Genomic DNA, 72,089 nt, shown 5'->3' with positions numbered 1-72,089 from the left:
TCCATGTCGTTGTTGATTAGCTTTACAAGTTACACAAAGTTAAGTCTGCCCAGGACCGGAAGCACAAGCAATAGGTAGTTTTAATACAATAAATGTCATGATGCTAAACGCAGGTGAATCCACTATAAATCACTTCAAGCAAATACATGTTAGCACATATTTAACAAGCATCTAGTTGAAATAATAGGGTTTGAAGAAACTGTGAATGTTCCTATTAAGGTTCTCAATCTCAAGTACTTTTAGCCAGGGGCAATATTTGTTTTAAATGAGAAGAACATACAAGAATCATTTACAAGTGTAAGGTCAGCATGTTTACAAACACTGAAATTGTAAATCAGCAGCAAGCAAAATAATATGAATAACCTTTTACCAAATTATATTATAAATGCTTAAATAAAAAAAATTAGATAGATATAGGAGTAGAAGCATTATTAAACGCTCATCCACATCTACCAGACAAGCCAGAAGGCTTGTTTTGTCACCAGAAATCCAATGGTGCTGCCACAGCCACCAGGAATTCTGGGTAGGTGAAAGCAAATAAGGTCAAAAATGATCACCTTTTGCCTCTATATCCACTTTATACATGGATCCCTTGAAGGCAAATGGCCATTGTACAAGACAGCCTTTAGACAAAACCCGGGTAAGAGGTGCAGTAGCCAGATCACCACTCATGGACAGCTATATTTTATTTTCATTTTTTTTTTATTACTATAGCAAAAATATAAAAATTGGTTCAGGATCCCATGGAGAGAGATAAATGTGCCCTGACCCCCAGCACTCAAAGGGTTAAGACGTAGGTGTGCTGCTGAGTCCAAGAGAGCAGCATTGACATAGGAATAAAGGTAACGAGGTTTGCAGTGCTCATGGATATATATATTAGAGGTAAAGGGTGAAGCTTGCAATCCGGTGCAAAGCCGTGAAAGGGGTGCCATTATTCAACCAAATTACACAGTTTGTTTAGTTAGTAAGAGAGATCCTAAAAATGCCAGACTTTTTTGATGCACTGCAGGATGAGGATTAACAGGACTTCTCAATGTAACACTCAAGTGTTACTATACTGAACATTTTGTATTTAACGGTTATGGAGACACGTTTACCCTTTAAATTAAAAAGGAAACATGTTCATACTATTTATACCTAATCACTTTAAACTGTGCACTATATACAGCTATCAGAATAACCTTATGTGGTGCCAATTATTAAAATGTTTACACACTCATCTGTTCCTCGCAACATGTAATTTAAATATTTTGCTATAGGTTTACATTAATGCTCTTATTTCCTGTGTCATGTATATGCAGAGCTGCTCGGCCACTTCTCTTTGACCCACCACGGCAATCCAAACCAGCAGGTTAATCCAGAACCCAGCCACTAGGGGAGGCAATACAGGGCACGGATGGGGAGGTCAATCCTTCTGCTCCAAATTATGTAAAGAAGGCACTTATCAGAAAACAAAGGTCAGTGATGCATTTTAAATACTAAATATATATATATATTGTATACCATATAAGAAAAGAGTTCTGTACAAGCCAATATATTCTAAAAAATATATAAAAACACATCCAATATTTCCTAATTTAGACAACAGAGGTCTTTAGGAAACTAATCAGAGCATATGGAGGAACTATGGTTGCATGTACATAAAGTGACTCAAGTGCAAGTCACTTTATGTACATGCAACCATAGACACACATACACAATATCTCACAAAAGTGAGTACACCGACAACACTGAAGAAATGAAACTCTATATGCTATAATGTAAAGTAGTGAGTGTACTGCCTGAATAACAGTGTAAATTTGGTTTTCCCCTCAAAATAACTCAACACACAGCCATTAATGTCTAAACCTTGGCAACAAAAGCGAGTACACCCCTAAATGGAAATGTCCAAATATTACATTTAATGAGAAAGTTATGCGAGTTTTCGGGGGGGGGGGGGGGGGAATCAGCGATGGCCTTTTGTCAGTTAAAAAAAAAAAAAAAAAAAAAAAAAGCCACAACATGTAGGACCCACCTGCCGGCAGGCAAAAACACCAGGTTTACAGCGTGCTCCGAATTCTCCTCTAGAGGCATCATTCATGATGAAGACTAACATCAAATGCAGCTCTGCGATCTATCTCACAAAGAAACACTCTGCAGAGCTGGGATATAATAATAATTATATGTCACACACATACATACATACAAGCACATTATACATACACAATATATATATATATATGTCTCTATAAACCCCAGCGAAAAGAAAAAAAAAAAAAGTGTTTGAAAAACTCAGTCCAACAGGCATGAGCTAACAGAGTGATAGGAAGCATGGTTAAAAGGACATACTATTTCAACATTAAATGCTTTCCAGAACCATTCTGCTTAAGCACTGTTTCAATTCATAAACTGAAAATGTGTCAACACAAGAAAAGTGCAGCGCAGAACCAAGAAAAGGCTATGTTTTCATAATTTATGATAGTCTCCTCTTCTTATTTGTTTAATTTATAACATTTAGGTCTCTATTGTAGGAGAATAAAAATCACTCTCTAAAATAGGCATATGTAGGGCACTGGATTTTTGGGATCTGGTACTGTTTTGGAGCGTTCGCCTTGTTTGAATGTTCCTGTGACCCAGCTTCCGGACCTCAATCCTTGCAGCATTGTAATATAAGGGACTTTCCATGATCGAGACCTTCCAAGAGCGGCATGCCGACGCATTTCACTATATGCTTACACCAGAGCATTAAACCTTTGAAATTCCTTTATTTGGAAATAGTTACGTTTGCACTCTTGAAGAGTTAAAAAAAAAACAAAAACCCAAAAAACAGTAGTATGGAACATGTTAAATGGTATATGCTGACATTAATATACTTAAATAAATTTGTATTACACTAATGATCGTATTTTATGCTTTCTGCTAGTTCATGAGCGCAGACAGCTTCACACATCAATAAAGATAGTAAAAGCAAGGCCATTATCACTTAGATTGCCATAAAACGGAAATGCAGCAGAACATGTCTGATTTACCTTTTTACCCCCTGCTTTATAAGGGCATGTCACCTTTACCTACACGCATAACATAAAAAAATATATATTTTGCCAATAACCGGTGCACACATTCATTCGGTGCGTAAGAATTAAGGGGTGGTGTCCGACTTGGGCTTTTTTTTTTTTGTATAAAATGTTAAGGCTTGAGGAAGTGGTCGCAGATCAGGACAACGAGCAGCAGATTGGCCTCATTGATGGCTTCCAGCAGGTCCTGCTGTTCTCGTAATGAGCCTCCTGTCACCCTGACAACAAGATTCTGTAGTACAGGTTCTGACCACAGCGCGATCACGACCATATTACCGGATTCAGAAATTGTCTCTTACGTTGTTATTTCAAGCGGCATGAAAAAAAAACATATCTGGAACGTTCTCAAGAGCTTTTGTCAGCTTCCCAAGTGACAGAACACCTGAGCCATGTTAGTGCCATGTACTATACATAACGAAGGTGATCATTTGAATTTAAGTTAAATAAACAAAGTTTATTCACCTCTTTTTTTTTTTTTTTTTTTTATAACCAGTCACCTAACCCCAAACATATTTACAAGGGTATTTTGCATACAAGTCTATTTATACTGCTGTCGTATGGGTGGATTTGGCTTCTACGATTGCCCCAAGACCCCTGACCAGATCTGAGTTCTTTAATTGTCTTATGCAATTTAGGATCAATTATACTGTTGATATATCAGTCCGATCACTCAGATGAGCAAAACGTGTCGCCTATCCATTCCGTCTATCCCTGAAATTCATTATAGTTACTGTATATATAGATATATATATATATATATTTATTAAATATAGTAATTATATATTATAGAATTATAAAATAACTATATATTATAATTATAACCATATATAAAGCTGTCCATTGTATTAGTAAAGGTACTGTGATTGCTTTTGCAAGATGAGTTGAGTTTTCCTATGTTTGTAAAATAAAATGTAGCAGTGTGTGTGATAAAGACACTTTTTATTATGGATCCATACAACTTGTCACTTGCAAGATTACACATTAACCCCAAGGGAGGTTTACAATCCTGTGCCCGTCACTATTCTGTGAATATCTAATGTATGACATCATAAGCTTATTGTAATACCAGGACATCAGTACCCACCTTCCTTGTAAGACCGGAGAGGGATTCTAGTAAATGATTTTTTATTTTTTTTTAAACGTATTGTTTGATCGAGCGCCACCATATTCCGTAGCGCTGTACAATGCCCCAGGGTGACTAATCAGTAGGGGGAGGATACATTATTTTCCATGCACTTGAATAACCCACACTGTGAACTTTTGTTTCTATATCCCCACCTGTTACCCAGACAACTTCCTATGTATAGGAGCGGTGAGTGCACTGCTTTAGTACTGCCTCTGCCTAAAGCACAGAGGTGTGGAGGGAAAGGTCAGGTGCTGTTATGGAGGAGCCTTAACCAGCCGTCCTCCCCTCTCCCCTATCTACTGAAACCCAACACCGTCAAGTCCCCACCGCAACCCCTTAGCTGCCATGAATGCACCAAAAAAAAATAAAAAAAAAATCGAAACGGTGTTCAGCGTCTTCGCCCCCATATAAGACACTGACAGCATATGCATCCTCTGTCTACATGCACTCCCTGCACGGTGCATGGCTTGGTTTGACAGCTCCCTGCTATGATATGAGCATGAACCCCCCAATATATATATGTGTGTGTGTGTGTGTGTATGTATATGCAACATGTACCTCATCGGCAGCTTCGTTTCCAGTGCCGTTGCCCACGTACGCCATGTTTCCTTCCTTTGAGATGAGGAGCGATGTATGAAGAGCGATCTCTATGTATGTGTACGGCAGGCAGTTCACAGCAGGGTTAGGCTGCTCGGAGCTCCGGTTTCCTCAATCTCCTCCTCTTTCTAGGGTGCACCCGATCTCTCTCCCCCTCCCTGAGACACACCTACTAATAAAATATTAAAATGCTGGCTTCCCGCATAAGTACAAGCCGCGGGCAGAGAATTAGCTTCACTTTCACTTCCAGCCTCGAACTGCTCCTTCCTACCGGTGTTGCTACAGAAGCAGCTCATTGACCTGAGTCCTTCACTCCTTGGAGGTTTATTTTCTTGCATAATTGAATATAGACACTATATGATATAGTGTGTCGTTCACTCTACCATAGCCTGTTTTGGATTATGTATAAACTGTGACTCTGGTTTCAAAAGTGGTCTTATCCCCATAGCAACTAAAAGAATGTAGCGAGTGATGGTTGTTATGAGGATAAGATCGCTTTTGTACATAACTCCCATTGTACCGTGTAACAAATTTTAAGGCAAGACAGGAGGCTTCCTATTTTGCATATCTTCCTTTACTCCTCACAGTAGCAGCAAAGAAAGAGTTAACAAGATAAATTGAAAACAACCAACAGCATAACAGCACGACTGAGGTATAAGAACCCCTTAACCATCCTCCTCTTCCTCTTTTTTTGCTGCTCACCGTAGCTGCAGGTCAGTCCTCTTCCATATTGTCCTAATTAAAGGCATTATTTGATTAATTCTACCTGGTTTCGATATATATAATAAAAATATATATATATATATATATGTATATTGTCTATTTAGATAGTATTATTTCATTTGGTTATATCTCGTTTTAGATTTTATGGTTTTAGGTTTTTTCTTTTTCCCCGGACCTTTTGGTCCGCTTGGGGTTGTTTCCCCTTATTTTTCTGTCTAGAAGGGCTCCCCGTCCCCTCTTTTTTTTTTTTTTTTTTTTCCCTCTTTGTTTTTTCCCGGTATCCTGTCCTATCCCTCGTTCTTCACCTACCTTTTTTCCGGGAGTCCGCTCTTTCATGCGGCGTATCTCCCGGCATTTTTCTTTCTTTGTCTATCCCGCTTTTGCAGGGGCTCTCCCCTTCTGCCCGGCACCTTTCTCGTATTGTTCGGCGGAGTTTCGGGTCTCGAGTCCTCGCGGCGGTCCTTCTTTCCGCTTTTCGCGCGCTTTGCGGCGGCCATGTTTGTGTTCCTCTAACGCGGCTTTGCCGCGGCCATCTTGGGATTGGCGACCGGACCACGTGTCCTCTTCTACGTGTTCCGGTCGCCATTTTACTGTGTTTTTCCTCCGGATCATTCGTTTTTCTCTCCGTTTACAGCGGTTTTCTGGTGCTTTCTCCCAGTGATTTTTCAAATCTACATCTATTTCAGTGTTTATTTTCAGGTGAGTTTGATTATTTTCTTCCCCTTTTTCAGGCTAGGTTCCCTTTAGTTTTATGCAGGCTAGTTCATTTGGCTACATCCAGGCAGGCCAAGTCCTGCATTACTATCACATTTATTTATGTACTTATTTATTTGGGGGATTTATCGGCTATGTGATTTTCCCAGACTGGGTCCCTGTGGATATATTCAATTGGTTATAGTGTGCCTATTGCTACTGCCCATTTTCATTACCCTCATTTTTTCTTTTTCTCTGCAGACACTATGTCTCAGGATAATATGCCCTCTCAAGATGCCTTTATGGCTTGGTTCGAAACCAAATTTTCTAATTCTGTGGAGTTACTCTTCTCCAAGATGTCAGCTAATATTCCCCAGGCTCAACCACCTGTCCTCCCAGACCCAACTACAATTCCTTCGGGATCAGAGTCTGATAAATCTGAAGGGAAAGCGTCTGGCTCTAAGCGACCCTGGAAGGGCAGTAGCGTCTCAGCTGGCAAAGGCAAAGCACCCGCCAAACTCCCCAAAACCTCTGGCACACATATTGAAAACCCACTGTCAATAGTGGATGAATGGCGGGCAGGTTCTTCTAATGAATCTGAGTTGTCAGCAAATCTGGTTTCGTCCAGAGATCTAGACTCCGGTTTCGTCCGTGAGTACCTGGTGGATGAGCCCCACCATGCCGATCCCCAACTATCACATACAGCCTCCACGTCTACTGACCTCCCAGTCATTGACCCTACTGGGTCTTCCCTGTTTGACCCCTCTACTATGCGTCACCCTAGAGCCACCGAGTGGGCCCCTCCCGAGCATATAGCTCTATATCTACATAAGTGGCTGCGGAAATCTCTCCCTAAGGAAATCCGCAATAAACTCAGAGCTGAATGCCCACGTCCCAGCATTCCAGATAAAGTAGCCCTCACTCCAGAGTTCGACCCTAATGTGGTCGCTTTGCTCTCTATTAATAAAAAAGACCCCAGGAGAGGCTTAGAACAAGGCCTGAAATCGGCACAGGATAAGCTCCTGGATTTAGTGGGGTCGATTACCCAAATTTTATCCCTGGCGGACAGGGCTTATTTACAAAACACACCACTGGATGCCAAAACTATTCGTGATTGGGCCCTTCGAGTAGTTTGCCTGCTAGGGAATGCCAATGTGTCCATAGCTACCGAACGACGCAAGGCGGCTTTGCTTCGCATGGATCCCCGCTTAGCGGAGCTAGGCACTAAAGATTTGGGAGCTGCCGCCAATGGCCTACTTTTCGGCGACACGTTCGTTAAAGAACTCAATCGTCACGTCTCGCTGATGACATCCTGGAATAAAGCCAAGTTATCTATGCGAAAAGTTTTTCAACCTAGCCCCCGTTTTTCCGGGAGGGCTGGACGACCGCGGGGCCGGGCCGCCAGCCGATCTGCTTCCCAAGGCTCCAGGACCTTCCCTCAAGCGCCAGCCTCGTATAGACCGCCTTTCTTCCAGAGACCCTTCATTCCACGGGGAAGCAGCAGAGGCAGAGGCTCTCAAGGATTCCCCAGAGGACGTTCTAGTTTCAGTAAGTTCCAACATTTCTTACCTTTCTTCCCCTCTTCGGGTTGGGGGTCGCATATCCCATTTTTTCCACAACTGGGAGTGGATTTCGTCAGACCCTTGGATCCTCCAAACGGTCCAGGGTTTCCGAATAGATTTTATTTCCCCCCCCTTTCAGGTATGCCGTCCTCGCCTCCCCGTCAGGTCTTCGACCGATCAGGCCCTTATAGAGACGGAACTCCGCGCCTTAAGAGACAAAGGGGCTATTCAACGGGCTTCCAATCCCAGGGGGTTCCTCAGTTCCATTTTCCTGGTGCGCAAACGCACGGGAGATTTCCGCCCCGTGATCAACCTCCGGGCTCTCAACGCCTTCGTAGTCTATCGACACTTCAAAATGGAAGGCATCCACCTCCTTCGGGACCTGATGTCAGAAGGCGATTGGTTCACCAGGTTGGACCTCACCGACGCATACCTTTCTGTCCCAATCCACCCAGATCACAGACGTTATCTCCAATTCCGCTGGGGCAGCCAGGTTTGGCAGTTCAAGGCTCTTCCCTTCGGCCTCAGTTCAGCCCCCTGGTGCTTTACAAAGCTCCTGAAGCCGGTAATGGCTTTCTTCCGGTCCAGGGGCATCCGATGCATTATTTACCTGGACGACATCCTTCTGTTTTCAGGGTCCAGGGAGACTCTGCTCACCCAGACGGATTTTGTGGTCCGTACTCTTCACGTTCTCGGTTTCCTCGTGAATACTCTCAAGTCCGAACTCGTCCCGAGCCAACGCATTCTCTTCCTGGGCTTCGAGATAGACTCTCAGTCGGCCATGCTTCGACTCCCCAGAGCCAAGATTGTCTCCATTCGGAAGGAAATCAGGGCTCTTCATCGCCAGGACTCTTGCTCCCTCCGTCTCCTGGCTCGGGTGGTAGGACTCCTCTCGTCCTCTATACAGGCGATTTTTCCAGATCCGCTCCACTATCGAGCGCTCCAACGCCTCAAGGCTCACCATTTGCGGAAGACGCCTACTTACGACCAAGTGGTCCTACTGACTCTAGAGGTTCGCCAGGAACTCCTCTGGTGGCTCCGCCACATGGAGGCTTGGAACGGGAGAGCGATCTTCGGGTCTCAGCCGGACTTCATCCTCGAGTCCGACGCCAGCCTACTAGGTTGGGGAGCGGCCTCCGACTCAGAGGCGACCGGAGGTCGCTGGTCTATGGAGGAACGCTCGCTCCACATCAACTGTCTGGAGCTAATTGCGGGCTCGTTTGCCATCAGGAGTCTGGCCAAAGACCGTTCGGACTGTTGTCTCCTCCTGCGGATGGACAATTTTTCGGCGGTCCGTTATATCAACCGCCTGGGAGGCACTCGGTCGAAGCAACTCACAGAGGTTACGAAGGACATCTTCGACTTCTGCCTGGCTCGCAATATCACTCTGCGGGCGGAATACCTTCAGGGCGTCGAGAATCTGCTAGCGGACTGGTTTTCCAGGCATTGGCGAGACGCGAGCGACTGGAGACTCCACAGCCTAGTTTTTCAGGATCTCCAACGTCGGAGGGGCCCTTTTCACCTGAACCTTTTCGCCTCCAGGACGAATCGCCAGACGGAGAATTTTTACAGTTGGCTTCCAGACCCGGAGGCTCTGGCGACGGACGCCTTCATGCAAACGTGGCCCACCTCCGGTGTGTACGTATTTCCCCCTTTCGCCCTCATCTCCAGGGTCATTCACCACTTGCGTCGCGGCGGAGGCTCTTTGGTCCTGGTGACACCTCTCTGGCATGCGCAGCCGTGGTTCCCGGCCCTGCTGCAGTTGTCTGTTCGGGACCCTCTCGCTCTCCCCTCCTTCCCGTCTCTTTTGGCGGGCCCGGAGGGTCAGATCCACCCTCTCATCCAGGACGGTCATCTATCCCTGGTGGTGTGGTCGATTTCGGGAGACCCTTCTCAAGCGTGGGCCTATCGGAGGCAGCTCACTCCCTGCTGCGCGACTCTTGGGCTCCAGGTACCCGAAAGTCGTACCGGGCAGCTTGGCGAGCTTGGGCTGCTTGGTGTTTGGGACGGCAAGTGGATCCCCATTCGGCCCCTCTAGAGTTCGTTCTTAACTTTTTGGCTGAGTTGTTTTCCTTGGGTAAATCGTACCGTACAATTAACGTTTTTCGTTCTGCCATTTCCTGCAGTCATGTGGGGGTTTCGGGTGAGCCGGTGGGTAGGGCTCCCCTGGTCTGCCGCCTTCTTCGCGGTATTCGGTTGTCCAGACCTCCGGCACCTCGCTATAGTTCCCTGTGGGACGTTGCTTTGGTGTTGGACTTTTTGCGGTCCTGGCCGGATAACGATTCCCTTTCTCTTCGCCAATTGTCGGCTAAACTGACGTTCCTTTTGTGTCTTCTCTCCTTTCGTAGGGTTTCAGATGTGCGGGCTCTTGATGCGCACGCCGTCTCCTTTACCCCGGAGGGACTGGTGTTCCAGATCCACAGGAGAACTAAGACTCTTTCCTTATCTATCTCCTATCCTTATTTCCTTGACGATCCTAAAATTTGTGTGGCCAGAGGTGTTCAGTCGTATCTGTCCCGTTCTGCGCTGGTACGTCCACCTTCGGAGTCTCAGCTCCTCATCTCTTATGTTAAGCCGTTCAAGGCCGTGTCTTCACCTACGCTTGCTCGCTGGGTGCGCTGGCTTCTCTCTCTGGCGGGGGTTGATGCTAGCTTCGGGGCGCATTCAGTTTGGGGGGGCGGCGGCGTCGTGCGCCTTTCGGTCCGGGGCGGCCTTGGCTGATATTCTTAAGGCGGCGGATTGGTCCCGAGCCTCCACTTTTCGGGAATTTTACTTTCGCCCGGTCTCCTCTGCGGCAGTGGCGTTAGTTTCTGGTGTTAAAAATGCAAAATAGGAAGCCTCCTGTCTTGCCTTAAAATTGGAAATTATTCTAGCCTAGGTGCACGAATAATTATAATTTTAATAAAGACAGGAGGCGAGTATTTTCCCTCCCGGCCCCTCCCGTGTTGGGTAAGTTTCATGGTTTTTATTACTCATAAGTTTTTTCTATTATGTGATGTGTTCAGGATTTTGTTTTATGCGAGTCCGTATTTATGTGGCATGTCTGAGAGAATCTGGTCCTGTTATGGTTTCTCTTTTTGTTTCAGCGTGATGCCCTTTGGGCTGGTTCGTGACTTGGCTATCCGTTTTTGAGCTCCGTTGGCTGAATTCGGTGTGGTTCTGCTGGTCCCTGGTGGATGTTGATCCTGGTTCCGGTTCCGTTTGCCATTTCTAGTCGGTTCTACGCTGCTGTTTTGTGGGAGGACGTTTTTCTTCAGTCCGGTTCACGGCGCCGAAAGAGGAAGAGGAGGATGGTTAAGGGGTTCTTATACCTCAGTCGTGCTGTTATGCTATTGGTTGTTTTCAACTTATCTTGTTAACTCTTTCTTTGCTGCTACTGTGAGGAGTAAAGGAAGATATGCAAAATACTCGCCTCCTGTCTTTATTAAAATTATAATTATTCGTGCACCTAGGCTAGAATAATTTCCAATTATACTGTGATACGTAGAGTTCTAATACATTCCATGGTAGGATGAAGTGTTCATTGCAATTCGTTGATATTTAACCTGGTTTACCAAAGATTCCGAAGAACTTTTTATGGTTAAAGTATGGTGTTTTCCAGAATTTAACCTAACCAGTAGCAATTTGCAGTCAGCCAAAAAATCATAACCTAGTATTATATAGACAATAATAAAAATATATCTAAATGCTAAAGAACTCGTATTGCCTCAATGTACAGCGCTATGAAAAAGTATTTGCCCCTTCTCAATTTCTTCTATGTTTGCTTATTTGTCATATTTAAATGTTTCAGATCATCAAACTGATTTTAATATAAGACAAAGAAAAATGTGAGTAAACACAAAAATGCAGCTTTTTAATGATCGTTTCATTTATTGAAGGTAAAGAGTTAATCAAAACCTATACCAACAATGTGAAAAGGTAATTGCCCCTAGTCCTAATAAATGGATGTGGCACCCTTGGCGGCAACGACAGCAATCAAACTTTTGCGGTAACTGGCAATGAGTCTTTTACATCGCTGTAGAGGAATTTTTGCCCACTCTTCCTGGCAGAATTGTTTTCATTCAGCCACATTGGAGAGGTTTCCAGCATGAACTACCTTTTTAAGGTCATGCCACAACATCTCAATCTGATTCAAGTCAGGACATTGACTAGGACACGCTAAAATATCCACTAGCACGCATATGTACACACACACTGATACTAACACACATACACATGCTTATACAAACTTACACACAAATGTACACTTACATACACTTACTCATACTCACTTAAACACACTCATACTAACACATACTCCCTCTTTCAGGTACTTACACATACACAGTAATTCTCACACATCCATGCTAACAACCAAACACATACACATTCATGCTCAGATACACTTACACATTCATGTTAAAAACGTACAAATACATTCTCATTCTAACATATATACACATACTCTGACCCTTTGTTCACAAATGGCCAGTTGGATCGACCCTTTGTGAACAATTTGGACAGGCCCGGGAGGCATTTGCCTGATTTTAACCTTCTAGGAAAAAGGCTATAAAAGTGATGAATTTTATAATTTGTTACGTGCATGGTTTCCCAGATTCCTGCATGCCTAATATACAACCAAGTCCTCACAAATTATTTTATAAAAAGCCTCTTTTAATAATTTCTAATAATTGTCTTTTTTTCTCAGATTTTGCAAATATAATCAATTTTCCATGTCCTTACATAAAAGAAAATCAATTATGATAACATCAGATTTGTAGAATCATCAGACGAGTTATAGTTATTTTTAAAACCGCTACAGTATTAAAAATGCTACGGTATTTGCAAGGGATAAATGTCATTTTTGATCATGGTAGACACAAATTATTATATAAATGTGGCCCATTCAGAAACACAAGCTTCTTGGCTCTATGCGGCCATTCCTTTGCGTCATCTGTTACTTGAATGACTTACTTGGCCCTAACTTTCCTTATATTGTTGGCTGCCCGACTACACTTCATTGATAACAATTTCTGAATAAACAGACGACTATTACATCGTCTTTTACCCTGTGTGCTCTTCTATTTGATGGGAAAGTACATCGATTCACTGATTCAAGTCAACCCAGTAGAAGTATATGGTCTCATAAAATTCCATAACACATCAAGCTCCAGGAAATCTACAGTTGGTTTACTGAAAAGCATGGAACAAAGATGCTGAGGACACATAATAGAAATTAATTTACTTGAAACATTGGAGACCTTCACATGCTGCCTCGTCAATTACAAGTTTACATGAATTCAAATGAGTACAATGTATTTTCCCTACAGATAAAGTGTGGCTTATCAAAACTGATGTAGCTGCTATTCATGTGAGAAGACTGCTGTTTCCATACTAAACTTTTGTTACTGGATATTGCTTGTTTTTTTCCACTTGTATACTGGATTTGCTACTGCTGTTATTCTTAGCAATGGTTATCAGAGTCACCCTTTGCCTTTTAGCAGTGATATGCGCTATTGATTACAACCCATAATTGCTATAACTTTGAATAAGCATTTGTTTAGCATTCTGTTGAGGGTACCACCCACACAGCCATACATCGCCAAATCTATTTTGCCTTGGCTTTCTATACCCGTCTATTTACTATCATAGTAGCTATATTGTACATTTTATTATGCATAGCTTTTCTTGAGCAAGCTTTTCTTGAACTGAAAAGTTCTTACCGCAAATGAAATTTACTTGAACCCCTAGGTTAGTACAATCATCAGAACAAAAGCACCAGGAATAGGACTAGAAAGAGGGAAAAAACACCAGGAGTGGGACAGTGCCAGAAAATCAGGACCTTTGGGTGGGAGGTAAATGGAAAAGACATATGCTATATTAGGTGGAGAAGGCAGGGATGGGGATTTTTTTTTTTAAAAAGTTAACCTTTTGCCAAAATGTCTAACTTAAAAATGTATAGGATTGCCGATTAGCCTCTGTAAAGTAAATTAGTCACCGAGCACTAATGTAGGGGTGTAAATAGGAAAAATGTCCCTGGCCAAGCTATTTCTTCATGCAAAAATTTCATTTTGGCATTTTACAATTTTTTATTTCTATCCACAGAAATAACAGGATTACTAAAAGAAGAAGTAAGAGCTACTAGCACAATATGAGGAGCATTATAAAGCAAGAGAATCCATTTGAATAGCTCTCAGCTGCACCATTAATGTGTGCCATTAACTATGAAGCGTGTGCGTGTGTGTGTGTGATGGCTACAAAGGCAGAAAATAATCCACATAATATTCTACTTCTTTTCTTATGGGTTATCTGAAATTTCCATAGCCATGAACTTCCAATACCTGTGAAACTTAGATGTTTTGCAGAACGTCTGTGGGTTTTAACTAATGATAATCCTTGAAAGGGCAATAACAACTAAAAATAATCACATGGCTACACAATCCACTCTCCCGCTGAGTAAGATGTTAACAGTTAGGCATTGTATAAAGCACTTACAAATACATGCTCACATCCACTTACAGATTCATATAAAAAAAAACTTACACATACATTCTCATTCAAGCATATATACGCATTCAGAACATACATATTACATAATCCCTCCCTGAGGGGCATTTGCCCAATTTTAACATTTTCTATAATTTGTTATGTAGCATGGTTTCTACTTATCTTAAATTATTTTATAAAAAATGTTTACATTTGAATTTGTAGTAGTTTTAGCTTCTATGATAATTCTTGAAAGGGCAATTTTAAGTTTTATAATTTGTTATGTAGCATGGTTTCTACTCATCTTAAATTATTTTATGAAAAAAACCCTCTTTTAATAATTAAAATTTTCATTTGTAGTGGTTTTAGCTTCTATGATAATTCTTGAAAGGGCAATAACAAATAAAAAGAATCACAATCTACTCTACCACTAAATAATGTAAATACCTTGCCATTGGATAAAGCAGTTTCTGTGCTGTTATTAATATACCTGGAAAATTCTGGGCTCCGGTTACCCGGAGCCATCCCTTGCAGGACGCGGCCAGGACTGCACACTGAAGTCAGCGGGAAACACTCCCATTTAAAGTGAAAATGGGCGTGGAGCGGGACGTGTCAAGCGGTGCTTCATCCGGCAATCTCCAGTAACATTTCTTTATGTTATAGCTAATCCTGTCCACATCAATCGTGCAACCATTCTAATGTCCTGGTGGCTGATTTTGCCCTTAGAAAAATATGGAAAATAGAAAAAAGGAGGTGCTCACACTAAAATATGTGAAAACGCGTTAAGCGTCTAGCCTGTGTTTCCATTCTGTGCCTGTCTATGTACCCCTTGTTTTGATTTTATGGTCTATGGACTCGAATAAATTTTGATACATTTTACAATAGATGCTTCCTCTCTATTCCTTGATGTCAGCTGGCGACCGGATCCCATACGCTTCAGCACCCATTGGGAGAGAGTCCACTACACTACAGGTCTGGAGCTACTCCCTAGTTTGTTTTTGTTGTTTATAAAGGGATAAGCCCTGGGGTGCTGGACCACAATTTCCTTTTCTGTTATATTTATTTTGATGTGCCTCTCTACAATCTCTCTTTTTGGTTGATTTTGCCATTGTCTGATACCTGGGGTTGCAACATGACGTGAAAGGGGAGCTGTCCCGTGGCTGATAGCACATAGCCTTATATATTGAATAAGAAAAGTCAAAACACTATTCTGATGGTATCTTCTTAAAGTAAGAATTCTATAAATAAACACATTAATTCATGATGTCTCACCACCTGCTTTTAAAATCATCACATATGGTATTGCAATATTGACGAAGACATTTCAGCGCTGCATTGAGAACAATGCATTGAGTGTGGGCGAGGTGCATCAAATTTCAAGTTTAGTTGCCAAGCAACCCATATTAATAAACAGATAATCTGGAACAAGATCCGTCAAAAAATTATATTAAAATATATTAATTCTAGGCTCAATATAATAATTACAATGTAGATTATGTTAGAAAATAGAATTGGACAATCAGTATTCTAGAAATGATATTTGTGTTTAACACTAACGAGTTCCTGAGACAGAATCATTGGATTTCTGAAAGCCAGCTAATCTGGGATTTGTGTTTAATTTTTTAATTATACATGGAAGACTCAATATTTTCTGGATTGCTGGGCGATTATTCAGATTAGATGTTTTATGAATTATCTTCAAAGTAAATGGAGCATACCAGGATGTACTGCTGACACTGCGATTAGTTTGTTTTAAACATAACACTATGAATACCTGTAACAAAATGAATTAATAATTAAAAACTCAAATTCCATCTGATGTTCTTCTCCACTCCAAAGTGGATGCATTATAGCTTTGTCTGCAGAGCTCAGTCAAAAAACAGGAGGTGCAGGAAGTCTCACACAACATTTGAAATGTGATAATTCCAGTAATGGCGGACAGCCGCCTACTACAGATTCCATAGGTCCCCAGTAATCAGCCATTCCTGCATTGCCTGGACAACGGGGGCGTTCCTTGCTCCTGCGGGCTTTAACGCCCAACCTGTTCCTTGCTTCTATGAGTTATTCTGCTGCCTTGTACACAGAGATGAAGCGCTATAACCTTCATTCCTCGCTACTGTTACATTCCCCTTTTAATTGGATTCTCTGGCTTTTGACCCTTGGCTTCCTGTTTTGACCCTACATCTCCATTGCCAGCCTTGACCACGGATTGGACTGAGCACAATATCTCTTACGCCTCTTGTCTGTTACCACGTTCTGGACTATTTTGTTTATTTATCTGGTTCTCTGCCACTGGGTACCACTCCTGTTATAGGGAAGCTCCCCTTCCCTATAGTCCTTCTGGCTATAGAATAAGACAACTAGATAGTATAGATACACACTAACCCTATACCAGACAGACAGCAAGAATGTCATCCATTTTATTTGTAGAAAATACCCCGAGCAGAAATTACTGAGATTGTATGTAACACGGTGATGTTACTTATTTATACTGCAATAGTGTGTTCAAGCTGAATATCATGTACCCTAATAAATAGCATGAGTAAATGTTTGTAAATTAATATCTGTGACAAAATGTATATATTGACCAAGCACGAAGAGAGAGGGGGGCAAGTCAACGAAGTTAGGCTAGCCATGCACCATGGCTAATTGAAATTACCTAACAAATATAAGTAGTTTAAATGGAAGTCACGTGCACTGCTCATATGTGTTACGTAATTCCAATTACTGACATAAAAAAAACCCACAATTTATTTCAGACTGTGGTTGACATCATTCTTTGTGATAAGGGTTAAGTAAAAAAAAAGAAATTGTTTCGAGGATTTTGTTGACTCAAGATTTTATTTCTGGTATAATAATGCAAAAATGCTGTCCTTGGAGACAGCCAGTAATTACTGTATATTTAAATTGAATGTTGATGATTTTAACAATTGGAGAGACAGAGGATTTGAAATGATTTGTTATAGAAGTAAAAAGCCCTAAACTTCTTCCATTACAAAGAGTTAAAAGTAAAGACTAACTAAAATTACATTGATTTACAATCGCTTGTAGATCAAAGGGATGATTTTCTCCACAATATAAATAATCATTGCGTGGGTTTAATGACTGTGCTTTTCTTAGTGCTGTGATTTGGCAGTTGGAAAACTAGAAACAGCTGGCAAAATATTCAATTCTACTGGAAAACAACAGCAGACATTAAGAACAGTGTGATAATATAACACATTTTATACGCTACAGAAACAATATGCTCCTCAGAAGTATTTTCATGTAAAGTGATTGTCAAGATGGAAGAATATCTACAGTCATGTGAAAAAGAAAGTAAACCCTCTTTGATAGTTTTACATATCAGGACATAATCACAATCACCTGTTCCTTAGCAGGTCTAAAAATTAGGTAAATATAATATCAGATGAACAGCACATGACATATTACACCATGTCATGATTTATTCAACAAAAATAAAGCCAAAATGGAGAAGCCTTGTGTGAAAAACTAAGTACACCCTTACTACTTCCATAGGAATTAAGATGCTAAGTAGCAGACAGGTGCTGCTAATCAAATGCCCTTGGTTAATTAACATCAGCAAGGTTGACCATCTTTATAAAAACGAAGTTTTAGCTGTTTGCTGGGGCATTCAGGTGTGTGTTAACACAAGGACCTCACCAATGATCTTAGAGAATAACATTGTTGTAGCCCATCAATCTGGGATGGGTTATGAGGCTATTTCTAAACAATTTAAAGTCCATCATTCTACAGGAAGATTATTTAAAAGTGGAAAACATTAAAGACAGTTGCCAATCTTGCCAGGAGTGGATGTCCCAGCAAATTCACCCCAAGGTCAAACCCAAGAGACTCTACAGGCCTCAGTTAGCATGTTAAATGTTAATGCTCGTGAAAGCACAATTAGAAAAAGACTGAACAAGTATGTTTTTTTTAGAAGGGTTGCCAGGAGAAAGCATTTTCTCTCAAAAAAGAACATTGCAGCACGGCTTAGATTTGCAAGTTTCATCAGAATAAAACCACAAGACTTCTGGAACAATGTCCTTTGGACAGATGAGACCAAAATGGAGATGTTTGGTCATAATACCCAGTGCCACACTGTCAAACCAGCAACTGTCAAGCACGATGGTGGAGGGGTGATGATTTGGGCTTGTTTTCCCAGAGGAGCTACCTGCCGGCAACCTATACAGTCGCTCTTACGGGCCTGGCACGATCCTAGGGATGCTACATAGGCAAGGTAGGCTAGAGGCCGTGGGAAGAGACCAGGGAGATTAATGAAGACGAACACGAAGATCATTAATTTTGTGCTTCTTTGTTTCGTGCACGTTTACCCGCACGTTTGTTTTAACTAAACATGTTTGTGGGGGGATACATAAAACAAGGAAATTCGCATTGCCCACAATGCTGTACATTAGTGCAAGCTCTACCTGGAAAAAGTGAAAGTTATTGATTATTATTTGTTCTAGAGGAAATTACATCCTCTGGATCTACCACAAACTACTTTAAAAAAAAATACATAACGTGAACGCATGAAGAATATGCTTATGTTAGTGTCTTCACACACACAAAAAGGACCAGCTGCAGAGGTTTCCCTCTATGAAATGTACTTGTTCCAGCTGAAGCACTATGACACATGCCACCACGGATACTACAAACATTAGATATGTATAGACTATGTTTAAATAAAACCTATATTTATTATTTTAGTTTAAACAAATTGAGGCCTTGCAAGGAACTTTTAGTGACGTTAACGAGTGAGATTCCATTTTGAGCAAAATTATTTTAGAGGACACATATAACTTTTACATATTGCTGGGGGCATACATACACATAGTGCTTGCTGTGGGCGATACACAAGAGGCAAAAAAACGAATGGGGGGACAACGACAGTGTGGAAAATACTTTTTATTGTTGTAGCCTAGCCTGTCCGGATGGGGTTAGTGTGGCAGAGCCTGTCCTGGTGTGTGTGTTTGGGCATCGGTGCGGCAGAACAAGTCCTGGTGTGTGCGTATAGACGTTGGTGTAGCAGAGCCTGTCCTGGTGTGTGTTTTGGTGTTGGTGTGGCAGAGCCTGTCTTGGTGTGTGTGTTTGGGTGTCGGGGTTGGCCCCATAGCTTCCGCAAAACATGCCTGAACTATACATGTGAGGCATCGTCATATTTGGGGGGATGCAGGTCAACACAATTTGGTGTTTTGATTCTGCGGTTGCACATATGCTGTTCAAGTACTTTAATGCAACATTGCAACATATGCATAAAAAAAACACACACACAACAAAAAGTTGCTGCAAACTTTGACAGACATCAGTGAAGAAATGGCTGCCTGAAAGTGTCAATAGTTTAACACCTTGAGTTGTCTTATGTTCATAAACATATAGTTTCATGGTGGTAAACTGAATTTGATGCTTCCTAGGAGATGGTCTTTTACTTTTCAGCTGCTGTGGCAGCCCGGGACTTTATTTTACTCTATTCCAGTTTTGGCCCCATAGCTTCCCCAAAACATGTGTGACCTATGCATATGAGGCATAGATGTTGGTGAGCACTAACTCAGTTGCGCATATTATATAAAAAAATCCAATAAGACATCCAATACAATATTTGCAAAAAAACACAAAAAAGGAAAAATGCCACACAGTTTTGAAGCAATTGGTGCTGAAATGGCTGCCTGAAACACATCAAAATGTAATATTCCTTATAACGCCCAAAATAGATGGAAAAACCTGGGCATACATGGTTTCCAAATAAGGACAAATTAATGAATATATATTTTTTCCCCATTGGTTCCAATTGTGTACAATTCATATACCGGTATATACAAAACTGTGAAAAAAATATGTTTTTCATTTTCCCCACTTTTTACAATATTATTCACACAAAACAATGTATTACACATTTTAATGTGCTTTCAAAAGAAAGCCCTACTTTTACTAAAATATATATATATCATTTTTGTGGGTTCATTAATAGAGAAATTACAGTTTGAAGAACGGCAAAGACACCGAAAACTCCTCTACTTCTGTAGCGCAAAAAATTCTGGTCCTGAAGGGGTTAAGACTTGCAAAGTTGGCCCCGCCCCCGCATTCTAACCCGGCGAAGGAAACGAAAACTACAAATCCCATAATGCCGCGCGGCGTGTGAAGCCTGCTGGGAGTTCTGTTAGTGTTCCGAGAATGGCTGCCGTTGTAGATGCGAATGTGCCAGTGTATGAGGTCACTGATGCCAACACCCGGCTAATCCATGTGGGTTCTTTCGGGAACTTGTGGAGGGAGAGGCTGAGCAGCTGTGATATAAGTCTCACTGATGATGCCGGCCACGATCAGCTGCTTAAGGAGGTCGATGTGGCCAAAGAGCTGAACTGTACACTGGAGACAGTTGCTGAGCTGGAGATGCTTTGCAGGTATCAGCACCAAGATTTATCACTGTAGAGCACAAGCCTCTATTACCACTGCTGGGAGGCTGATCTCTAGTACCCTTTCAGAAAAAAAGTAAAAACGTATTTTAAATAGATGAACTATTAACAAATATAAAAAAACCCAAACACTACAGCTTTTGGGTAATCACACTTAAGGTTAAGTTTTATACTATGAAGCCATGAGGACATGTTACATGTCATAGGTCTCATGCCCCAGCAGTTTATTATATACATATATTTCTTTAAACCTTAAAGGAAATTAGTAATGTTAATCACATATTTTTGCTATTTTTTTTTAACCAGTACCCATGTTCTGTGTAATTTATTATGACCCATGATCATCATTATTAATATATCAATAAGACCATTTATAGGTATTGAATGCTTTGTAGGGTAAGAAGCTTCACCTATTCCAGGGGTGTCCACGGCCCCCTGCAGAAAAAACTTGTTCATGTTTCATTGAGATAAAATATGGATCAACCCTCCCAAGATTCACAGCGGCATGCAGTATTAATAAAAAAAAAATTGTAAAATTAAAACAATGTAATCACTTGTACAGTGACTGGTTTAGTCCTCTGACATTGATTGGTGGGACCGATCAATGTCAGATCAATTTATTTTAATTATGTATTAAAATAAATGAAATGTTTGCGGTTTTTTTCATAATTTGTGTGTAATTTATTTTTCTTTTACTTGGATGATAAGCTGTCACTTATGGGAAGTAGGCATCAAGTGGCTGTCATAATGATCAAATCACTCCTATTCCTCAGGAGTGATCTAGTCATCATCAACCCACTCCTGACGGGCTCTGCAGCAGTGTAAACTACTGCAGAGTCTAACTGACTTTTTTTTTTTTTTTTGTAAATTTTTTTTTACCCTTTTAATGCTGGTGGTCCATAGGAGCACCAGATTAACAGTTATTTGGTCGCCATACGCTTGTGGGGACTGTAGACACAAACATTAACTAAAATGTAGAGAGTGCGCTATTGGAGCGATCAGTCAGCAGGGGAGGGGCCGCAAAAGCCTCCCATCAAAAGTGTTAATACAGTGAGGGAATTTAAACGTGTATGGGATGGGCATAAAGCTATCCTGGATCTAAGCCCAGACCAAGGACTGATTAAGAGTCTCTATATCAGGAACAACAGGCAGACCAGATGGGGCTGAATGATTCTCATCTGCATCAGACTGTTATGGCTGAGCTACCCGTTGTACAGGGCTACAGAATATGATGGTGCTATATAAAACAATAATGTGTTTCTAAGTTGAGCATCAGTACTGCTTTTTTTTTTTATACATATCAGGGATGCATACTTTGAAGAAGAGGTCATTTGCATGGGATCTTAAGCAGCAAAGAGAATTAAAGTGCCTACAGATACTGTTACAGTTACTGTAACGCTAGAATAAAAAAGGTGCACCTTTAGTTTAAAGTTATGAAGTTAAAGTTTTGTGAGTGTCCGGAGCTAGGAAGTTCCTGAGATACGCATAAAGCCTTTAGTCGAGATGGAGCAGTGAGCTACCTGCTACTGATGGGGTGCAGAGGATGTGCTGGTGTATGGTGGAATATATATAGGATGGACATAAGAGTTGGAGAGCGTGGAAGGTAAAAAATGTGATTCTGAAGGTGTTACACCATGCTAGTGAAACTGTAAAAAGTCATACAGAAGCTGGGGTCCAGTGGTCTACAAGAAGGTCATCTGGCTTGTGAGAACTTCCCCATAGCCCTTTGTTGGCTGGACACATGTTCGGGGTTTATTCATTAAATAGACTTGGAAAGTTGTGTTTCTGCTCCTTAACTTCACACTATTTTACACTTAAAAAAAAAAACCAAAAAAAACCTAGTGAGTTTTTTGTGCAAGAAGAGCTTCTCCAGCCCTGTATAATACAGTTATATTTCTCCACAGTCTCCTCACCCATTGAATTATGAATTATACTAGATAAACTTTCCATTGTTGACCCTTCATAATGAGCAGTGAAGGTTTAAATCACAACCCTCTTGCAAACTCTTCCTTGACTGAATGTGAAATCGTGATGCCTTGAAGTCCTGTACCTTCTGGCCAGTAGTTGTGATCTTGTCATGTTCTAATGACCTCTGCTGAGGTCATTTGAGGTTTCTTTCTTTTTTTTTTTCTTTTTTCCATGGCTTTGTATTTATATGGACAGTCAAACATTTCAAAACAATTTAGCCACTAGCCAAACAGTTACTCAATAATAAATCAATAGGTGCAAATGGAAAACCGTCTGTGGGGAGGTTGAGGCTACAGGGCGTTGTGCGGTTTCCTGGTTTGGTGTACGCCAAAGGCCAGTTGAATTGATTTTGTTGATGACGCACTCCTATTGCGTGTTGGCATGATCCATTTTGTTAAGGTTTAGAATTCTCTGGGTTAAAAGGGTTGGATTGAAGTTCAGTTGACAAACCGTACCAGGTGGATTTGTGTGAGCTCATATAATGTACTTCTGATTTGATATTGACATTTTATTGGGGCTTTTTAGCCTAGTGTGCCTTCGTGTTAATAAACATTAACCACGGTTCTTTAAATATCAAAGCCACAGCTTAACGGTTTAGATGGCAGTAAATTTGCAAAGTAATGCTAGTTATGCTGAACTAACCGATTGCATCCTGACAGTGGAAATATTATTTGATTCAAACAAACCATGCCATGTGTTGGATCATATGCCACCAGAAGATGATGCGGTTATAGTAATGTTTCCTTGATGCTTTGGACCTCTTTGCTCTCCGGTTACTGGGGATATCTTCTAGTCTTGTTGATATTTTAACATTCTTTCTCCTGGGATTTCTCTCCTCTCCCCCCTTTTCAATATCATGTTGAGTCATCTGTATGCTAATGGGTTTAACTGGGTTCAATTTTACGTGTTAAAGGGACACTCCAATACAGTTGCCCGAACACATCTCCTACACGGTAAGGAGCTGCAGATGGGGAATTCATGCATTAGGGATCCCGACGAATCCTTCCATGCATATTTGCAAGGACAAAATGCATGCGTTTCCCTTTAAGCTGTTTTATAAGGTTGAAGGGAAGAAAAAAACTGTTAGGTGAACAATCACCAAACAGGAGGTTTTAGGTGGACTGAGGTGACTTGTTTCTGCCCAATTGCTTTGTCAACAAATAACTGTTAAATTTTTACAGATGTACTAATCTCGTATTCTATGTCCAAAAAACAATGGCTCTGCCGGCATACAGGATGGAATCCATTATGTATTTTACACGGGGAAAAAAAGTTGGAGTACTCCTTTAATAGTAAAGTGGCTATCTTTAGAAATCTTAAATCCCCAGTCTGCCGTTGTCTATTTTTGGGGTAAATGTTCTATAAACACTTGGGCAGCAAAGTAAACATGAGTGGCTCTAAAAGTGGGACGCTCTTCATTCACATGTTGTGCTAAAAATACCAGAGCTTCAGCGCCGAGTCGACTGTGTCTTAAAGTAACAGTGTGTGAGTAGAACCGATTTCAACATATCCGTTGCGTACACTGTATTGATTTTGAATAGGAAACTGTGTATGTACAGAATTGGGAAAACAGTATATATTATACAATAGCCAGAGGTTCTATAGAAGTATGCAACGAGTTATCACGTTATATACCGTATTGGCTCGGATATAGGCCGCCCCCGTATATAGGCCGCACCCTAAAAGTTTGGTTCTTTTTTTAAAAAGCACCAAAAAAACATGCTGCCACTGTCCCCCCCCCCGAGATATGCTGCCACTCTGTCTCCCCCCGAGATATGCTGCCACTGTCCTCCCCCCCCCGAGATATGCTGCCACTCTCCCCCCCGAGATATGCTACCACTGTCCTCCTCCCTCCCCCGAGATATGCTGCCACTGCCCCCCCCGAGATATGCTGCCACTGCCCCCCCGAGATATGCTGCCACTCTGCCCCCCGAGATATGCTGCCACTGTCCTCCCCCCCCGAGATATGCTGCCACTCTCCCCCCCGAGATATGCTGCCACTGTCCTCCTCCCTCCCCCGAGATATGCTGCCACTGTCCCCCCCCGAGATATGCTGCCACTGTCCCCCCCCCGAGATATGCTGCCACTCTGCCCCCCCCCCCGATTTACCAGAGCAGACTCCCGGGTGTCTTGCGGGGCCAGTGGGGGACATCTACGTAATACGCGTATACAACTTCCGGTGCCGGCACTCAGCGGATGTGCCGGCACCGGAAGTTGTATACGCGTATTGCGTAGATGTCCCCCGCCGGCCCCGCAAGACAACCGGGAGTCTGCTCTGGTAAGTCTTGGGGGCAGAGGTAAAACGCATCGTGCGGACGGTCACCGGCTGCGGCGATGCGGGTAAACAACTTTCGCAGCCGGTGACAGTCCGTACGATGCGCTTAGACAACCTCGCGTTGGGGGAAAAAAGTGCGGCCTATAGTCGAGCCAATACGGTATTAAACGAAGAGACGTCTCGCTAGGGGCTTCTCGCATAATGCTGACCTTCTCTTTGCAGTCTTGTTTGGCTTCTGGTGTGCAGCATGTTCTGTAGGGGGGGGAATCGGGTTAGATGGCATGTACTCTTTAGTGTGTGTGTCACAAACCGAAGAACCAAGAGATCATAGGAAACTTAACAAAAAAAGAAACCACAAAATGTAGTGAGACAAGGTTGGACTTGACTTTGGCTTTTCATAAGGCACAGAGAAGATAGTGAGATGTTCAGTTCTCCAGCAACTTCTCAGTTTAGTGAATATAGGCCAGTTTGTATTTTAATATAGTAACCGGTTACTGCTTGGAACTCAGTCACCTAAAGAACTCATTTCAACCTGGTTAAGGAGGGACTTTATCTATCTCATACGCTTCTGTAATCTCTACATCTGCTTCAGCTGTAGCTGTTTCAAAGCTGACCTTCTGAAAATGCTTTCCCATTTGACAGCTGTCACAATTTGAATTATTAGAATTCTTTTCTTGGGCTTTTTCCCTTTCAGTGTGGAAGAATTGAAATGTGGAACTGTTGAAGAGGGCGCAGATCCAGACTTTGTGCCAGAAGACACTGACCTAGTAACTTTGGGGTATGTGCTAACACATAATGTATACATACTGTATGCTAATGTATATTCTATGAAAATAGTAGATAAAAAAAAAAATGGTACTTTTGTCATTTGCGCAGGAAAACACAATTGAGACATATATATATATATATCAGCACTACGGAATTTGATGGCGCTATATAAAACAATAATTAATAATAATAATATATATAGTGTGTGTATCAGCAGAGAGAAGTCACCTAACCAATGTTTCTATACATAGGATTAATAGCAGTATTTGATCCGATATACATTAAAATACTAATGGTAATCATTGCTTTATCATAAATTGTAATTGTAAAAATAGAAGAACTGAATGCCTTTGAACAACTACACTCGCCGTGCACTAAGGGGAATAAGTAAACATAGTGTGTGCTGCTTCTCTCTCCGCTGCTCCAAATGCATCTGAAATGAAGTTGGCCATTAACTGGTGAAAGATGAAATAGGTTTCCATGATGTATGTGCAGAGCAGTGTAAGCGTTAAATACTCATTAAAAGATTGATCCTAGGATTGTGGGCTGCATCGTTTTTCATGTTTACTGTAAAATATGTTTCTGTTGTGTAAAATTATTGCTTTGCCATTAAAAAAAGAAAAAAAAAGAAAGGAAAAAAAACCAGACTGAATTCAGTTACAATTCAGTTAGCTGATAAAGGTACAATTTTATATGTGTGTTATACAGTATAATAAATTGTGCATTACACTCCTTTTATATATTGTTTCTGACAAGTTGTCTGCTTTTATTTTTGTTTTGTTTTTACATGATTGGCATGAATGGTAAAATGACCCTACCGATATATACGTTTATTATTTTGATTATAGCTATACCAGAAAAACTGATAAACAGTTCAGCAACAACACATAGAAAGCTACTTGTTGACTACCTGTGCTCTATAACTTAAAACCACAAGGTCTCCGAAGGTTATCTATCCCCCTTTAAGAAGCTAAACCCTTCTGACTGCTGCATGTGATAAGGGACTCTCTTCTGCTTTGTGTCTCTCATTCAGGATCCGCAAAAAAGTTATGGAGAGGCGTAAAGAAACTCTGGTTTTCAACCGCGTATGCCGACAAGAGATGTTACGTTATGAGATGGTGATTATCGGCAACTGTATTTTCCTGAAACCCCTAAAGGGGGTGACAAATCGTTTATTCTCCTCTGCGTTTTCTACAGCCGATAAATTGGGTGGATACTGTATTCATTTCTCAGCTTTTCTCTTTACACTGTCTACAAACAAGCATTGGATCTTGTTTAATGTTTTGCCACTTTTATTCCATTGGAATATGTTTTATATGTACTATTTATATTAAGTTTCATACCCTGTGTTTTTAGTCCTACCCACTATTAGCGCTATCACCATCATTGATATAACGTCATTGTTTTTATAACTTTGTTGTTACTGTGGTGGATCCCTCATGGATGATTAATAGTTTGTTTTTAACTTTGTATCAGGGCACTATGAACATTTTAGCACATTACGATTTTAACAATCTCCTTTTGTTGATTAGGAACATCATTCTGTAGGAAAAAGGCCACAGAGTCCCACAGATTTCGTAGAAGAAGGAGAATTGTTACTCACGCTCAATATCCTATACCCTCTCATATTGTACAAGGTTTGATTTTTACAGTGGAAAACTATGACTTTTTATATTGCTAATAAAATTTTCAGATTACAAGATTAATGAAAGGGGGAACAAGTAGGAAAGTTTTATATGTTTGTAATATCTTATGCTGAGCCCTTTTCAGAACTGTTTCTTGTCCGTTCTAAAGGTTCTGCCATTTGCTCACGAGAAGCGGTCAGTAATCAGTAATTATGGATATTTCATTATAATTATTAGTGGGTATAATGTGCTCAGTCATTAAGGTTTTAGCACTCTTGCAAGTTTTGCATATTAAACTTATGTGATGTTTACCAAAGCAAATGATCAATATCTGGTTCTTGGCAACCTGTATTATATTGGGATGATATAGTAATTGCATTATTATTGGGGGCAGTAATCTACCCCTTTGATATATTCCTACATTTCACTGCAAGCTGATTGGTCCTTTGGAAGAGTTGTTCTCGGCATAGGGAAGTTATATGCAAATACGCAATCTGTTGCCGAACTCACTCTTCCAAGAGAGACTTGCATATATGGGGGGGGGGGTGCACATCATCTAAAAGTAAGTTAATAAAATGATGCTAAAGGCTTTTATGATAACTTCAATCAGGAGAAATGGAAAAGGATGAGTTCTAATGTAGAGAAACATCAAATGTACTAAATAGTATTGGTGTCCTGCCAAACCTAAAAAGATCAGGCAACAGGACACATGCCTATGCCTTGCTGGGAAGAACATGTTTTATGACAGATCTCAGGATTTTTTAGATACAATTTGTGAGTTTCTACTCGGTTTTATTTCAAGAAAAATATATTAAATATTTTTGTAGCATTTAGGTTAGAAAAAGTTAAAAATATGTTTGTGTTCCCATTGCTTACTGTTTGTCCATTCTTGCAGAGCAGGGAGTATAAGCCTTATCAAACATTATTGGTGCTGGGTAGCCAGAAGCTCACAGAGCTAAGGGATGGCTTGAAGTGTGTCAGTGACCTGCAGATCGGAGGAGAATTCAGCAGTAATCCCGACATGGCCCCTGAAAGCATCTGCAAGGTACCAGACGGGGCAGCGTTCTCTACAAGCCTTAGAGTTCCAACTAGGGCCGTCTCGTGTGGTTGGCAAAATGACCCTGAAATGCCATATACTTCATTTTCATTTGCTTGGGTTTTTGTAGGGTCTTGTTATCAGGGGTGAAATTATTCAAAACAAGTACAACACCACCAAAGCAAGCTGCTTATCGCTCAGTAATGGCTCTACATAATTCAAAATAGTGAAATGCACAGATTTAACTGAGCATTACACAGGTCAACTTTTGTCCTTTTTATTCTTTCATTATTCATAGTTGGGTCAACGCGATGAAAATATTTCAACTCACTTGGACAACAAACCCAAGTGTCTAATGGTGATTTGGGGAATTCCACTATGCCGAAAAGTAACATACTTTCATAAATCTAAGTTGAAAAATGTTTTCCAGCAACCATTCACCTTCAATTATACATGTAAACACACGCCTATTAACCTGTTTGAGGACCTTATTGGAGACAGTGCTCCCCGCATCTCAGGTTTTTACAACACACAAGCCATAATTATCACAAAACCATTATTTGATTATAAAGTTGCGTTTTCCCCAAAACAGCGGACTAGCTGTACTAGTTGAGGATCATGGTTGATCTGTGTAGTGCACAGTTAAATCTGTGTATTTCACCATATTGAATTATGTAGGGCGATTCCTCCAGGAGAAACACTCCATGGTTGCCCATGCATAATACATAGTTTGAAGCAATGCGTAGGTTATTGTGTAAACACCAATGAAATTAAATTTAATTTCACCTAAAGTGTATTGCTTAGTGAATATATCCCACTGAATTAACCATTTATTATGAAGACAACCTGCATATTTAATTGTGCTAACATTATGTGTTTTTCCTCTTTTAAGGACCTCTTCAAATCGGCTTTCTTCTATTTTGAAGGTGTGTTTTACAATGACATGAGATATCCAGAATGCAGAGATCTCAGCAGGTGCGGTATTCTTGCTTTAATCTAAACTACAGTCATGTAAGAGTGGCTGAAATTCTCACTCTGTAGTTCATGTACCAATCGAAATAACTGTGTTCTCGGCCGGTAGCAAATATGGAAATTTTAAAAGCTGATTTGCAGATCGTTAGAAGAATATTCTGTAGAAAGTGTATTACATGTTTAATGTTTATATGTTGTCTTGGGCATAAGTCCTTGTTACATCCCTATGTCTGACAGGGGTGGCACTTATTTGTGGCAAGCATAAATAAAGCTTGGAAAAAATCTGCATATACAGTAATATCTGTACTGTATTTTATATGAGAAAAAATATCACAAAAATGTATGTCTTTAAAGTGCGCATGTATGTGTAGTAAATGGAACCCTTTAAAACTGCTGTCATGCCTTAATGCCCATGTAACAAGTGATCGATGATGAATTCTACCAGCTAAGGCATATCAAACTATGTTTAGCAAATTAACTCCTTTGCGAGAATTCTTGTTCCACTTACCAATGAGCTGTTCTTACAGGAGAAACCTTCTTAACGCATAATCATTGTGTTACAAATAAGATATTCTCATTCATTTAGTCGCTGCATTGAGATAAAATTTCAGTTAACGAGTGTACGTATCTATATATGTATATATGGGCGTATTGCCGTTTTTGTGCCTAAACCTCAAATATTGTAAGCATTACTTGGCTGGAGCTTCCTTCTCCTACAGGTGCCCCCAAATGTGGAATAATCTTCAAGAAAATCCAGAATCTCTCCCCTTTTTAAAATCACTGAAAATTTTTATATTATGCATGAAAATGCCACTGCTGTTATCTTTATAAAATCAAATTACCGATATAAGATGACCCCCCAAAATTTGAATATAAATTTAGAAAAAAAGAAAAAGCCTGAATATAAGACTACCCTATAAGAAAAACATTTTATTAGTAAATATTAATTCACGTTATCTATTTTTTTCATATTAAATGAAAACTATGATTGAGAAATATGCATTTTGTTTTTATTTCCTTTTATTTGCCAACCTGCCCCCTAGTTATGCACATCTGCACCACTGCTTGCTACTCTGCCCCTTGATATGCCTTATACCCCCTATTGCCAATCTGCCCCCCTGATATGCCCCTATATGTCCCCTCCAACTTACCGATGCATGCCTAGACTTGTCCCTCATGCTCCAGACTCCCTGGTGTCAAGTGGGGCAGCCGGTGGATGTCTGCGCTCAACCTCTGATTCTATCCAACGCTTCTGCCGGGGCTTCTATGACTGCGCACCGGAAGGCACATCACAACGGTGACCCAGGTCCCCTGCAGCGCTGCGGGGGATCCTCCTCTCTGGCAGCCAGATGAACGTCTGCGCGATACGTGTAGACAACCTCCGCTGCTGCTGGCCTGTACTTCCCCCGGGGCATCAATGGTGGAGCACCGGAAAGTCATGTTGCGCTGGCGCTCCGTCATAGAAGAAGTGCTGGCTGCAGCGGAGGTTGTCTGTGCACATTGTGCAGACGTCCACCGGCTGCCAGAGAGGAGGATCCAGGTGCCCTGCAGCGTTGCGGGGGCTCTGGATCTTAGTCTTGTAGTCAGACCTCTATTTGAGGTCTGATTATAAGAGGGCCTTGAAGATAAAACGAGGGGTATTTTTCAGAGCATTTGCTCTGAAAAAAACCTTGTCTTATAACCAAGCAAATACGGTATTTGGTATTGTTTTATATATGTAATCTTCTAAATTTTATTTGAACATACTTGAAAACCAACTATTCTTTGCGATGTTTTCTAAATAAATAAAATACTGCTGTAGGAAAACCCTGGAAGTAATCTAACCCCTATTTTAATGTTTAATGTGTTTCTAGAAATACTATTGAATGGGCAGAATCCCGTGACAGAGGTTATGGAAAATTTCAGAGTGCTAAAATGGAAGACTATACATTTAATGACTTGGGGATTAAAATTGGCTACCCGTACCTGTACTGCCATCAAGGAGACTGTGAACACATAGTTACCATAACCGATATAAGGTAGGAAGTGATTAACCATTCAATTCAGTGCTATTGACAATACCAGTAACTCAGATGTGTTGGTTCATTAATATTGTTTCTTCCATAACATTTTGGAACAGAAAGTTTCAGTTAAAGCAATCCTAACGATGCAAACATTGGATACATTTCACAGCTCCTGAAATTGAGTATTGCGTGTACAAAAAAATGAATATTCATTATCCATTTGTTTTGGTGCTTACTTCACCATTTATCTTGTTAACTAATGTAATAGTTTTCTGGTATGTCATCCAACTTATTAGTAAGGTATTTATATAAAAATATAATGTATAAAGTACAGCAGACTGTAGTTGGGAGTAGTGTGTTTGTTTGCTTTTGGTATATTTCATCAAACATCCATGCAAAAGCCTGTTGTTGCCAGTCCCTGACACGGACTTAGTATAGTCTTCCCATGCCCAAGCTAAGAACCAGTTTGTGCCTAGCGGTCCATTTTGCTGCTACAAAAGATGTCTGGAAATAATGCCTCTTCTAAAATAATTTCCAAGCTTGGAGCTGACATTTTCTGGTAAGATGTGAAGAGCATACGTCAGGGAAACCTACACTATATGACCAAAAGTATGTGGACATACCCCCTAATTATTTAGGTGTTTGAGCTACAGCCATTGCTAACAGGTGTATTAAGTCAAGCACATACTCATGCCATCTCCATAGACATACACTGACCCTAGAATGAGTTGTACTGAGGAGCCCACTGTTGTAGGATGCCACCTTGCCACAAGTCAGCTCATGAAATTTCTGCTGTGCTGGATCTGCCCCGGTCCATTTCTTTTATTTGTGGGATAGGCGAGAGGTATGGACCGTTTTTTACGCCGGGACATTGGAGCAATTTCTGCAAGGCCCCTAAAAACACCCTCCCCTAAAGTAATTGCTCAGTGTGACCCACCATTATTCCTGCCCTTAGCCTGGTGTACAATAAACTCAACAGCAGCAGATGGGCCTATTAAAGAGACTGGTGCTCAACCAGACTCCATCTACTATTATTATTATTATTATTATTAATATAATTTTTTGTTGTTGTTGTTGAAAGGTTGATACATCATGGAGACTGTTTGGATAGGACCCTCTACCCAGTGCAAACCAGGAAACGTTGGTTCCGGACTAGAAAGTGCTACGTTTGTAAATTGTATACTGCCAAGTACGTATCGTTGTATGTATTTATTGTGCTTGTCTGGAATTATGCTTCATGAAACAGCTCTGCGACTTTTATCATCCATTTTACAAATGCATACCTGCAGACGGATCTTGGAACCCTGTGCTTGATGAGGCTAAAGCTTCTTGTTTTTTTGGTTTTTTTTGTTACATTTTCTTTTTAACTAGTTAGCCCACCATTTGTATACAGAAGGTTGTCCCAAGATCATTTGGTTTTCATAGTATGGTCTATGTACTCGTAGTCAATTTTATTGGTGTAGGTTATTTTTATCTATTTGTCTTTAAAGATGCTGTTGCCTTTAGTCAAAGCATTTAACTATCTCATAGTAAGTAAACAAACCCCTTGCACATCTACAATTTTATACCTTTTCTCCTGAAGGTTTAGTCACTTAAAACGCCACAAACTGCCATAACCCTATGAAGCTTTGTAGAACGCTATAGAATCTATTTTAAGACACAAATGTAGGTGGCATCTTACATATCAATGCCTAGAATATTAATATAATCTAGCGAATACAATATAATTTAACATGCCCTAAAATTTAACCGTTATGGTTAACTTTTGAATCTTAGTATTTGCCCTACTCTGTCTTTAAAGTATGCAGGTTTTTGGTGACAATACTTCTTTATACAATGCTCTGCGTACTTTAGTGTACAGCCGTGTACTAAAGGGTATACTTTAGTGCTGCTGTTCTTATATACCCTCTCTACAAGTATATTCTTATATTTACACTGAATTCTCTAAATAAATGTTTTGCAACTTTCCAGGTGGGTGACAAATGATGACAGTCTTGCTCCAGATGACCCTTGCTTTTTCTGTGATGTCTGCTTCAGGATGATGCATTATGACACAGAGGGCAATAAACTAGGAGAATTTTTGGCATACCCTTATGTTGATCCAGGGACCTTTAACTGAAGACTGAACACTTGCATGCAGCCAACTATGTTTTTATGAAGCATGAACTAAAAGAGCAACCTGTATAGAGTCAAGATTCTCTGCTGGTGTCAAGTAGAGGTATCCACTTTGGATTTACCTGCATTTGAAGAATCGCGGGAGATGTACTTAAACTCACACCTTGTGTGACTATTGTTCTTAGCTTGCAAATACGATGAAAACACATTGAATGTACATATCTATTTTTTTTATTTTTTTTTAAAGGTGGTTTTGTAACCAAACAAACTCTGTTGTAAAATGTATACATCAAGCAAATGTTCCTGATCGTATAAATAGCAATCTTTGCTGCGTGTGGCGCAGTCCAGACTGCAGAGACTATATAGTAGCAACGGCTACTTTCGGACTGCTCTACTGACTCATCCAGATTCTCATGCACAGCGTGGTCCATGATGCACAGCGTGTCCATTACAATGTTGTGCGGCCCATGCTATGTGATAGCTATTGCTAGTAATAAAGTGAAGCTGTTCAACATATTACCCGTGTCAGGAATGGATCATAATAAAACACTTTTTTTAGTGCACATGTTTCTGTAAAGTACTGGCTTGTTTGGAAAAGCAGCTTGTGTGATCTTTGCTGTTTTACATCACACTTTACCGAATAAACTGCAGGTATAATGCTAATGATTGTAGGACTAGGCAGTCACATATATTGTGGGTGGACATGGATGAGATGGGGTAGGGGAACCAAGCTGGCCATGAGCCCATTCATTATAACAGTGTTACTGGATCAAGATGCCCCTGGAATATATTCTAGCAGTAGGTGGATAGCCAATCTAAGCAGAGGTTGGCTAGAAACCATGAGGTAGATAGCTAGGTATTTGTATTTACATGTATCTGAAACCCTACCACTTCTACATGTCAATGGGTTAATTAACAAAATGATGATGCAGTTCAGAAAAGACCTGTGAATTTGAAGTGAGCGAAATACGTTACAGGCTGATACTTCTTATATGCACTTCTGTAAAACTAATAAATCAGTGCCAAAAATTTTATACACATTTTCCCTACAGGCACCAAAGAGGTGGCATGGGTTGGGTCTTTACGGTTTACTGCTTGGCTAATCATACGTTTGATGTGTAATGTGTTTGATAATGAATCATTGTGTATGTAAAGCACCCATATCTATTAGGTGTTTTTTTCCAGGGTGAAAATAGATCAAATCTGATGTACAAAGAGAACCATTAATACATATGAAAAAGTGATCAAAGAGAGGGAAATGGAAAAATATTTCTAATCTAATATATAAAGAATTGGTGTACTTGAAGCCTTAAACACTCCTCAGCAAAGATTCATGCACAAACTACACTGATCACAGTATTGTACTGTAAACAGAGCAGATTATCCTAAAAAGGGTTTCATCTGAACCACTTTATTTTGTTAATATTTCTAACTGTCGACATTGCGCATTCCTCTTTAGTTGGGTTTCATAAGTTCTTGTATTTTTACGTTGACCCCGATGTTGCCATCAGTCATACTAAATATTTTCAACATACTTATAAGATACAGTTATGGTCAACATCACGTCACGTACAATATCAAATAATACAAAGTAGGAACATTTCTAATTATGATATTTTATTAGGATGTTGAAAAGGTATAAACACAAAAACAAGCCTTTTCAACTGACAGTGATTTCACAGAAGAAGCCTAAAATACAACCTGAACACCGTAATATTTGGCAACAGCCTCCTTTAAGCTTCCCACAACACCTGTCTTCTGGCAGTTTCTCCCACTCTTCAAATGCAATGTGTTCAGGTTCTTGAATGTTTGCAGGATCCCTTTTCCCCCAATGGCAGATTTCCGCTCTTTCCAAGGTTTTTCAATGGGATTGATATCAGGACTCGTTAATGGCCAGTCTAAAAACAGTTAATTGTTTTTCTTTACTTTTCAATTCTTTTGTGCTCTTGGGTCATTGCCATGCCGTAGGACCCATGATCTTCAACCCATATCTTTTTTTTCATGCTGGGGAGCACTTTTTGCTGGTAATGCTCTGATTTCATTAATTTACTTAACGCATTCAAGGTCTCCAGTACCATATTTAACCGTAGGTAAAGTGTTCTTTTCTTTGTAAGCTTTATGTCATTGTTAATAAACATATCACTGTCTACTGGGAGGTTGAAACCATCACACAGTTTGATATCAAGAAATATAAAATTGTTGCAGCAACCATATTCTATAATCATTTTAAACAGTTTTATTTGAGCCTTCAATACAAAAGCACAAGAAAATGTTTGACACAGAATTCTATTTACATAGCAAGCTTACGTTCCACTGCAAATACAAAAAACAAACCAAAAACATTTAAATCCACATAACACCTTTCACTGCTATATAAAAAATATACTGCCTCTAAATTATCTCCACAAACACAACATAGAATAAACCAGTAAATGGGTAAAATATTAGTAGCACTGTTAGAACACATGAAATCCCACACTTTTGCTCCAAAACAGTCCCCCTGTAGTTGCAGAGAAATAGCCTTCTTGAAGCCGTAATGAAAAAAAAAAAGTTTTTTTCCCCACCAATGCCACTTTAAAGTTTTCTTTTCACACACAAACTTACCTCCATAGGTTTTGTAATTATATATATATATAAAAAAAATCTGTTAATTGTATCAGTGACTACTAAAAGACTGACAAAAAAATTAAAAAAATCACAAGCTTTTGGACGAGGCAATCACGCCAGAGTATACAATAACCTACCCTAAAATTACATTTGCTACTCCTTCCATAGAGGAAAGATGTAGCAAAAAGAGGGGGGGGGGGGAACCCCAAACAGTGGGAAAAACTGGAATGGCACATTTGTAAGGATACAAATTCTTGCAAATAGAGGGGCTCCACCTAGTGGCTAATTGGCAAACTTTTGAGCAGACAACTCGACAACACAGTAGCCATAAAGCTCATTAGATTCTTTGACTAGAAAAGGGATATTGCAATGGGTCTGAGATCCAGGAACATACATTATGAATTTGCATTGTGTGTCTCAGATCAGTGTTCTTGGAGACAATAACAGGCACACTAAGCTTTTCTATTGTTGCCGTCTACAGCCTCATGACAGGTTCATGATGGACATCAAGTTGAAAGTGCTCTGTAGCAGCAGTGTCTGAGACAACAATAAAACGGACAAGTATTGTGGACTGTGTAAGCCTAGAGGGAGTAAAATACTGAAGAGCAATTGCCCGAAGGCAATAATATAATACAAAATGATGATTGGTTAAGAGTCCCTTTGTCCCAGATCTAAACATAAAAAGTGTTCAGATGTAAACCCAGCACAGAATAAAAGCTGAAACAGGTGCTAGTATTTCCAAAGTTCCTCCAACATTGCTGAGCAATTTAACAAACAGGCATTTTGAAAGTATTTCTTGTTTACATTTTGGACAGCAAAACACTATTATAAAATTATTTAAAAGTTTCATCAGTCTAAAACTAACCCGCTGGCACACAGCCACATCAGCCCTCTCCAAAAATAGGTCTTTCATTTTTATCATCAGTCGTCCGAGGCAGAATCATCACCTGTGTGTTTGTTGGGCTCAGTCCCTTTTGATCCACTAAGGACACTGTGTATGAGAAAAAAAATGTTAATGGGAAAATGCTGCTACATTTTTTAATTGCTCACAATATACACATTTGATACAAAATGACAACCTCAACAACGTGGACTGAATGGTGTCACACTGCTTTAAAGGGGCTCTCCAACCTGCAGAATCCCCCATATGGAGTTGCACATCTCAATGGGAGTACTTTCCTGCCGATGATTGGCAGCTTAAAACAGGCGAGCAGTCGCGGCAAATGTTGGCCCACATAAGAGGAGGGCTGTTTTTTTTCTTTTGGAAGAATGCATATTACTCAGAGTACCTTAATATATATTCTTTTTTAGAAGGGGTGTCAGGGACATTAGGCTGTGCCATTAAAAAAAAACCAAAACAAAAAAAAACCAAAACTTGAGACCTGTACCAAATCCATTTTCCTCTAGGAGGGTTAACCTTGCACATTAGCCTGCTGAAAGCACTCTCAAATGGGCAGGACTATGCAGCTTTGCTCTCACAAGGAGAGATTGGGGGAATTCATATACATTTCTATTAAAAAGGAACAAATATTTGTTAATAATAATTTGACCTGACTGCTTCTGGTAAGTTGCATTAACGAAGTGTAGCAATCACAACAATGTGTAAATAAAATCTATTTATATGACGGACAATAGATGTATATAAGAACGGCAAACACAAATTACATATTTAAAGCAATAACAATTCCTGATAATTGCCACCGTTTTGAAGTAGAAAGTGTACGACTGGGGTGGTTCGAAAACAGTTCGACACTAAAACTTGTCTGTATAAGTATTTACGCCTGTCGGATATACTCTCCTACACAAATAAAAGTAAGACAATACCATGCTGCGAAGGTCCAGGCAAGCACAAGCTGCTCCTGTACTACAAAGCAGAGCTCTGTATTAGATTATTACTACTGTGACCTGATATTATATACCATGCTGGAGAGTCTCTCTAAAGCTAGACTCACACAATCGGTTTCTAGCACACATGTACGATGCACTAAGGCAGGGCTCGACAAATCCCAGGCGCCAGGTTGCCATGGCGACAGAGAATTTTGTCCTGGCGCCTAGGTTTTGTCAGCCTCTTACATCCATAAAAAAATGTGGATGTAAGAGGCTGAGTAACCACACGGGGGCGTTGCTGCTGCTGTCTGCCCAGGAGTCTGGGCAGACAGCACAGCCACTCAGAGCCCGCCCCCGAGCCTGAGATCACTCCCACGGAGTGATCCTGTAGGCTGAAACCGCGGTTGCTGCAAGACCAGCAATCGTGTTATCAGCTGCCACAGGCAGCTTCAGGGAAGGGGGTTGTGTGTTGATTGGTTCCCCACACAAGTGTGGGGACCTGACCCAACACCCCCTGCTGCCTGATCGCTCCATTAGAGCGACAGTGCAGCGTTAACCCCTTCAATGCCGCGATCGCGGCATTTAGGGGTTAGTTCCCGTTTTGTACGGGGCTCTGCTGCTGGTGGTCTGGCAGACCAGCAACAGCAAAAACGAGCACCCACAAGCCCTTTGATGATTCCTGTAGGCATGGAAGCCTACAGCAGTCATCAAAGACTTCCCTCCCTGCAATGGCTGGTCTATAGACCAGCAATTGAGTCCCAGCTGCCAGAGGTAGTTTCAGGAACAGGGGAGAAGGTTCTTTGGTCTCCACATGAGTGTGGACACCAGCCCCAACACCCCCCTGCTGCCTGATCGCTCCATGAGAGCGACAGTGCAGCGTTAACCCCTTCAATGCCACACTTGTGAATGACACATTCGTGGCATTGCAGGGGTTAACATTTTTCCCCACAAGCTTGTGGGGACTAAATATCAGTCAATGCTGTGCTCCAATGGAACATCAGCATCGAAAGAGTTAAAAAAAAAAACAGCACTGACCTGAAAGTCCAGGGTGCTTCCAGGTCAAACGCTGTGAGTTTAGTAAGTGGGCTGATGATGATCCGATCACTCCTAACCAACTGTTAGTTTAAAAAAATCCTGGCTTCTAACTTTTTTACCTGGCGCCTAGATTCACAACAAATTTGTCAAGCCCTGCACTAAGGCATAAATTAATTAAAAGGGGCATGAGAGACTGATGTTAGCAAAGGAAAAGGGAACTAGGAGCAATGCCTGAGGCTTGGAGGGCATATTTTAAAGCACATGATTATACGTGATTGTTCCCGTTTACCTATTGCCCATGGCGAGTCAGACAGGAACAGCCTCCCCAAACCGCTACATTTCATGAACTCTTACTGGACACTCTTCCAGTTTTCCAAGAGCTAGTCTCATGAACTGAGTCTCCATTGGAATCAATTGAATGTTGAAGCTGCTTGCTGAATTAAGTCACTAAGCAAGGGGTGACATATCGTGAGCCTTAAGGACACGCAGATCATTGCAAGGGTCTTTCCACAATACATGACACAAAGATGGACGGGAGCATGAGATCTAGCTAGGATGTGCTTCTCCTCTCCAGGTATATATCTACCCTATTTCTAAATTACCAATCTCTCTAAATAGATACAGAATATTCAATATATATTCAAAATGCCAACTCAACTTTGAAAAAATATAGTTGAAAACAGCAGGATTCCTCACCGTTTTTCTGTCTTGTCGTCTTTGCCCTCACTCTCTTCACCACTCTCCCCGTTTTGTTGTGCTTGGTCTTGGGATTCTTTGCTGCCATTAACAGCTTTTGTCTCTGCGCGCATATCAAAGAAATGATGTTAATGGTGACACTTACAGTAAATCTCGGCACATATGCTAGATTCATTTAAAGCGATTGAAGACTTTATACTTAAATCCCTTGAATTCTATTTCTGTCTTCAGGAAGGAACATGCCCTGTTTTGATCTCCATCTACCAGAAGCACCATGACCAAGATACAGATTAAATTAATTCTCAGCACAAGACTGCAATTAAAAATTCCTGATGGCATTCATACACACAAAAAAATAAAATACTGGCATCTTTCCAGTTTAATCACCAATGAATAAATATGCATACGTAGGTCAGAATAGAAGCTCTCATAAGCCAAGCACATTTCTTTTCTGATGTGCACCAGAAAAATGGGCGCTCTAGTGTTCCCGTCACATACAGTCTGGTTCTGAAGCAGCTTCTACCTACATCATCATTATGTAGTGACAAGCTGCTTATTTTTGAGGGGTGGAGGCAGATTTTGTTTACCATGTCTTATTTTACTGGTTTTTGTTCACCATAATGGCTTTGTTCAAAATAAACTATTTAGTACAATTATCGCAAACTTATAGAGGCTATGGCTGCATGCATTTCTTTATACATTTCCCTACCTCTTCTTTGAAAATATCATTTTAAACAGTATAACCTGGGTACTGTTGTTCACAAGCTGCAGAAAAGGACAGTTTGTGCTAGTACGACGGAAAAACATTTTTCCTCCTTGAACTTAAAATACAGTGGTATATTCAGCAATGCAGGTTATCATTAAAAAACCTATTTCAAGTTGCTCAAACAAACATCTTTTATCTGCAGACATGAGGCTGCTATTGTTATCCGTTATATTATACTTTGGGTGAATTTGCCTGCTCCAATACCACACTGAGCTGATTACATATGGCAACGGTAGTTACGTTTTGCTTGTACAATGAAATCCTTTCCTTCCTAGGATTAGTCAGAAAGTCAAACTGGGTGATTGAGATCAAGCTATTGTATTTTATATACCATAGTCAGTATTATAAAAGGAGTCTGGGTGTTTTATAGTAAATTGGACAAATATAACAGAAAACCTATAAATGACTAATATACAGTTTTGCAAAAAAAAAAAAAATGTAAAACTCAGGACCTGCGTCCCAGTGCAGTCCTCTACTCCAGAGGACTGGAGGTGACGAATGCCATTAACTCAGACTTTAAAAGCACCTAGTTTGAATACAAGATGTATATCTGTATGGATTGGCCAGCATTCATTGCAAACAATCCTATCTGGCTTACCTGAACTTTGGTCCTTTTCTATCTTCTTATGAGGCCCTCTCTTCCCGGATTCCTTGGCTTTGTTTGCCTCCTCATGCTGCTTCTGTTCTGCTAGAGACTTGTTCAAAACTTGAGTTATAACAGTGTCACCTTCACCAACCAGGAACATGTTTTTGAACTTGTTGTACAACATTGTAGCTTTTTCCATAACCACTTGGCTGGCTTTAAACCGTCGAATCTGTCAAGAGTAAAACTTTAATTGTATGTGGAAATCACATTCTCTCACTTTAGTACATAATTAACCACACTGGCAAATGACTCCTTTTCATCATATGCATTTTAAGACTGGGGTGTCCCCTTTGAATTATTGTTTCTGGTTCCACTGGACACAAAGTGATTGTGCAGAACCCCCCTCCATGCATTGGCAGTATTTCACTGCCCCAGCTCCTTGGCTTGCAGAAGTTCTGAGAGTTCCATCCCCATAAATAAGCATTCTTATTGCTTGGACCACACAAGCATTGGCCGGTCTAAAAAATCACTATTTTGAATTTTGTCCAATAATGGAAAACAATGGTCTACAACACACCCAATTTACATATTAACAGTTTATTAAAAAAACATACAAATATAGTTATATTATAAATTAATTTTTCATGATGTCTGCCTTGCAAATGCACAGGGGGATTGTGGAATATTCCCTCATAAGCAATTTCCCCTTTTGCCACTATTTTCCATGCAGAAGTTGCAGTAGGCCAAACATCTCCCGACATGGGAAACTCACTACACCACTGGCTTGGCAAAGCTCGTGGGCAAAGGAAAGTATTTAAATAATATTTTTCAAATAAGAAAGCATTTTAATATGCATTTCTTTGGCATAGCTCCCTGAGACATTAAATTGCCCTTTTAAGTGTATCAAGTTTAAAATGTGTGTATACATTCAAGGGACCATTTTATTTAAAAGTACGCTTCGCATTTTTTTTTTTTTTTAACCAGGCATGACAAGTGTGGCTCCTACCTTTTTTAGTGTAGTAATCATTTCTGTGTGCTTCTGAGCTTGCTGCATCGTTACTTGGAGTGAAGCCAGTTCATCCAAGGCATTAATGCATCTATTCACATCCTGCGTTTTAAAAGGACAAGCAGCAAAACTGTAGTCTACATAAGAGTACTGTGTTTTAGATCATACATTCAATAAATAGTCTTCATACTATTTGTGCTTTAGTCTTTAGTTTTTATAATATTAGTTTTGTTGTGATAACCAAGGCTACAAGATGACCCAAAGGGTGACAAGCAGTATAAATATGTAACACTTGACAGCCCGACAACCAGATGAGAGAAAATCCTTCCCAGACTTTTGTTATGACAAATATAAGTCTAATTTGCGATATAAGATACAGATGTTGGCCAATGCAAGACTTTCTATAATAATACCAGGTATAACAACATACCAGGTGGTCAATCTTTAAGGAGCTTTTAATCTCTGCATGTATCCGTTGAAGTCTGGCATCTGTAGATGGTTCTGTGGGAAGGAAAGTCAGCAAAAGTATAAAAATGCCAAAGTGCATAAGCTTTCCAACTTTGGGTGTATACGGTATAACAGACCAACCTTTTTTCTTGTCCAGATTTTTAACTTCAAGTTTCCTCACTTCCTCTTTGCCGTGGCTATAGGTGACAAAAAATAATATTGTAAGAGCACTGGCTATAAAAGGAGGTAACTTATACAATACATGAATCTTGTAAATATTAGCAGGGTGGACACAGACAAAAAGATCGAGACAGAGAAGAAAAAAGGAAACAATGACATTGTTGTCAACCTTTCTGTGTTAGTGGCATCATCCACTTTATGCTTTTTAACAGCTGCTTCTTTTTCGGGCTTTAAGCTGCGCTTCTGGGTCACTTGTTTGCGTCCTTTGCCCTTCTAAGTGACAAAAAAGAATTGCCTCAGTCAGGAAAACCAAATAGAAGAAACCCCCCTCAATTATGCTTCATGTGCCACCTTGACAATATGCTTTATTTCTATTTTCCCTAACCAGGTCACAGACTAGAGAAGCAGCTTAATGACTTCCTGATGTGTGAAATAACATGCAGGGTGTTGGGTGTAATATGATTGCTTAGATACAGCAAAACTGTGGCCTTCACCTCGTGTTCTTATGCTTTATCATCAGTGCTGCTAGTGTGCAACAAAACTTGACAACACACAGATCTAAATATAGGGGATGATAACCAGAAGTTCACAGTTACAGAAAACACTAACGTTAAGTGAACTCTGAGCTTCTCCTGTAAGAAGGCTTGTGCCAGCTCTGTATAATGCACAGTTCAATTTTTAAGATCTTCCACAGCCCTTCTAGTGGGAGAAACTCTGGGGCTGGCCCCTTATGATGTATAGTAAAATCAGCAAAAGGAAACATGAAGCTTTTCTTAAAATACCTCATTGTCATTTCAGACTATGTTCCTCAACCAATGTTTGTATTGAAAGAAATTACCAGGATGTATTTAGCATGCTAAGAAACTATTCTCATTTCATGGTTATACAGCATACATGATGTTTAAGACAAACTAGAATAGCAGATTGCTGGGGGACAGGTAGGGGTATTTATTAGGTCCCTGCTGTACTCGTGATGTTACTATACAACACAACTGCAGTGAGCTCACTATTTTTAAAAACAATTCACAATTTTTCAAATCATACTCTCACCTTTCCTTCTTCTTGATCCTCCGAGTCTGAATCAGAGTGAGAAGGGGAATCAATCTTGCCTGTAATCTTCTTTTTAGATTCAGTCCCTTTTTTATCAGGCTCCTTCCTTTGTTTATCAACTTCCTGTTTCGCACCCTCATCATCCTTTTTTTGTAAAAGCTGCTTTTGCGCTTTGTTTTCTAATGCTTTTTTATTGGCCTGATCTTCTTCACTTGTGCTGTAAAATAGGTCAAAATTAGGGATGCACCGATATATCAGTGGCAGAAATATATTGGCTGAAAAGGGCATTATCGGTAAAATGCCGAAATAAATAATAATTTAAAAAAAAAACGGCCAAAAATAATCGTCCGCAGGGGCCAGGCTGCTTACCTGTGCGTTGGTCCCACACAGTGTGCGAGCAGCGTCTCTTGTACCGGCCAGGAGATACAGGAACTCCGCAGAGTCACATGAATGCACATCACATGACTGCTCAATTCCTTCTTCCCCTGGAGGGGCAAGAGAAGCTGCTCACACAGCAACATAGAGGGAAGCAGCAGGCCCCCTGCAGAAGTCTGCGAGTAAGAGATCTGCATTTCAGGTAAGGGGGTGGGGAGAGTATGAGCAAGTATGCGTGATTAAGGGAATGAATGAGTGAATTAATGTTTGTGAATGAGTGTGTGATAGCATGGATGTGTAAATATGGGGGGGGATAGCATGGCATAGGGAGCCTGTAATCACTGGTCTGGCGTTTAACCCCCCTCTGGGGCATCGCAGGCTTGCCCCTCACCAGATTTGCATCTGTCTCGGGGGCATGTTTAACAGACCGGTGATTTGCATTCACAGGAAGGTCAGAAACCCTTTTTTTTTTTTTTGTTTGTCAGGACAGACTTGTGCAGGAAAACCGCAATGCCGCCGGCAAATAACGCTATCACGTACGTGGATTGTCATTAAGAGGTTAATAAAAGTGTGGTAATATATTATATATATTTATTTATTTCTTTTAAGGTGGTGATGGTGGGGGGGTCATTTTTGGTTTCGGCCAAGTGAATCCTGAACTTTTGGTTTCAGTCCAAAATTTTTATTTCGGTGCATCCCTAGTTTCTGCTCCAGGAATGCATTAAATCTTTTCTGTTTTTGAATACACAGACATTATTCAAGTTATTACTTGAAGGATTACTTATAGCGATGCCTTGCCACTGAGTTTACAGTTTTTACAGAATTAGTTGTTTTTCATTGTGGCATGGGTACTGCGAGCTATTGTTTAATGTAACCTAGGTGATTCAAATCATTTGTTATGTAGACATGAACACTTACATGCCATGCCCTGGAGAAGGAGGTGGCTTGATTAATCTTGGTCTTCCTCTTGGTTTAGGAACCTTGACTTCAGCTGAAGCTGGTATGGGAAGAAAAGTAGAAAATGTCTGTCTAAAATCTAAGTCTACAGTTCTCACCCTGCTTTTTTTCACAGTTTGAGCCCATATGCAGGAAGGTGCACAAGCTAAATTTAGTTTTGCATTCTGCATAGTCATTTCTGAAACAAGTCATCATCACGGTTTCCTTTGCTAGAGTATAAAGAATAAAAACCAGCGGCACACAAGAACTCCACAGATCAATTATGTGAAAATGGGGGGTTGGTGACTTGCACTACTGCCACCAAGAAGTATATACTTCAGGTCAGGTCCTCTGCTTACATAGCTGTATGCAGTGGCGACTATAGGGGGGGCACACAAGATACCACAGTCAAACTGGGGGGGGCATTCATAATTTCCAAAAGTAATGTGCTATGGAATTATACTTTTGTTATTGGGCTAAAATAATACTTGATCATTCAACATGGGAAGCCTGAAGCCACAATTGAGTGCGACTAATCCTTGAAATAAATATTATAACACAATAAATAACTTTTCCACTAAATGATTTCAGGGCCTTGAACGTTTTGTCCCCTGAAGTCACTACAACTTCAGGAGGGCATTTTATCTCTGGATAAATATAAATTAAATAATTTCTACTGTAAGTTAAAGTGCCAGGAAACAGATGACCAAACACACACACCAACACAGGCTCTGTCACACCAACACCCAGACACACACACCAGGACAGGCTCTGCCACACCCACATCCAAACACACACACACACACCAGGACAGGCTTTGACACACTGACACCCAAACACACATACCAGGACAGGCTCTGCCACACCAACACCCAAACACACACCAGCACAGGCTCTGCCACACCAACACCTATACACACACACCCGAGGACAGGCTCTGCTACACTGATAACCAAAAACACACAAACAGCAGGAAACAATCTACGTCACAGACGTCTACATCAGGATGGATTTTTCACACTGCATTGTCGTTTATACCCCCCTTAGTGTTTTTGCCCCTTGTGTATTGATGCCCCTGCTGCCCATATATATTAATATTAGCCCCAGTTGCCGATAGCAGGTATAGATCAACACATTAACACACAAACCAAGCTTTGCATGTATAGATCAACTGAAATTCACTTGTGATCTCAGCACTGAAGGTATATATCAAATAAACAGAATCAGACATACAAATCCTGTATTTGCAGGTATACAATAGTATATGAAACATAGCATTGCAGGTATAGATCAAATAAATACATGGAAACAGCATTGCAGGTATCAACTGAATAAGACATACAAACACTATTTGCAGGTATGCATAAATAATGTATGGAAATATATAGATATGGATCTACAGAATAACGTAAAAACCCAGCTTTGCAGGTATAGATCAATTGGAATTCACATAAAAACACGTCATTAAAAGGTATATTTAAAACCCCCTAAATTACAGGCATAGATCACAGGTTGCACACCCCAAAGCCAGCCCTGGCGTCCACACTGCCCACACAGCAATCACACTCCTATCATACCCAGGCAACCAGTAAATGCTGGTGCCTAGGCATGATGGCACTGTGCTTGATGTTAGCAATCACACTCCTATCATGCCAGGTCAGCCAGTACATGCTGGTACAGGGTGGCTGTAAGTGATGTGTAGACCCCATACTGCTGGCAGCATCAATACACAAGGGGGGCAGCTAGCTAGGTTTCAGCATGTACTGGCTGACTTGGCATGATAGGAGTGTGATTGCTAACAGCAATCAAAGTCCCATCATGCCTAGGTTCCAGCACTTACACATCCAACCAGTAAATGCTGGAACCTAGGCATGATGGGACTGTGATTGCCGTTAGCAGAGGGCGCGGCCTCCTTCTGCATTCTCTGGTACTGCACAGGGGGGGGCAAGGATTAACCTAGCGACGCCACTGGCTGTATGCACACATTTCATATGGCGTTCAATTTGCGGAAGTAAAACAAATTTGATCTGCTTTGAAATAATGACTAACACTGGCATACATTACTGCCATGGAGACAGGATGTCCAAAAAGCAGCCTTGTGTTTTAGGGAGCAGTCCCAAACACACAAGATAGGCCTTTCCACACAACATGTCCTATATAAGAATTGGGATTTAGGAAAGCATTGATTGCCTCTTTTGTCAGAATCTACATATGTAAAACTGGAGAGAACTATAGAAGTAATAATCGCCACTCTTCCAAACTACAACAGTTTCCAAAAGATTGGGTATTTAACACCGCTTACACTCCCATTTCAGCAATTACCTGGTCTGCCTCTTTTGGGACTTTGTTTTGGTGGGGTCACAGGTACAGAGGCTGAATCCTGGTCCGGCTCTACCAATTTATCCGCCTTCGAGACAAAAAAACATTATTTGCAAGACCCCTTTATATGTCACATACATATATATTTGTACCATCTATTATGCTTGGTCCTCTCTCATAACATACATAACTGAATAACACAGAGCAGTGTGTTACCTTTCTTTTTCTCCCTCTTTTTCCTTTAACAGGGGACTCTTTTGCCAAACCAGACTGCTGACAGAGGACAACACAAGAAAAAAGGCAAATGTTATTTAATAACCAGATACCCATTGCACGGCACTATGGAATATGATGGCGCTGTACAAATCAATATTACATTAAATAATATTAAAATGATGTTCAAAACAAGTGTTTGTGAAGAACAGATATAGGAAGCTGTATCAAAAGCTCATACATTTTTAATTGCCTACAGCACATACTCATGGTGTTCTTCTGTGGCTAAATTGGAACTGTCATCTGCTGATTGGACTGCTACAGGTACACTATTAAAATAATGAGCTGTACACTGCGCTGATAGCCGATTTATAGATCATGTCCTTTTTTCATTTAATTCTTTCTCCTGTGCATGGTTTGTATCCGCAATCTGCCATTGTCATGCCACAATGCACCTCAGGTACTTGAAGTGCTACTTGAAGTGTTTAAGCGCCAGTGACAATGATGTAACTAAACAAAAATAATTAAACTTAGCAATATATCTTGCACAAGGTAAAGGCCAAATTATTTTCATTAAGACAGCACCCCAGATAAGGTAGGAATGGCTCACTTCGTTTGCGGTTTGCTCAGAGAAGCTGGTGTCCTCTTTGGATGTGCTCAAATCTTTTTCTGGAGATCCAAGTCCACTGGATGATGTGTCAGATTGTTTGCTAGAAATCTGAAATAAAACCATAAGCAGTCTAGTTTTAAACACAAGTTAAACAATGATCAAGCATTAAAAAACACTTTTCTGTTTTTGTGTTTGGCAGTAGATTTTTTTTATTTACACTCAATTATACAGTACTGCTAGAATTTGATGCTAATTGTCAAAAGAAACAAACAAAAAAAACCCCTCAAAAAACCTTTGTCTACAGATCCACACTGTTAACCATATTACATTTTTAATCTGTGTCGGTTCAATGCATCATCCATCATCCAAATGTTAGATGGCTGCATACATTTATATTTTGGACACATTCAGCCTCCCACCAGGACCAACCTCAAGGAGCGTCTCTTCCTCATGCGGTGCATTCCCTGTGCTGAGCACCTACACAGGACATCATACACAATATTGCTTGAACACTTGCATATTCTCTGTTTAGGTCATACAATATTTTTAAAATAAACTTATTCCTACATACAAAGCAGCAGAACACTGTAGTCAAGAGGTGTCATTGATGTATTTCCACCCTCAGTATCTTATATAGAAAAATCATGAGGCAGAAAAAATAGTGCCATTAAGATGCATCAGCTTCATAAACTCTGATGATCAAACTACCAGTTTAAGTTACAGGAACCTGGCATACACAAGATGTCAGAGGCATAACATACATCAGGACATGGAATGACCTTTGCTTTTGCCAACAGCAGCATAAAAATTACTTTATCCGACATAATATAACTGTATGATTTCATTGAATTCACTTTCTAATATTGTATTCGTCTTTTGCCAACAATCAAAAATGCAAAACAATTCATTCAAATTGTCCTCCATTACCCACGGTTTCTCCATGAAGATCACACAACAATCCTCCTGTCAGCACAAGTAGGAAGTTGTATCATACTTCCAGGGACAGCAATTTTTGTTTGTTTTTACAGGACGGCGTATAAGCCTCTAGTGGCTAGTGATTGCTTACAACTGTGAAGTTCCCACACACGGAATCAGTATTTTCTTTTTTATATATATTAGTAGCCAAGAGGAAAAAATCTGCTTAACAAGTTCCATAAAAGACAAGGTTGAAACAGTTCCAATGTTTATTGAGCAGCTTGCCAACATATTGTCTCTTATTGTAACAAAATTATACACTTACACACAAGGCTGTCTTTAATGATAACGGGCCCCTGGACAAGCGCCCCCCGCCCCAGTAGGCCTTCCTGGCCACCTTCACACGATGTGCTATGGTTGAACATGTGCACAACACCAGGGGCCCAAGGGACAGCTGTTGGGCGCCAATAAGATAAACTAGGGCAACAGGCTCTTTTTTGCCCACTATCGAGCAACTTTGCACACACCAACAATTAACTCAGCTCTTCAGTGATAAGACACCGGTAATGCACAGAGAGGCTAATACACTCATTTGCAGTCTATAAGCATTTATAAGAGACCAGGTAAACAATGTGCTAGTTGTTGTATATGTATAGTAGCCCCATTGAGGTATATGTTCTATGCAACTGCAATTTTGAAGTGTCAACATTTTCTATGCCTACAAAAAAGGTACCTTTCACTTTTAAACATAAATTCTATGAGATTCCTTACTTTTATGTGTGGTGTTTATATACAAATTTAACAGTTACTGAATTTACTGTATTCATACCTTTGATGCACTAGATTTCCTTTTCTTTGCACCTTTCTCCTCACTTTCCTCAACGCTTTCCTCCTGCGCTTCTTCTGCCTCTTTCAGTGCAGCATTCGTAATTGCCAAAATATTCTACACCAAAAACACAACAGTGGCTATATCACAAGTTGTGAAAAAAGGGCTATGCAAACTGAGTATAGAGCAGGGGTTTCAAACACTTGGAAAGAAGGCTGATTTGGGTCTACAGACAATTATCAAGGGCTGCACATTTATAAATGCAATTGGCACAATGTAGAATAATCCTAACCAAACACAATCATGCTTCGTGATATGATGCATTTTCAACCCATCAGACAATCACATGGCCGATTCCTGTCACAACTTACATCACGTCATAAAAACAAAAATTCACAGCACTCCCAGACACACACAATCATACAACTCTGAGCCCTCACAGAAGAGTACAACTGACTGCATGCAAAACTCAGCACTCATTAACCTACATGTCATCTGATAGCTTAAGGCAGGGGCGTCCAACATGCGGCCCGCGGGACCTCGAGGTGCGGCCCGCGTGAGATCGGCAGCCATGATCACAAGAGCCCTGCTGCTTACTTGTGGGAGGGTCTATTCTCTGCTCCAGTCCTGCCTCCTCTGTGGGGAGAAGAGGGAGGCCGCGCCCCCTGCTGAAGTCTGTGAGCGGCATTGAGAGAGCTGTAGTGCAGGTAAGGGGGTGGGGGAGTGTGTTTGAATGAGTATGCCTGATTGAGGGAATGAATCTGTGAATGAATTTATGTGTGTGTGATAGCATGGATGTGTAAGTGCTGGAACCTAGGCATGATGGGACTGTGATTGCCGTTAACAATCCCACTCCTATCATGCCAAGTCAGCCAGTATATGCTAAAACCTGGCTAGCTGCCCCCTTGTGTATTGATGCTGCCAACAGTATGGGGTCTGCACTTACAGCCACCCTGTTCCAGCATGTACTGGCTGACTTGGGATGATAGGAGTGTGATTGCTAACAGCTAACAGCAATCTGCTAACAGCAATCACAGTCCCATCATGCCTAGGTTCCAGCATTTACTGGTTGCCTGGGTATAAAAAGAGTGTGTTTGCTGTTAGCAATCACACTCCTATCATGCCAAGTCATATTGTTGATTTTTTTTGGTCCAATTGTGGTGTGTTACTTTTAATAAAAGCATGGTTACACACTAAAATTGGACAAAAAATACAATGCCCAGCCAACCAGTACATGCTGGAATCTGGGTATGCCTGAGATTGCTGTTAATCATAATACATAATTTTTTGTACAATTTTGGTGTGTAACTTACTTTTATTAAAAGTGTGTGGGGGGTCATTTTCAGTTTCGGCTAAGTGAACCCTGAATTTTCGGTTTTGGGCCATAATTTTCATTTTAGTGCATCGCTAAAATAAATAGAACTATTTTATTTTTACTTATACAGAATCCTGCATTTGTAGTCACAAAACTTTCTAGGCCCAGAAATCAGTGAGAGGAAAAGTAAAGGTTTTGTGTCATTTAATTTATTTTAATCTGCATATCTTATTAAAGGCCATATTTTCTCACAGTGAAAAATGAGTGCGGCCCGCGCACGTATACAATTCTGATGAAGTGGCCCACTGCAGAAAAAACTTGGACGCCCCTGGCTTAAGGTCTTTAACACTGCTCCAGGACTGGTTCCTCCAACCTAGAGTAGAGGAGTTTCTAAAGTCCTGGGATAAAGTGTTCGATCATGCCACAAAGTGCTGAGCACAACTGACTTTGGATGCAGGAGGAACTGAAGAATCAATCACCTCCAGCTACTAAAACTAGCTCTGTGGTGAGAACCCCCAATACTTTTTTCTACTCATGGGCAGCCAGTCAGGAGGAGGTTAAAAAGGATGAGATGTAATCAGCAAGTTTGACACCTCTGATTTACAGAGTACTCACAAAATCTGTAATGCATTCTTGTCAAGGGTCCACTATGAATCGTAACCACATTTATCGAACCTACATCCTATAAGAATGTGGGATTTAATTTATATCACACTGCAAGCAAGAACTTGCATAGTGGCGCCTTCTTCAAATCTAGTAGTTACAGACATACAAAGCTTGTTATGTAATCTTACTTTTTTAACCAGGAAGGCGAAGGCAGCAAAGCATCAACTAAGGTGATTTTATTGTGTTTCGAAAGAAGAGGCGGTATATGTAAAGAAAACCAATACAACTAAGTGCACTACATGACTACAATAGTATGTGGCCACCTGACCATCACACCTACATGAGATTGTTGGACATGCCATTCCAAGACCATGGGCTTTAATTTGAAGTTGGTTCCACTTTACGGCTATAAACAGCCTCCACTCTTCTGGGAAGGCTTTTCACAAGATTTTTGGGTGTTTCTGTGGGATTTTTTGCTCATTCAGCCAAGAGCATTTATGGGGTCTGGCTTGCAAATAGTGTTAGATCACACAACAATCTAGGGCTGCAACAACTAATCGATAAAATCGATAATGAAAATAGTTGCCAACGAATTTCATTATCGATTAGTTGAATCTATTTTTATCGATTATAAAATAAGGGTTTTTTCAGAGCAAATGCTCTGAAAAATATCCCTCGTTTTATAATCCGTTTAGTCTGACTCACAGCTGCAGCTCCTACTTACAGTTCCTCCCTGTAGTCACTGCCGATTGGCCCACCCACTTCCTTCTTCCAGTCCCTCCCTGCAGTCACTGCCGATTGGCTGCAAGGAGGGACAGGGAGAAAGGGGTGGGGCCAAAGTGCCAATTGGCCCCTCCCATTTCCTATACTGTCCAAATGGCTCAAGAACTCATCTAACAGGTGAGTATAAAATGTATATTTGGGCTGCTGAAAGTTTAGGGTTAATTTAGGGGCAGTTATAGTTAGTGGGGTGTTTAGGGTTAATTTAGGGGCAGTTGTGGTTGATGGGGTCTTCAGGGTTAATTTAGGGGCAGTTGTGGTTGATTGGGTGTTTAGGGTTAATTTAGCGGCAATTATGGTTAATGGGGTCTTCTCTTCAGGGTTAATTTAATGCTGGGGACTGCTGGTTAATTTAATTAATTGAGGGGAATTTAAATCCTGGGGGCAGTGAAGATTAACCCTGTATTTATTTATAAAAGTATTGTGTCTGAACGAGTCTGCAAATCTATGAGGGGACTATGGCTTATCAGCGGGGTATACGGCATACCTTGGGAGGACAGAGTGACATATCTGGGGGTATAAGGCATATAGGGTATATAAGGCATATAGGGTATATAAGGCATATAGGGTATATAAGGCATATAGGGTATATAAGGCATATGTGCGGAGGGCAGTGTGGCATGTCTGGGGGTATGTGGCATATCTGGCAGGTAGTGTGGCAAGTCTGGGCTCAAATGTGCACAACCGGGTGGGGCAGTTTGGGAAATAAAAACAAGAAATGCATTTTTATCAAAGATTTTTTATTCTGCTGTTTGTTTTTTTACGTCCTACATTACTTTATTAAATTATTTTAAATAAATGAAAAATAAAAAATTTTTTAAACGATTAATCGAAAAAATAATCGTTAGTTGCAGCCCTACAACAATCCTCCTGTCATTCATCCCAAAAGTGTTCAATGGTTTGAGGTCAGCTTTCTGTGCAGGCAACTAGAGTTCCTTCACGCCAAACCATGTCTTATTGGGCCTTGTGTTGCAGACAGGGGCACAATCAGACACAATCAACTCAATAATTAGGAGGGTGTCCGCATACTTTTGTTCATATATCATTGAAACCATAGAGAGCAACCAAATGATTAAACCTATGTTAAACAATAAAAGCACGGCAGATCGTTAACTAGAAATGTATCATGTTAAGTGTATAAGCTTTTATTCCATACCATACGTCAGATGGCCATGATGTACTAAAGCCATGCACTCTAGCCACCATTGCTTTTAAGCTGAGAAATATGAAGCACTGTTATGGCCAAGGTAAAAATATGCTCTTATAAACAGTAAAACATCCCATAAATGGGAGACTGTATTTCAAATAATTGTGAGCACGAAAGTGCCTAAGCAAGTTAATTACCTGTGGACTCGAGAATTTTACTTTAGGGGTGTTATCAATTTCCCATAATCCTTCATTAAATCCCTTCCGCTTATTTGGTTTGCCATACTTCTCCTTATTTTCCTCATAAGGGAATATGTCCTTTGGTCCCAAGAACGCCCTTAAAAAAACAAAAATTAAAAAACAAAAAAATAAATAACAAAAGTTTCACCTTTTTTGGAAGGGTGGGGTGATCTTGCTTTGCGTAGAATTTATTTTTTTTCAATTTACACCCATAAGAAATATACCAATTCTTTGGGCCGCACAGACCAATTCCCAGTTATCCTCCATAATACTAATTTACTGCTACACATACAACAACCAACAACAGTGGATCAAGCGAACTCTTGTAAAGGTTACAAATATCACATTATCGAATCAATCTATAAAATATGTGCTCAAAGGCTGATCTACTCAAAACCTCTATAGTGCATATTAAACAAGCACAATAATTAGAAGTTAACTATTTGCATATTTTGCAAGAGAAACACATATACATCTTTGTTATTGTAGCCAATGGAACATTAAGAGTCTAAAGAGATGAACCTATGCTTATGTAGATTTAAAAACCCCAGCATGATATGCGTACAAATATGCAACATGGCAGTATTTCTAGGCGTGTTGTACCTTCATGTATTCTGCTTTCTTTAAAATGTAAGATGAAACAAAGAAGAAGTCTAATCATTCATAAATAGTAATAGAACATCCTTGACTATGGTCCAGCCTGGAAATTACATCAATGCACATAATACAGAGAAGTTTGTTTACTAAAGAATGCATTGTAGTGGAATAAAATGCTAAGTTACTAACAAAGGCCTAGAGAGCTATATGAAGCCCTGAGCTGGCCAGAAGTCAAACACTTCAGAAGGATTTAAGGGCCCTGCCTAAAAAGATATAAAATGTAATGAGGCAAATGCAACACGACAGAAAAGAATGAAAACTAGGGCTGAAACAACTAATCGATAAAATCGATAATAAAATCAACGATTTTCATTATCGATTAATCGAATCGATTTTTATCGATTATAAAAATTATAATTCCCCTCCCCTTATGATTCCCCTCACTGTCGGCCGGTCTCTCACTTCCGTCTCTCTCCCCCTCCCATACATCACTCTGCCTCTCTACCCGGCTCCGTTACTGACTTCATAGAAGCCTCAGCGTAAGTGAAGGGGAGTAACGGAGGCTGTCTGTGCGCATCGTTTAGACCCCCACCGGCTGACAGAGGATCATCCTCTCTGTCAGCCGGTGGGGGTCTGCATCGCACAGACAGCCTCCGTTACTGCCCTTCACTTACGCTGAGGCTTCTATGAAGTCAGTAACGGAGCCGGGTAGAGAGGCAGAGCGGTGTATGGGAGGGGGGAGGAGTCAGAGGGGTGTATATGGGAGCCACCCTCCCATACACCACTCTGCCTCTCTACCCGGCTCCTTGCTGTCTTGTGAACCTCCGTGGCTGACAGGAGGCAGAGTGGAGTATGGGAGGGGGAAGGAGGCAGATTGATGTATGGGAGGGGGAGGAGGCAAAGTGATGTATGGGAGGGGGAGGAGGCAGAGTGGATTATGGGAGGGGGGAGGAGGCAAAGTGATGTATGGGAGGGGGAGGAGCCAGAGTGGAGTATGGGAGGGGGCAAAGTGGAGTATGGGAGGGGGGAGGAGGCAAAGTGATGTATGGGAGGGGGAGGAGGCAGAGTGGTGTATGGGAGGGGGAGGAGGCAGAGTGGTGTATGGGAGGGGGAGGAGGCAGAGTGGTGTATGGGAGGGTGAGGAGGCAGAGTGGATTATGGGAGGGGGGAGGAGGCAAAGTGATGTATGGGAGGGGGAGGAGCCAGAGTGGAGTATGGGAGGGGGCAAAGTGGAGTATGGGAGGGGGAGGAGGCAAAGTGATGTATGGGAGGGAGAGGGGCAGAGTGGTGTATGGGAGGGGGAGGAGGCAGAGTGGTGTATGGGAGGGGGAGGAGGCAGAGTGGTGTATGGGAGGGGGAGGAGGCAGAGTGGAGTATGGGAGGGGGGAGGAGGCAGAGTGGAGTATGGGAGGGGGAGGAGGCAAAGTGATGTATGGGAGGGGGAGGGGCCAAAGTGATGTATGGGAGGGGGAGGAGGCAGAGTGGTGTATGGGAGGGGAAGGAGCCAGAGTGGAGTATGGGAGGGGGCAAAGTGGTATATGGGAGGGGGAGGAGGCAAAGTGGTATATGGGAGGGGGAGGAGGCAAAGAGATGTATGGGAGGGGGAGGGGGCAGAGTGGTGTATGGGAGGGGGGAGGAGCCAGAGTGGTGTATGGGAGGGGGAGGAGCCAGAGTAGTGTATGGGAGGGGGAGGAGCCAGAGTGGTGTATGGGTGAGTTATAGTGGTGTATGGGGGGTATTATGAATTTCAGGGCATATAGGGAGTATTAGGCATATCAGGGGGGCATAAAACATATCTGGGGTAAAAGGTATATCACGGGGCTCAGTTGCATATCACTGGCATATAAGAGGTATAAGGCATATATGGGGGCAGAGTGGCAAGCTGGGGGTCAGATGTGCATAACCGGGGGCAGTTTGGTAAATAAAAACAATTTAAACAAGGCTTTTTTCTCATAGTTTTTATTAAATATGAAAAATAGTTAACATATGAATTAATATTTACTAATAACTTTGTATTAAAACCTAGTTTGAGAAACACTGTGTTTGGGTTCTTGTAGCTTTTATTATTATGTCAGTAAAATAAGAAGGTGAATAGAGAGAGGCCATTGCAATAAAGAGATGAAAGTGTAAATTGTACGTTTATTACATTATTTTAAATTGAAAAAAAATAAAAAAAATTTATCCGATTAATCGATTAATCGAAAAAATAATCGGCCAACTAATCGATTATTAAAATAATCGTTAGTTGCAGCCCTAATGAAAACACTGAAGAACACCCCCAAAATACCATTGTTCCTATAAAAAAATCATAACTGCCATTTTCTTATTTGGTTTAGTGAGGTGCTTCTCAACGATTTCTAAAAAAGCTTTGAGTTAGTCTATGGGGTTCATTTCCTAAAGAGGGAGTAGGGAAGAGAGTTGCACTGATTGAACTATGCATTATATGGGACCAGCTCAACCTTTCTTGTACATAAATCAGCTAGTGACAGCACACAAAGAAGCTCCTTCTAAAGTAAATGAATCTCTATACGCAAAATGAACAAGAGGTTTAAAATACTATTTAAGGAGAGCCTCCTGTACTGAAAATACACTCAAAATCAAACTTGTCATGCGCTAGTAGGCTATTTTTGTGTATTTGTTTTTATGGGATGTATCAGTTACTTACAACTTAACCACAAGCAGTGCACTCGAGTTTACCCACTCATCTGAAGAGACACCTGGATGTTTAACTCAACTTGCAAAATTTACTATATACAGCAAATCTAGATTCAATGTGTGAAATTATCTCCATGCATTATTTACAGAGCTATTTCTTTGGTTTTGTTTTACCGTACAACACAGCAAGATTATATTGGAAATAAAATAATTAGAATGTTTTTGTTTTTAGAAGCAAACCCACACTAAGATGTCCATCCTTTGCCTCCCACCTCAGTACAATAACACAGACTGCCTTACAAATATCAAAATGTAAATACAAACACCTCTGTTACTCCTAGATAAATTAGAGATCAAAATGAGGCTTAGCAAAGAGCATCTGTTGGAAAATGGACTGTAACATTTTGGAAACGTATATTTTTTGAATGCTTAGATTTGGATAAGGGGGTTGGATGTTCAATTTGGGCTCAATGTTACATGTCAGTTATAGTTCAACAGTTTTGTTTTTTTTTTTGTTTAGAAACACAATAAAAAATAAATTGTAGCACTCAAGCTGTGATGAATGTACCTGGGGTGCTGACGAAGGAAAGCATCTCATAATCTTTCTGAAAACCATGATAATTACTTGACAGATGCACCCTCTTGTTGGAGCACTAGCTGAGCTCCGTGTCTCTATGAGTTGCCCCCTGGAGCTCCACAATGTAATAACAATTGCCAGCTCTTGGCACTGTTCATAGCGGCAAGCCAAGTTTCTTAATGTGCTTAAGAGCACATATTTCTCCCTACTTGAGGGCTGCTCTACATGGACACTAAGATGGTACCATCCTATGCCTGAATGCGCCACCGACTCCTGGCAAGATGCAAAAATTCCCAAAGATGACTTAAAAGATTATCTTTTCCCATCAAAAACAAGGAGTTTAGATTAATGCATCGGAGACGTTACACACTCGGATAGTACTAAATAAATTTAATGATCTTATTTGAACCATATAATCAAAATGTGTATGGAAAAATAAGATCCATAGTCTCCACTGACCTAATATTTGTATTTCCTTGTTCCACTCTATTCAGAGGGTGGACACAACTACATTCCATTTTCCATACAAGAAAGAGAAGGATACACTTAAAACTGTATCGCATCATAATTGCAAAATGAAAACTAAACAGTTGACTAAGACACTTACGTTTCATGAGTGCCGAAAAAGAAAATAGGCATTTTATTGGTAGGAGGCTTTACAGCCCCATCAGGAAGTTCATCCACCTGTAAGTGCAAATTGACAAGTTAGAGAGATTTCTTTTTTCTCTCATATGTATCACATATTGTGACTACTGTAGCCAAAAGCTGGTCATTTGCAGTTGTAAGCAACTAAATATTGCCATTCAAAAGGATGTAAAAAAGAACATTTCCGATTATTATAATTAAGCATTAAGGAGAGCAGAATAAAGAGCAATATTCTACTGGTTTGCAAAAAAAAATCTCAGTGAAGTACAATGGATACTAAGTTTGACAAGATGGATGTTGTTGAGTGGAGCTAATTTTTAATGATGATCAATTTAAAGTTGCAATGTGACAAAACTTGTTTGGATATTTTCCACCATGTCTGAGTTGTTGTGGAGATTTGTGCCCTTCAAACATTCTACAACCATTGTTAACCGAGCCTCACTCTTGCTAAACGTGTGAAAAAAAACACCAAAATGTTGGGAGTCACACAAGGTTCTGCTGCTTCGTGCTGCATTTTAGGTAGGCATCATCACTCTCTGGGGAGTTAATACGCAGGCATTTAAAAAATTCACTTTAATAAACCAGCCCATGTACAAAAGATGCAGGGCATCAACAAAAGCTAGAAACAAATTCATAAAGGAGAAGTTACTCAGAGATGAACCCATCTCTCTCCATTAACTTTTCAATATCAAGGACCGTTTGGACGAGTGACTCTCCAGTACTTCTTGCAATCTCATGCATATACACACACAAACAAAAAATGTACTATAACAACAAGTTATATTAAAATGTTCTGTTGCTAATCAAGTGCTTCCCAATCACACATCCATACGCATATGGCTCACAGTAGTTGTATAAGGTGACTTGGAAGTAATGCACAGATGACTATCTCATTTACAGTATGTTTTCACTTTCATGAACTGCATGTACTAGCAGGCAAGGCTTTCATTCCAAACTGTTTAGAAAGCTTACAACATATGCAGTACAGAACGTGCATGAATCCCCTAAAAACATGTTAACAGGCTGAAAACGGTGTCCCAAAAGACAGTAGAATACTGCATCTGACAATTGTTTTGTATAAAACAAATAAAAAGCTTTTGTTAACATAAAGATCAATATATCATTAAAAAGGCCATACCCCCACTTAATTAACAAGGACCCAACAGCACCTAATGGTTTGGATGGCAACATCCAGCAAACATTGAATGAAGATTATTTTTTTTTTTAATGAGACAATAAATACAGTTAACGGTCACTAACCAAATTCTTTGCCACAAGAACTATGCAGAACTTCCTGGACCGTCAACGGATAAGACAGATGTGTCAAAAGGGGAATATTTTATTTATTTATTTTACTTACTGCTTCATTTCACCAACTGGATTTAAATATAATTAACACTGGTTTTTTTTCCCAGGCACTAGTGATGCAAATAGTTTTTTGCTTCAATTTTCCTCAAAAAGTTAAAAAGCAGCTGCTACCTGCTGGGGCAACACTGCAGGGTCTTCTCTTCGCTCACATGCATTAGGTGCTCTCCCACCCCATTCTATCATACTAATTCAATTGGGAAAATGACAGGGCTCCATGCTAAAAAGAGCTAATGTGCCATCAGCAGGGACATAAAAAGGGATAGAAAAAAGTGACGAAAAGATGTTAGATAAAGATACAGGGCAAAATAAATTGCCCCAAAAAAATGAGGAAAAATTAGAATTGAAGTCCACAAGCAGCACAAAGCAGAGTAAATGGAGAAAAATATGCTTGCTAAGGGGAGAATTCCAATGTAATTGCTCCAGGACCCATAACTCCTAAACTCCTTAATCTGACCTTGACCATCACACCAAAGACAGCAGAGCCAAGCATAGCACAGAGGAAAGGATGATTTAACATAAAGGATACTAGCAACAAGACTGTTTCATTGGCTGCTACAATGATAAGGCTAGACTACTATTCAAGTTTTGCACCAGAAGGAATTTTATACATAACCCTCAATTCATGGAGAGTTGTGGATCCACCTATTAATAGGACACTCCTGTCATCATATAAAATTATTTGTTTTTCCCCCTTCGCAAATGCATGGAAGCATCCATCCATGTATTTACACTATTTGGCCGAACAGACCTGCTTGGTCGTACACATGTGTGGAAGGTGCATCCACTGATTTAAATCAGAGCACTCTGCCACTAGTGACTGCTGTTTCAAACAGCCAAAAGTGGTGGGAAGACTGGATAGAAGAGGGGGTGGTATGCTGCAGCTCTGGAGCTGCAACTTCCTGCAAGTGGCTTTTATCCCCCCCCCTTAACAAGGACAGAATGTATATTAAAGTGCTTATAAAGTACTTTAACATTATTTACTGGGACATTAAACTGTTCTTTTAAATGAAGGCTTTGAGGAGGACAGGATGAAGAGCTTCCACATCCACTCTGCCAAACTCCAGCCCATTGAAATTCTCCAAATCCATTAAGTTATGTTATGCACTACTTTTTATGTTCTGTTTGCCCAGTGTACTATGCTGTGGAATGACAGCGCTACATAAAAGAATAATAATATTTTATCCCAGAGAATAATGCAGCCAGAGGGATTAGCATCCACCGTGTCATTATCCTTACTGATAATGGAGCGCAGTGGCTCCTTCCAGAACCAAGAACAAATACCGTAAGAAAGAATGTTCCACCTGTCTCAAAAGCAACCGGTCTACATTTACAACCCATTTCCTAAGAACTAACTTACAATAAGAACGATAAGGGTTTCATTTTCTAAAAATGCATACACTATGCCGCCCTCTGAGACCAAGAGCTAGATGTTCTGTGGCATCTCCCTTAATCTTTGGAGAGCTCAAGTCCAAGAATGCCTAGCCAGAAGGCAATGGATGATCCAAGGTTTGCGTTTTCCCAAAACCTGGCGCTCCATTTCACTATCCATCCAAGGCAACGTTCAGATACCGTACGGCAATGTGCACAGATGAATAGCATACAGCAGAAATGAGACATCTTTGACACATCTGCACCACAAGACTATAAAGTATCAATGTCAAGTGTGTTACAATGTGTCATGCTCACTACTAGCTAGTAATTAGTAGCCTTAAAGTCTCTAATTTCACTGGCACTAAAAGCCATCATTAGAACATGCACTCACCCTAGCCGGCCAGTGAGGGTAGCCTTTCATCTTGGCAAAAATCAGGTCTCCAGGCTTGTAATCACGGGTCATGGCGATTGCCCCCTTTGTCTGCAGTAGTGGATGAAGGGGGTGGATGGAGAGTAGGTGGTGTGTGTGAACGCTCCAAAGGTGTTTGGATATTCACAACTATAACAGAAACAGACAGCAGTTAGGTACAAAACAATATTACAAGAAACACCGATTTTGACTAATGCTATTAGGACGGGCATATACGAAGGGTAAATGCACTGAGGCTAGGTAGCCTGCATTTCCCTGCACTAGCCCACAAATACCCACACACACCCTTACTTTGCCGGGCCAGCAGCGCAGTACATGCACGGGGTTGGTGCAGCAGTTCTCCAACCTTATTTTTTTTTTTTTCTTACGCCTCCTACGCGTGCGTTCTTGAACTTCCAATACGTCACGGCGGGGCGTTGATGTCATTACGTAAGCTCGCCCGCCAGACCATCCCACAGACCCAGCTTCTCGCGTTTTGGGTAGGAGGTTAGAGACGCGAGTCGCTGGTTGAGGAAAAAGTGTCATGGTCGGGGGTGATATGAAGTGTATAGTCTTATCCAGTGGGCTGGAATGCTACACGGGAGGAGGGGATTTTTTTTTTTTCTTCACTACATAAAAAAAGTAGGGCAGTTGTGCAAATAGTCGAAGTACAAAAGTAATTCTGACAGGAATGTATTTTGCTTTACGTATTAAATACGTTGCTGCATACAGCGATTCAGTTTATCGTCGGTTTCATAAATTCTGTTCTTTTATCCGAATACCTGTAACGTCGCCATTGTAGGCAGTCATGTAGTAATTAGGGTCAAATAGGAAACCCCAGTATCTTATTTGAGGCGATTCTGTAGGAGGAATGCACATTGTATGTTCCATTAAAGTAAGGTCTAGCATTCCATTAAAGTAAGGTCTAGATATAGGCTTCTGTTTAAGGCAAGTTATGTTTTAGACAGCTTTGTACTTTTCATAACTATAATCTTTAGAACAGCAGGATTCATTATCACACTGCCTTGTGAACTGAATAAAATGCCTGCGCTAGGCCTAGGATTTATAATGCATATTGATTTAAGTCACATCCCAATACCAGCCAGATGCTACCCAACAGGTGGCTGTCGGCCTTAAGGTGCCAGGGCCTATTCCTTGAGTTGTAAGGAAATGTGTGTGCTGAAAAAATGACCACTATGTAGTCATCAACCAGCTCCTTTTAGTTTTATCGTATTCCACACAAACACTTTGATCCGCAGATATCTGAGGTGGATTTTACTTACTGTTTCAGTTCCTATATTTAATGCATCCTCTAGAATTTATGATAGCTGTATGAGCCTATACATTTTTAATATTTGATCTCCCCAAATGCATGGGGGAAATCTGTGGATGTTTATTGTGATTATGGGAGGTTACAAAGTATTGCCATGTCAGTATTTCAGGCTGTTACTTTTTTTATTCAGTATTTGCCTGTTGCTTATATTCATATATATTTAAATATTATGTATTTTCATGTTTCATCATACGTTAAAGGGAGTTTACCTCACGCTCGTTCAGATACAAAATAAAGTTTGGTTGCAGCTCTCTTGCTTTTGATATAGTTGTTTGGACCCTGTTATTGAGGCAGTGTTTAACTCGTTGAGGGTGTGAGGATGTTCCATGTCACGAGATTTTATTCCTTGAGATCGACAGCATGGAACATTCTAAGTAAAGGTCTTGAACATGATCAGCATCTGGTCATTATGCCATCGTTGTTGCTGGGTTCTTTAACCCCTTAATGTCCATTGACGGGTCAGGCACGTCAAAGGTCGTTAAGTGACCATTTTTGGTGACGTGACACGTCATTTCATTAAACAAGCTTAGAAAGTGGTCTATGATCATTCTCTTTGCTTTAACTGTGTTGCTGAATGCCTCGACATCGAGGCATTACAGCAACACCGAGATCTGCATCATGGGCCATGTCTGGTCCCTCCCTGTGGGCGTCAACATCCGCCATACACTGTAAGCGGCGGGCGCCCATTTTAAAAGTTTAGGAGGCGATCAACAATCGCCTCCTAAACTTCAATGGTGTTGCTAAAATGCCCTGATAACGAGGCATTCAGCGGCACCAAACACTCACCCCAGGATGTCCTGTGATCACTATGTGATTAGTAAAATATATAAAAAAAATAAAAATGGTAACATTTAAAAATAATTATGCATCAGAGGAACCATCCAGTAAAAAGAATAGTTTATTATGAACAAGTGCTAAAATTAGCACTATCTTCCCAAAAATCTTGACATGGAAAGAGTTAATGTAAAAGCATTTTAAATAGCGAAGGGGTGTCTAATTTTTTAAAAAAATTAATGGTTTTATGGGGTAAATTGGAGTGGCCAGGCTCAAAGATAAGGCATAGGCACAAGCTGATCAAAATGGGGGGTGCACTTCCCACATGTGGCCTTTTAGCCCTCAAACACCCCAAAAAATTACTACCACAAACTTTGGCATGCATGGAAAGGGTTAAAGTATTAGCATTTGAAATACCTTGGGGTGTCTGCTTTTCAAAAATACCGTATTTGCTCGATTATAAGACGAGGTTTTTTTCAGAGCAAATGCTCTGAAAAATACCCCTCGTCTTATAATCGGGGTCATCTTATAATCAGACCTCAAATAGGTCTGACTATGAGACGACTAAGATCCAGATCCCCCGCAGCTGCAGGGGACCTGGATCCTCCTGTCTCCCCCTGCCCCACTTACCGGTACTTCTGAGTCCCCGGTGTGTAGCTGGGGCAGCGTGTATTTATCTACGCAATTCGCGTAGACAACTTCCGCTGCAGCAGGAAGGAGGTGTGGCTAGCAGCGGGGGTTGTCTGCGTCCATTGCGCAGACCTTCCCCGGCTGTCAGAGATCAGAGTTCCCCGCACTGGGGAACTCTGATCTCTGACAGTTGGGGAAGGTCTGCGCGATGGATGCAGACAACCCCCGCTGCTAGCCACGCCTCCTTCAAGCTGCAGCGTAAGTGCGTGGGATCTACACGTTGCCCCGGCTACGTGACAGGGAAGTCAGAAGCACCGGTAAGTTTGGGGGGGGGCGGGGGAGTGTTAAATGGGGGGCATAAGGCATTTCTGGAGGCAGAGTGCTCTGTGAAATGCCTTTTAACCCCCTTAATGCCACTCTGCCTCCAGAAATGCCTTTTTAACCCTCTATACGCCACTCTGCCTCCTGAATGCCTTAAACCTCCCTATATGCCACTCTTCCCCATAATATGCCTTTTAACCCTCTAAATGCCAGAGTGGCATATAGGGGTATAATGCATTTCTGGGGGCAGAGTGGCACATAGGGGGTCAAAAGGCATATCATGGGGCACAGTGGCATATAGGGTTAAAAGGCATATCATGGGGCACAGTGGCATTTAGAGGGTTAAAAGTAGACTTGGGCACCAGGGGGCTCTTCGTGCTCGTCTTCGGGGAAAAAAATTTCTTCGTATTCCGCGAATATTCACCCGTTCCTGTCTTCTCTTCGGGCGAATATTCGTGGACATTCTTCGTGCTCGTTTGATCTTTGTTTCCCTCCCGGTTGCCTAGCAGGGGTTAATATGGGGTTAACAACAGATCGGAGCAGCAGCAGCTGCCGTGAAGGTACGTGTGTGCAACTCTATTGGTCGTTTCGGCAGGGGGCTGGTCTGGCATCAACGAGTGAATTGCAGAACGCACTTCATTCGTTGATGGCAGGCGAGCCCCCTGCCGAAACGACCAATAGAGTGTACGTACCGAGGTATACTGTACACAAAATGACCTAGACAAATGCTCCAAGGAACTTGGCCTCCTTTTTATCATACACAGTCACACATCCATAGATGTTTAATAAAAGAATAGGGATTATTTTAAATTTTTAAATTGATTTTGGACCACTTGTAATACATGCCTAACATTTGCTACCTATTTACAATGGCATACTTTGCAACAACCCAACTTTTACTGGACAGGACTGGAAAAAAGCAGGACTGTCCACCAAAATCTTGGGTGTGTTGGCAGGTATGCGGATGGAAAAATGAACTAAAAAATAGCTTAGGGTTAATGTACTTATGTTTAAGATTAGTAGCAGTGCGCTGGTTTGGTTAAAGATGTATTATGTCTAAATAATTAAATTTTAATGGGTTTTTAAAAAAAATTAGGGGTTTATTTAAATGTATTTTAAAGTTAGATTTATTATTTAGTACTTTATTATATTTATTTAATGTTTATACTAGTGCTACCTACCGAGCTATAACTACCTAAGTGTATTTGCGTACCTAGTTTAGCTAAATTAGATGGGACAGGACTGGAAAAAAGCAGGACTGTCCCTGAAAAAGTTGGGTCTGTTGGCAGGTATGTGGATGGAAAAATGTTATAGGATGAAGTGTGAGTTATAGCGTTAATGCTAGTGAGTGTAGAAGTGAAGGCAAAGACAAATAACAAGAGGAAAGGTCCTTGGGATTTGTGCATTGTACATGTGTGTCACTGTGTTATTTGTGTTATGTCACTGTGTTATTTGTGTTATTGTGTGTGTAATGTTTGGTTGGTTGTGTATCAGAAGGAAAATAATGAAATGGAAAAGGAAATGGAAAAGGCGAATGAGTGGGCAATTGGCGACCCACTCACCTGTTTCACCCCAGGGCAAAGCACCCAAAACACTGTCAGTCTTAGACGTTTGGCAGCAGACTTCCAGAGCTCAGACACAAGGCCCTAGCGTAAGCTGGCTACACCGGCGGAGGTAGCAGGCGTTGCCACACTGCAGACAGAGGCAGCCAGGGGGGAGAAACTGCCCTTACCATTAGGGACATTTGAGGCATGACTCTAGCCAGGAAGCAAACTGGCAGAGAAGAGACGCTGGCACCAGCAGCAGCAGCATTGGAAAAGCCGAATAAGTGGGCAATTGGCGACCCGCTCACCTGTTTCACCCCAGGGCAAAGCACCCAAACACTGTCAGTCTTAGACGTTTGGCAGCAGACTTCCAGAGCTCAGACACTAGGCGCTAGCGTAAGATGGCCACTCCGGCGGAGGTAGCAGGTGTTGCCACACCGCAGAGGCAGCCAGGGGGGAGAAACTGCCCTTACCATTAGGGACATTTGAGGCATGACTCTAGCCAGGAAGCAAACTGGCAGAGAAGAGACGCTGGCAACACCACCAGCAGCAGCAGCAGCATTGGAAAAGGTGAATGAGTGGGCAATTGGCGACCCGCTCACCTGTTTCACCCCAGGGCAAAGCATCCAAACAACTGTCAGTCCTAGACGTTTGGCAGCGGACTTCCAGAGCTCAGACACAAGGCCCTAGCGTAAGCTGGCCACTCCGGCAGAGGTAGCAGGCGTTGCCACACCGCAAACCGAGGCAGCCAGGGGGGAGAAACTACCCTTACCATTTTGGGCATGACTCTAGCCAGGAAGCGAACTGGCATTGAAGAGACGCTGGCACCACCACCAGCAGCAACAGAAGCATTGGGAAAGGCGAATGAGTGGGCAATTGGCGACCCACTCACCTGTTTCACCCCAGGGCAAAGCATCCAAACAACTGTCAGTCCTAGACGTTTGGCAGCGGACTTCCAGAGCTCAGACACAAGGCCCTAGCGTAAGCTGGCTACACTGGCGGAAGTAGCAGGCACTGCCACACCGCAAACACGTGCAACCAGGGGGAGAAACTACCTTGAACATTTTGGACATTTGAGGCATGACTCTGATTGAATTTAAGAAAGGCAATCTGCTCCATCAGATGAGGTGCCATGCGTGAGGTGCCATGAGTGTTTCCAGTCATAGAAAACACGCGCTCACTTTGAAGAGTGGTTGGCGGACATGATAGAAGCTGCTGCGCAACCCATGAGAGTGCAGGCCACACACTCTTCTTTTCATCCCAGTAGCTAAGAGGATCAACATTAGGCGCAGAAGGAACTTCACAGAGGTAAAGTTTGACCATTTCAGCAGCACTACTCTCCTTTCTGCTGCTAGCTCTGTCAGATGGTCCAACTATACTCCCAAGTGCCTCTTCCCAAAACGCAGCTGCTCCACTCAGCTGTGTCGTTGTGATGCTTGTGGCACTGCTGCTGATGCTGCTGCTAGGAGTAGCAGACCACATCATCTCTTCCTCCCCCTGCACCTCTCCCTCCTCGGACAGCATTCCCATTTTACGCTGCCAGTCAGGCACCTTGTTGACCAATTGCTCCCGGTAGCTACTGAGAACATTAAATTTCAAAGCTAGCTTTCCCTTAATTCTTGGATCGCAAAGGCACGCTAGAATCATTCCGGGACTCTCTTCCATGCGTTTGCGAAGGTGTACTTTTAGCAGATCCTTCAGCTTCCTGACTATGGCTGCTACGTCAGGATGTAGAGTGCCACCTTGAACAGCCTCACGGTTTTCAAGGAACACATCCATCTTGCTGCCTAGATGGGAGAACACTGGGATTACCTGGGCCAGACTGGCAGTGTTTGAGCTTAAATTTTCTGTGGCATCCCTGAATGGTTTAAGGACTGCCACTAGCTGGGCGATCACTGTCCAATCCTCCCTATTCAATGGAGAGGTAATCCCAATATTGTGCTCTGAGGCAAGATTATGGATTGCCCTCTGCTGCTCCAAAATCCTCTCCAGCATGTCTAACGTGGAGTTCCACCGTGTACTGACATCCTGAGGTAGGCAGTGTACGGGAAGACCTGACCTCTCTTGCTCTTCCCTCAAAAGTTGGCTAGCCTTAACACTATGGTGAAAGTGTTCAGCGATCTTTCTGCAGCGGGACAGAACTACTGCTACCACATTAGTTCCTTCTGACATTGCTGCCTTCACTACAAGATGGATGATGTGGGCTGCACAGCGCACACCAACAATATGACCATCTCGCAGCGCTTTCACCATATTGGCACCTCCGTCAGTTACCACAAAACCAACTTCAACATTGGTGCCCGCCTCTACTCCCACCCAAAGGCTAAACATTTTCCTCATTGCATGCAGAATATTTTGGGAAGTGTGCTTTTCATCCATCACTTCTGCATGGAGAAGGAAAGCTGCAGCAGCTTCCTTAGACACACCGGGCTGCCACCAGTGTGCTGTCAAAGAAAGAAAGGCATGCTGGCCGCTAGGTGCACTCCACAAATCTGTAGTGAAATGAACACACTGACCAGCAGCCTTGGAAAGCTTCTCTTTCACTGCTGCAACACAGGACCGATACAATGAGGGGACAATGTTCCTGCTGAAAGTGGAACGTGACGGAACTGTATATTGTGGAGCCACAGCCGCCATCAATTGTTTGAAAGGCTCCCCTTCGATCATAGAGAAGGATGCCCCTCCAACAGCAATGAACTGACCAATCAGTTGCGTTAATTTATTGGCCTGCTGTTTGGGCATTGACCTTTTGCATTGGAATGCCACAAATTGTTCCAGGGTGGGCTGGACATGCAGTGCTCCAACCTGCCTTGGTCTCTGGCTGCCAGCACTAGCTGCTGCTGCTGCTATTGTCTCAGAAGAAGCAGCTTTTTCCACGGCCACCAGCTATGCTGCCTGCACTAAGTTTTACTTCTGCATCTTTCCCCAATAGCACAGCGTTGTGTTGAGTGCTGAGGTGATGCTTCATGCTAGCACTGGTAAAATGGCCAGACACTTTCCCTCTGCTTATTAGCTTCCCACGATGTTTGCACTTTCCATAGCGCCCTTCTTCAACATTTTCAAAGTGCTCCCAAATTGGGGCGCGCATAGCCTTGGAGTGTGCCTTGGGTGCTGCTCCTACTGCTCGGGGTGGATGAACAGAGGCAGAACTAGTGGTGGTGGGACTGGTGGTAACAGTACTGGCCATAGTGGGACTGCTAATTGCTTTAGCTTTAGATTTGCTAGGTTTTGCTGCTGCTGCTGGTGGTGGTGATGGTGATGATCGTAGCGGAGAAGGTGGAGGCTCAGGGGAAAATTGTGCACTAGTCATTTGGACACTGCTCCCTGAGGAATCTGATTCCTGACCACTCATCTCCTCTACTTCCTCTGGCTCATAGCCTAGTTCTTCATTAGCCAGATCGAATGGAATTCCTGCTAGGCTGGAGATAAGACTGATATCGTCGTGAGACTCGTGACTAGTAGTAGTGCGAGCAGGAAGAACAGACTCTGCACTTGGCCTCTCAGTTTCAGGCTCCTCTGCTACCTCGCTAGGTGGAGTTCCACTATGTGTAGCCCTCTCTCTAACTGTGTTTACAAAAATTTTGTAAGGACTTGGTGGCTTGCTAGAGGTACTAGGAGGACATGGCGTGGCGGGTACCGGTGGGAACAGTAGGCGCAGCACTAGTGGTGGTAGAGGTGGGGGTGGTGGTGGTGGTGGTTTTCCCTACAAAGGAATGAGATCGCTTTGGTTTGGGACCCCTCTGAGTCTTGCTGCTAATTTGGCTCTGCTTGGTACCTTGCATGCTGCTCGTGGATGGGGAAGATGCTGCTTGGGGCAAAAGGCACTTCTTTTTACTCACTGGGCTAGTAGAAGTACTAGTTGTGCTACCCTTTAACTTTGAACGTGCTTCTGGTGCTTTAGGCTTTCCGTAAAAAACTATAGAGCTTTGTGGGCCTAGCCGCACTACTACTGCCTGCTTTTGGTGCCTTTCCTTTACTTGATGATCCTTCAAGCAATGCTTCCCCAAATGATAAGCGAGAGCTTGGCCTACTTGGCCGTCTAGACTGACGCAAAGGCTGCATCTTAGAACTGGTGGTGGTGCTGGTGGTAGATGGAGCTTGTCCCTCCTTAGTCCCAAAAGGAGGATCCATTTCAAATTTTGTGGTGTGTGTGTGTGTGTAGTGTAGTGTTTAAAAAAATTAAAGACTTTTAATTTACACGGGCCTAAGAGCCTATCCTACTACTATGCTAAACCTAAAGCTATATTAGTATTCTAGTCTAACTCTAGGCAGACGCTCTCAAGCCCACTAAGCTAAAGTGAGGTTAAATTATATATAATATTATATTATTAATAGATTAGAATTACTTATATTAGGGATTAAAGATAGACTATAGTTTATGAATTAGAAAGAATTACTTATATATATTATAGATTATGAATTAGAATTTATATTATATTATATATTATAGATTAAGAATATTAAAGATTAGAATTATTTTAGTACTACAGATATTAGCTTGAAGCTTTGCTAAGTACAGTTGTTGTCGTCACACAGTCAATTTTTCTTGAAAAGAAATTAGAAATAAAATAAAATGTCACAGCAAAACAGTTGGCTTCACTGCTTGCTGAAACACACAGCACTTATTCGGCTGCACTCACTAGCCCAACAAGTTCACTTCACTGATGGACTGAGGTGAGCAAAACACTAAGGGTACTTTTAATAAAATTGAAATAAAATTTAAAATAAATGAGAAAATCTTTGCAAAACAGTTAACGTCACTGCTTGCTGATCAAAAAAGAAGAAAAAACAAATGATAGTGTAGATGTAGAGATATATTTTACAATCAATATATCCCAAATTTTGCACTCTGTCTGAGTCGATCAAGGCAGTAGCTCAACCGTCTGCCTGGTGGGTTACGGATGCGGCATATATAAAACAAAACACATAAACAAGCCAATAGTGTAATATTGCTTTGAGGTGGGAACCGCAAGAATGAAGTTGCACTTACGCTTAGGTAGAATGATTTGTGCCCGTAGTATCAAGATGTTCCTCCTTGTAGTTGGATTCCAATGGCAGAAAAAGTTCTTCACAAATGAAGATACTGCACACCGAAAATCAAGTAAAATAATATTTTATTATCTAATTTGTTCAGGGTCTTCTCACCATATATAGTTGGAGAAGACCTCTATATAAATAGCAGAAAAAACGGCTGTATGAAAATGTTAAAAAAACTGCAGTTTGAGGCTTTTACAAAAGCCTTTTCGAGAATTGTTTTAAAAGATTCAAAAAGCTTTTAAAAAAGCTATTAAAAGATAGTCCAAAGTCCGAGTGAAAGAAAAGGTAGTCCTAGGTTTCAAACTCTACGCGTTTCGCCTGGTTTGGCTTCATCAGGAGTGTTCGGAAGTGTTTTGCCGGTGTCTTTTTAAAATTTGGCGCCGTCCTCCCGTTCCGTCCGTCTGTGCGTTTGACGAATTGGTCCATCAGTGCGTCTGACGGAACGGCGTATCGGCGTCTGACGTAACGGCTTCTAGTGAGGAGATGCCCTACTTCCGGGTTTCGATCGGCATAATTCTCTCCGATACAGCATAGTCAGATAAACAGAAGAAAAATGTAAGTATGCAGGATAATCCATGTACATAAATTGGACGATGGAAGTGTCCTCATTATATACGGTCATTGATCACAGACAGGGTATAGAGGCAATAAATGTAACTTTATCCCGGGATCCAAATATGAAGGCGGAACAAAAATCTTTCATCTTAGAATGTATTGAATACTTCCTTAAACATAATTACTTCTGGTTTGAGGAACAGTTCTATTTACAATTATGCGGTACAGCTATGGGCACCAGGTTTGCACCCAGCTACGCAAATCTCTTCGTGGGAATTTCGTGGGAATTTCAATCTATATGGAACAACAATCCCCATGGTGCAGACCTGGTGCTCTGGAGGAGGTATATAGACGTCATCCTCATTATTTGGAAAGGAACGGAAGATAACTTACACACCTTCATA

At 41.3% G+C, this 72,089-nt stretch overlaps 2 protein-coding genes across 2 annotated transcripts; one reads left to right on the top strand and one right to left on the bottom strand.

The window, feature by feature from the left end:
- Positions 1-20,387: 20,387 nt before the first annotated feature.
- On the top strand, positions 20,388-33,392 carry LOC149285335 (snRNA-activating protein complex subunit 3-like). The gene is made up of 9 exons (XM_089495497.1): positions 20,388-20,614; positions 25,564-25,647; positions 26,671-26,755; positions 27,170-27,274; positions 28,158-28,307; positions 29,191-29,273; positions 31,124-31,288; positions 32,355-32,462; positions 33,245-33,392. Exons 1-9 carry the CDS (start codon positions 20,388-20,390, stop codon positions 33,390-33,392), a joined length of 1,155 nt encoding a protein of 384 aa, XP_089351623.1.
- Positions 33,393-36,916: 3,524 nt separating this feature from the next.
- LOC149285334 (PC4 and SFRS1-interacting protein-like) lies at positions 36,917-61,545 on the bottom strand. The gene is made up of 16 exons (XM_089495490.1): positions 61,474-61,545; positions 58,306-58,382; positions 53,828-53,966; positions 49,786-49,899; positions 48,042-48,149; positions 47,435-47,491; positions 47,222-47,306; positions 44,882-44,960; positions 43,589-43,805; positions 42,708-42,808; positions 42,500-42,555; positions 42,342-42,412; positions 41,912-42,013; positions 40,918-41,134; positions 39,554-39,656; positions 36,917-36,986 (listed from the first exon to the last, which is right to left on the bottom strand). The coding sequence occupies exons 1-16, from the start codon at positions 61,543-61,545 to the stop codon at positions 36,917-36,919; spliced, it is 1,668 nt and encodes a 555-aa protein (XP_089351616.1).
- Positions 61,546-72,089: the final 10,544 nt, after the last annotated feature.

The sequence above is a fragment of the Sceloporus occidentalis genome, unplaced genomic scaffold (genome assembly GCF_023333645.1).
Source record: "Sceloporus occidentalis isolate IW3139 unplaced genomic scaffold, rSceOcc1.0.p SCAF_80, whole genome shotgun sequence".
NCBI classification, from domain to species: domain Eukaryota; kingdom Metazoa; phylum Chordata; class Lepidosauria; order Squamata; family Phrynosomatidae; genus Sceloporus; species Sceloporus occidentalis.
This window is presented reverse-complemented; position numbering and strand designations above follow the sequence as displayed.

Excerpts from the sequence above, each read along its gene's own strand:
- LOC149285334 (XM_089495490.1), bottom strand. The coding sequence starts at position 61,545 with ATGACCCGTGATTACAAGCCTGGAGACCTGATTTTTGCCAAGATGAAA. Across the intron at positions 43,806-44,881 it reads CCTTCTCCAGGGCATGGCAT|CACAAGTGAAGAAGATCAGG; the intron begins GTAAGTGTTCAT and ends CCTATTTTACAG. Across the intron at positions 42,413-42,499 it reads AAATCTGGACAAGAAAAAAG|AACCATCTACAGATGCCAGA; the intron begins GTTGGTCTGTTA and ends TCCTTCCCACAG.
- LOC149285335 (XM_089495497.1), top strand. The coding sequence starts at position 20,388 with ATGGCTGCCGTTGTAGATGCGAATGTGCCAGTGTATGAGGTCACTGAT. Across the intron at positions 29,274-31,123 it reads GAATGCAGAGATCTCAGCAG|AAATACTATTGAATGGGCAG; the intron begins GTGCGGTATTCT and ends ATGTGTTTCTAG. Across the intron at positions 31,289-32,354 it reads GTTACCATAACCGATATAAG|GTTGATACATCATGGAGACT; the intron begins GTAGGAAGTGAT and ends TGTTGTTGAAAG.